Source organism: Podarcis filfolensis (assembly GCF_964270895.1).
Source record: "Podarcis filfolensis genome assembly, chromosome: 12".
In the NCBI taxonomy this organism is placed as follows: domain Eukaryota; kingdom Metazoa; phylum Chordata; class Lepidosauria; order Squamata; family Lacertidae; genus Podarcis; species Podarcis filfolensis.
This window is the reverse complement of record NC_139614.1, coordinates 25,377,403-25,449,491: the sequence shown is the minus strand read 5'-3', so window position 1 is coordinate 25,449,491 and position 72,089 is coordinate 25,377,403. Positions and strand designations below refer to the sequence as shown.

The window sequence follows — 72,089 nt, the reverse complement described above, 5'->3', positions numbered from 1 at the left end:
GGAACTAGATAACCATTGAGGGGGCCACAGCTATGCGCTTCTGGAGGCGAAGCTGAAGCCTGGCATTGCCTCAGGCAATCTTCTATCTGAAAGAAAGGCAGGCAAATACGGCAAGGTGCCCTAGGAGATTCAGAAGACAAAATACTACTCTGTGAGCTGAAATCTTTTCTATTTTCTTCAAAAAAGAAAAGAAAATGCTTGATACTCTTCAGAGCTGTAACTCGCCTCCTTCCTGGGGTTTGGTTTGATTTACTGAGAAAATAACAGAGCACAAACAAAAATGCTATCAGATCTTCTCCCAGGCTTGGCTCATTATAACTCAAGCAGAGCATACTCAGACCACACTATTTTTCTCAAAAGATCCAATATCACTTTCTCTGCGGCTGTATAAAGGAACTGTATAAGGGACAACTCTTATTATGTTCTGATCAGTGTTCTGGGGGCGATGCAGGGGTACACATATCCCTAAACATTTTGTGAATCTAAGCTTGGCTTCATTGAGGGGCAGTATTTCAAAATGAGTAGGAAAATGAGAGTACCCCTAAACATATTTTTTTAATAGAAAAAAAGCACTGGTTCTGATCCTTTACATTCTTTTCCTTTGCATGCCAGAGAACACTCTGCAAAATAGCCCCCCAACACCCCCATACTGCGGACCACATTGTTGTTGTTGTTTAGTCATTTAGTCGTGTCCGACTCTTTGTGACCCCATGGACCAGAGTACGCCAGGCACTCCTGTCTTCCACTGCCTCCCGCAGTTTGGTCAAACTCATGCTGGTAGCTTTAAGAACACTGTCCAACCATCTCGTCCTCTGTCGTCCCTTTCTCCTTGTGCCCTCCACCTTTCCCAACATCAGGGTCTTTTCCAGGGAGTCTTCTCTTCTCATGAGGTGGCCAGAGTATTGGAGTCTCAGCTTCAGGATCTGTCCTTCCAGTGAGCACTCAGGGCTGATTTCCTTAAAAATGGATATGTTTGATCTTCTTGCAGTCCATGGGACTCTCAAGAGTCTCCTCCAACACCATAATTCAAAAGCATCTATTCTCCAGCGATCAGCCTTCTTTATGGTCCAGCTCTCACTTCCATACATCACTACTGGGAAAACCATGGCTTTAACTATACGGACTTTTGTTGGCAAGGTGATGTCTCTGCTTTTTAAGATGCTGTCTAGGTTTGTCATTGCTTTTCTCCCAAGAAGCAGGCATCTTTTAATTTCGTGGCTGCTGTCACCATCTGCAGTGATCATGGAGGTCAAGAAATTAAAATCTCTTGCTGCCTCCATTTCTTCCCCTTCTATTTGCCAGGAGGTAAATATTTCAATATGAAATTAGGATGCATGTTTTGTTCCCCCCCCCCCCCAAGCCAGTTTAGTAGTAGATACTGGCTTCAGTTCCATAAAGCAATGAAATGAACAACCCTGCTTTTTGGATAAAGTTACTAGCCTGATAGATCAAAGGAATACTCTGGATGAAGTATAACTTCATTTCTCCAAGGCTAATATGATATTCTCATTGATAAAAATGTTAGAAAATGTTACTGTTATCAGACAATGCCACTGTTCGTAGATTTGTAGCTGATTGCAGAATTCAGAGAAGAGTGAATTTCGAAGAATGGTGGTGCTCCAGTTTCAGGAACTGTGAATGAACTAAGCTCTTCTTTACAGGTGAACTGAACCAGATTTCTCCCCCACCTCAAATTCCCTCTAGGGCTCTCAACCTCTTTCTTGCGGCTGAAGCTGTGACTTTAAATGCCTCGCATGCAGAAATTATGAAACAAATTAAACTCTTCCTGACCTGGCAGTGCAGTAGTGGGAAAGAAGCTTTAACCTATTCTGTTTCTGTGCATTGGGGCCTGCAAAACTGTCAGCGTCTAAAATTCCTCAGCAGAATGTTGCAGGGAGAAGGGAGTCTAAAGTCAATGTTGTTATCCTATAGGTGAATTGTGCTTGAAAATCTCGTCAACTGACTTAAACCAAAGTGAGAAATGATTACTTGAGCTGTCGCATTCCTCTGTTCTGTACCTGCAAAGATAAGCAATGTGGATAACAAAATAAAAAACTAATGGCAGGTGGGGGGGAGTTCAAACGTAAAGCTTTCTGCTGAGTCAGCTCGGATGGCCACAGCAAATTTTATATTTAGATATGTTCAGCACTTTTTCTGCAACTCATTCTATTTTCCTGGCTCATCTAAATCATTACTGGGTCAGTCTTGTTGCTGCCAACTGCCAGCTAGCGACGAATGTCCCTTGAAAATAATTTGGTAGGCTTGGCATAGAAGGCCTGATAGATGCTTAATTTCTCTGCGTGCATCAGGTTTGTGTTTGTGAACAAATAGATTTCTTTATTACAACAACACACGTTTATGTCTTTCAGAAGCCCTCCACCCTCAGTGGTGAACTGCATAGAGCTTTCTAAAATGAGAAAGATAATTGGAATCAGCAAATAAATAAAAATAAAAAATTGCCAGACTTAGCGGAACCTTAAATTGTGGTATAGTTTGCTGAGCCTTTCTGAATAAGGCATAATCTGTAATAAATGATGAGCAAGGATGTGTCTTGTTCTCTAGAAGGGGAGAACTGAGTAGCCAGGCTTTGTTACATTCATTAGATTAATGTAAATTGGGGCATAATGCTATTATTTCCAAAAGCACACTGGGCATGCAGTGTGGATGCAGTGGAAGTGCTACTCTGCTAGTGGAGAAGGAGACCTTCTAGCAAGTTGGCACATTCACCACTGGAGCCCCACACCTACCCCTTGCAACATCAGAGAGTAGCACAACTGTGGTAGAAATCTCCAGTGCTATTGCTGTCTGGCCAGTGGTGGACTGCCAGCAGGGTGGGCTGAAGTAGTCTGTTCCAGAGAAGTGTTGTGTGTGCGTATTGAGAAGGAGTTTTTTGGGGGAGGTGGGAATCCATGGGCTCCTAAGTCCCTTCCATTCCATGACATGTCCCCTAACAGGTCCCAAAATTATACCAATCTCGGCGCTGCAGTAAGCTATTCTCTCCGACTGTGGTCCACTGGAAGCAGAAGCAGGATGGGGGAGAGAAGGAAAAGGCTGGAGGAAAATTTTTCCATCTGGCTGACTAGATGCTGTACTTGTTCTGCCATGGAATGCCCCTCAACCCCACTTCCTACTGGATTGCTCTGCCCACTTTCATAGCACATATCTAGCTAGAGGTCATTAATATTTGTCAGTTTAATTTGGTACTTCTTCATTAGCATGTATAATCCTGTGATCAAATGAAGGAACGATCAACTCGATCGTCCCATTTGCTTAGTACAAAATGTACATGTAACCTTAAGTGCAATCAACAAGAAATTTGATGGCATGGAATTGTTGCTGCTACAGAAAATGCTGGTGGGGCACCTGGCTGTTGCATTTCTGATTCCTTTTTTGGATACCTCCTGGTGCCCCCCCCCCCCAATGCTCAGTGCCTATCAGGACAGTACTTCAGAGTAGATATTCAGGGCCTGTTGAGCAACCCTAGTGGTGGAGCTAGTTGCTTCGGCACCCGAACCGACGCCCATGCTGTGCATCCAGGGGCAGGGCGATCCGCCCATGGGAGCTTGTCCCCCACAGAGGCGGGGTGATCTACCCATGGAGGCAATCGACGTGGTGGCACAATCCACCTGGGGGGGCCGATCGCAGCACGGCAGCAATCTGCCCAGAGGGGATTTTGTCACACACACACACCCTGGGATGACACCTGGGGTGGGCTGCCCCCACCGCACCGGCTTCCTACGCCCCTGCCCCTTCCTTCAAAAGAAAAATCCAGCAGGGGTGGCTTACCACATTTCAAAGTAAGTGTGGTGATACACATTGCAATCTAAAAAGTCCACTGTATGACTGTTAAGGCAGGAGTCTAAAATTACCCAACTGCCCTGTTACAATTTATGCCTGTATATATTATTATTCGGGTATCTGTAAATTTTATTTAGTTTCCCTTCTGCTTGCATAACGTTACGGATAACATTTTTAAAGGAGAGCGCTATGTCTTGCCAGACTTTTGTTTATGTTTTTAATATAATTTTATTGGGATTTGTGGACCTTTTGTGGATTGCTTTTAACAACATAAGAAGAGCCCTGCTGGATCTGGCCAATGTGCCCATCTATCTGGTCCAGCCTCCTGTTCTTCCAGTGGACGCACGTGGCGCTGTGGTCTAAACCACTGAGCACCTTGGGCTTGCCGATCAGAAGATTGGCAGTTTGAATCCCCACAATGGGGTGAGCTCCCATTTCTCTGTCCCAGCTCCTACCAACCTAACAGTTCGAAAGCACGTCAGTGCAAGTAGATAAATAGGTACTGCTGCAGTGGGAAGGTAAATGGCGTTTCCATGCACACTAGTTTCTGTCACAGTGTCCCATTGCGCCAGAAGTGGTTTAGTCATGCTGGCCACATGACCCAGATAGCTGTCTATGGACAAACACCGGTTCCTCGGCCTGAAAGTGAGATGAGTGCCGCAACCCCATAATCACCTTTGACTGGACTTAACCGTCCAGGTGTCCTTTACCTTTTTTTAAAAAAAACAAAAACCTCTTGCCAGGTGGCTAGGGAAAGTTTTCAAGCAGGACCTGAAAGAACAAGCCTCCCCATTTGTGATTCCCATCCTGAAACATACTGCTTCTGACAATGGAGATAGTTTTATTCCCAGAAAGGGCACTTGTGCACTAACATAAAAATAACTTAAATAACTAACAAGTTGCTGCCCTTTCATGACTGCCAAAATCAGCTGCCGGGGTGGGTGGGAACCTCACTCTACCTAATGATAGGGCCGGCACTGTCCTTATCAGTCTCTGGTGCAGGCCAGCTCTCAAAACTGTGTGAAGGGTGTATGGAAATAAGTGCTGCATTCTTTGTTTATTCCACACACAAACACACACATAGTTTTCCTCGCACGTCTCCTCTGTGGGACAAAGCTGCTACTTTAATGACTTGGTACAAATACATATAAAACCAAAAGGGGGAAACTTAACAAAGACCGTAATGAGTACAATTTAACAGCTTCATAATAAAAGCAGAAAATGTTAGCTTCAACAAAGAACTGTAGGAGCAAATTAGTTCATTAGTTGGGAAATGCTTCCAAGTACTGTGTGACTCATCGTCTCAATCTGTTTCAGATACGTGAGCGTGTGTGTGTGGTCACATACAAGCAGCTAATTTATGCAGTGTGATTCGTGCTATCTGACTGTATCAAACTGATACCATGAGGAACATACAAGTGGCGGAGGATCTTTCTCGTTCCCTTGCTTCCAGAGAAAACACAGACTCTTTGAGCTGTGCATGACCTCGAAATTAGACTCTTGTAATAGGCACTACATGGAGCTGCTGTAGGTAGACAGTTTGGAAATGACAACAGACTCAGGACAGCACGTTAACATATTTTCAGGCCCATTTTTATAGTTCTCCGAAGTCCTAAGAAGTGTGGGGTTTGGCTATCTCAAGGGCAAGAGGAAGTTACCTTCCCTTCTTTCTTGCGCATTCACAAAGGTAGCTACTGAGTTGCCAGTGAACAAAGGGCATGTCAGGGCAAGATCTGACCAAACTGGTTCCTTTACCCTTAACAATCATGAAAGAGGTCCTATATGCTCCTTAATTGTGGATCTCTTTTAGACAGAAGCAGCATAGTGGGGGGATTCTTGAAAGATCATGGAGACTCATAACATTTCAGCTTGTTTATTTATTTCACCCCCTCCTTTCACTCACGGCTTAGCCTGAGAGATAATAACTGGCCGAGGATCACACAGTAAGCTTCCTAGTTGCAGGAGGATTTAAACACAGCTCTCCCCATGCTTAGTCCAAAACTCTAACCATCCTGCCATACTTACTTTCTACAGTCCATGGAGTCAAGGGAGGTTACATGGTCCAATTCCTTTGGGCTTACTAGAGTTGAATCTCATTTTCTGAATAATGTGGTGTAGTTGAGCAAGCAAAGCACACTTCCACTACCAGAGGAATCCTACCCATGCTTATTCAGAAATAAGGCCTACTGCAGCCTAAATTGCACAGGAACCTAGGAAGCTGCCTTAGATCAAGTCAGACCATTGCTCCATCTAGCTCACTGTTTTCTGTATTGACTGGAAGCAACTTCACAGGGTTTCTTGTCCTACCTGGAGATGTCAGGGATTGAACCTGAGACCCTCTGCATGCAAAGCAGACCCTCTACCACCGAGCTGCTGCTCTAGAGCCACTGGTCCTGAGCTCCGCCCAACACTGGGGGAGCTTGTCGTGTATGTGTGACATCACACATGCAGTGCACACATGTGTGATGTCACACGCATCGGGAGAAGGCTGTGTGGCCCAGTGAGGCCTGCCACCACTGCAGGGAGGCTTGACAAGGCCCAGTCTCTCAAGATTAGGGGGCTCAGCTCCATCCCCACATACTTTGGGGGGGAGGACTGAGGTGTCCTCAGCCCCATTGAGTTAGCCCCTATGCCTAGAGCAGTGTCTCCATACAGCACACAACAAAAATAGGCATATTTTATAATCGAATACATAGCACAAATAAAGAATACTGACCCAAGAGCCGAACGATGTAGCCTCAGTACTAAATAAGTGACTGTCTGCTCATAGTCTGTGCCAAGCAGCTTATAGGATGGTAGTAAACGTAATTATACACAATACGGTGATAAAAATTGACTCACACAGCCAACGTAAATATTCTAGTGAGTAAATATTTATCAGCCACGCTATATGTGCAACTGCTAAACCTATTAAAAAGTGCCATTTATTTTACAAACTAAACTGTTGGCGGCCCTAACTCCATCTGGTATCATTTTTTGAATATTATAAAGGAGGGGGATGTTTGGAGCCTATCTGCTTTCCCATTTGCCCATGTCCCTAGGTGCTTAATTCCAGGGGCAGAGGGCCACAGAGTTGGGGGGCAAGATCTGGAAGAGTACAAGCAGAGTACTGTTGTTCACACCGCAAAGCAGGGATGGGGAACCTCAAGTCCAGGGGCCAAATCTGGCCCTGCAAACCTCTCCATATAGCTTCCAGGACCTTCTCCATACCACGCCCCCTCACAGGGCCACACCCTCTCTCACAAGCTCTGCTTCACATGTTCCTTAAGTATTTGAGCCTGGCTGGAATGTGTTTCTCAATTCCGACAATGCCTTTTGCTTCCATGAATGGAGGATAGAGAAGGGTATGCAAGTGTGTGAAGAAACTAGTCCACTGCAGAAATGGAAACATAAAATTTGCATGTATTGTCCTACCCACCTTTGTCTCTGGGTCTGCCCATCACCGCCATGTGGCCCCCAGAAGGGAATGTGGCCTTTAGACTAAAAAATATATCAAAAAGTAGATACAGCTGCCACTTTTCTCTTACTCTTTCTTACACCCACTTAGTGGGCTGCTGGGAAAGAGACAGTTCTCTCTTCCCAAAGGTCTGCACTTATCATGTGTAGAAGGCTTTTGAAATGAGGCTAAGGGACATGTGAGAGTAGGCTAGGAACCTCAAGCTGACCACTCCTGGAAAAGATGGATATTGGGCTGGTCCTCAAACACTTCTTACACTCAGATACTGCAAAGGATAGGGAACAAATGAAAACTAATTAAATAGACTATGATACTTTGCAGTGTTGGATTACCAAATAGGCAGAGGAGGCACCAACCTATGGGCCCTGTGCCTTTTCTTCTTCTTCTTTGGTGATCACTCATAGCCGAGAAAGATTGTCTTCCATGAACATGGTCTTAACAGTGAGTCCATGACTGTGGAGGCCAATTCTGGATCCATACGTCCTTTCACAGTGGGGAAAGAGGTTTCTGGGTGGGAGTTGTTCACCATGAGGGTTTGCCAAATGTGCCTTCCTCTTAGCTCGTTTCTCCTTTTTGCCCTGGGTTCATTCTTCTTCAAAGTCCATTACACCTTTGGTAAAGGCTATTCTCCAATTGGAGCGCTCCCAGGCCAGTGTTTCCCAGTTACCAGTAGTTATGTTATGCCTTTTAGGGGGCCTGTGACAACAGATCAAAATAATGTTGATTTGGTCTTGAAAGAAAAGTACAATCAAGCTTTCTTAGTTCAATGTTATCCCATTCGAGCACACACACACAAGCCGCCGTCCCCCCCCCCGAGATTTCAACTGTCTACGAGCCTCCACAGGGTTTAATCTGGCCCAGATACTTGGTCAGGATGAGAAGGTGAGTAGTATATTCCGAAACCAGGGCTGGATTTAGGTTTGATGAGGCCCTAAGCTACTGAAGGTAATGGGGCCCTTTATATGTCCAGCTGTCCTTTGTCAACAACAAATTGCCGCTGTTTTTCATGCTGAATATATGCTATATGGTATTTTATGGACCTAATAGGTATCTAAAGCCATTTCTACATGTTGCCATGCAGCCAGTCCATGCAGAATGTAGGCACCCTATATATAGAAATGAGAAAACCAGTGATATTTTAGGGAGCAGGCTAGCGGGTGGGGCCCATTCCTTACATCATAGGAGCCCACACAACACAAAACACTGTTGCTGTATGTAGCTTTTATTTTATTTGCTTTTTATCTTATATTTTGGAAATGTACATGCAGGTTTTCTTTCCTTTAAATTTTTTGGGGGCCCCCAAGAGAGTGGGGCCCTAAGCTATAGCTTGATTAGCTTTTATCCTGCACTGTCTGAAACAGACACCTGTTGTGGGAAAAATCCTATTCCGTATAGTAAGCACTATGGATTTTGCACAGCTGTGCAACAAAGCCTTCAGTATACAACACTTTATTATCAGTTTGGATCCTGAATCTGCTCTAGGGTTTAGTATATTCATACACCCCTTATTGCTGGGATTTCATGGGAGTTTCACTATCAAATCGCTGCCTTTTCAGTTCCCCTGTTTGTTCATTTTATACTCGCTGCCATAACCTATGCTTTGATCTTCCAGTGAAATTATACTGCTGGGTATTATTAGATACCTTGATGAAGCTAAGCATTGCGCTGATGAGAAAGATGCTTACTCGCTATTCAGGAAAAGGAATCAAGCGGGAATCAGAAGGGGCCACCTGGGACTAGAGAATAATTAAATTGCTAATTGATGTGATGAGCAATAATAACGTTTGCTCAAACGGCACCCAGACACGTTTTTAAAAAAACAGTACAATGCATTACAAACCATGCCTCAGTTCTCTCTCTCCCAAACACAAAAGATTTTTTTTTTTAAGGAAGCAGACAAAATGAAATTAACATGCAGCGTATCAAGTATTTTTAAATTAGAAACTTCATTTGATGCAATATTTAATTCCTGTACAGCTCTACGTTCAGATTAATTTGTGTCTCATTCACATATCAGTGACAGGCTGAATGAAGAAGTTATTCTCCTTTAAAGATATCTGCTTCCACCGTACCTTTCAGAGTTAGCAGCGTCACCACAGGAACTGGGATGGCATTTCCCACAACTGCTTGTTCTACAGGTGTGAATCTGAGACAAGACAGGGAACTATCCAGCAACCATCTAGCAAGTCTATGGCTGAGGTGACATGATTTCAGCCATAACCTCTGAGTTCAAATCCAGAATACACCTACCTTTTGAGTGGGGAGAGGTTCCAAGTGTACAGGGTTTACATTGGTTTTGTTTCCTTTCAGGTGGGGGTGCACTGGAGGTTTCTTGAAGTTTCATAATATTTCTATTTAGCTTCAAATATACAGGTTCTTTTATTACTTTTATGGGCTTTTGCAATCAAAATTATTCAACCCCCATTGCAAATCGGGTTTACTATCAAAATTCACAGACTTTCAGCCATTTGCAATGAGCAAACCAAACAAAAGCAATTGAAATAGCTCAACACAACGGGATGCTTCAAGCGGTTTCCTCACATTCAGCTGAAATTGGTTCTGCATGTGCTCTCCAAATACTTGAAACAACCCACCAACTCTTACAGAACACTGCTGGTGACTTACCACTCTACCATTTTAGTTTATTCTCCTCTCCTTGCTGTCTTTTCCCTTTGGCATTTCTTCTTTCAGTCAATTTCAAAGTTGGCTTTGTGCCTTCTGTTCTCTCCTCAGGACTCACTCAACACCTCATAAAGTACATTTACAAAGTGATGGAGACACCATCTGGTGAGCTGCCAACTTAGCAGAGATGAGAAACAAAATGGATGAAGCATTGGAGTAGCACTTGGAGCAGTTTCCCACACGACTGTTTAAAACTAGTAGAAGAAGTGAAAGAAGTGTCCTCCTTAAATATTTTAAAAAATATGCTTGAGGGTTTTGTATCTGCAATATCTGTCAGTATTGCATTATGATGGGAGGTGTTGCGATAACCTGTGGAGGGAACCAGGTTGTGGAAGGCTGATCTATAGTATAGTTTTAATTGCATTTTGCTTTTAGATGTGATTGTATCTCTAACTTGAATAGTGAAATGTTTTAGGAATTTCATATCTAAGTTAAGCAGTCGCATGCAGGTCTCCTCAGAAGTAAATTCCATTAAGTTCAATGGGATTCACTCCCAAATAAGTGGACATAGGATTGTGGTAACAATTGTCACAAAAACAGAAAAACGGCAACAAGCCTGGGAAATGGCCTCGGGCAAAATTTGTTTCTGCCATTAGAGTTGTTTTTAGACTTCACCAACAGAGACTGCTTTGGCACTCTGAACCCTAATACTAGACCAAGAAAGGAAAAGAAATAAAAAATGAGCTTTTTTGGAAGAATGGGTCTCTGGCATCTCAACACGGCTTGGTCTGTTTCAGGGGAAAATGTCCCAGTCCCTCTCATTTACAAACCAGGTTTATGAGCATAACAGTCCCAGAAGACTGGGGAAGTTAGTATTTTTGTCAAGTTATAAAAAGTATCGCAGAAGGCTTCCCTTTTAAAGTTGCAGAAGATTTAGGCATTGCAGTCTAGATGCCAATTTCACAGGTGAAACAACCAGTTACAGCAGGAGTCACCAACCTTTTGGGGCCAGTGCACACTTAGCATGAACAAGAAAATGTTTGGTTTCCCAGAGTAAAGATTGCAGTCACTACACTCCAGTCCTGTTGCTACTGAGCTACCCAGGGCTAAGCCATGGTTTAGCTTAGAGCCATTTCAAAACCCAGTTTCATGGCTTGTCTCACTCTATACAAACCCTTAGCTGTAACCAAGGCATGCACTTGGTTTACCATTCATAGTTTGCCTGATGCAAGACAAACCACGATGCCAGGATTCGGGCATAATGCTAAGCCATACCACGGCCTAACGTCTGGTAGGGTAGTGACAGAAGAACCTGTGGAGGCATACAGCAGCCATAATCTTTTTTATGGGAACCCACCACATTTGCTCACCCATTTAAATTCACCCATAGCTTGGCTTAGCATTGCAAGCAAACTGGGCTACTATGAGATATACTGCTTGCTTCGTGCAAAGACTACATGCCATCATTCAACATGGCCAGCTGGGTTTCAACGTGCAGAAGCTTGCCACATGTCGCGAACCCGGTTATTTTCTCCATGCTGATGACACCAGTTTGCACACACACCATATCGCAAAGACAGGTGTCAGAAAAGATACAAGTAGCCAGTGTATCCTATATTTCTGGTAGCCAAGGCCTATTATTCAATTCCTCCTATATAAACCTGTCTCAAAACTTATTTCATGACGGAGATCTTCTTCCATGTCCCTTGCCATGTCTGGTGTGGTGGATGGGCCTTCTCAGTGATGCTCAGAGTATGAAACAGCTACATAGGGAGGTGCATCAGGCCCCTTCACTACCTCCTTTTATTCCAGCATGCTTTTATTCATCTAGCTGCATATATATATATATATATATATATATATATATATATATATATATACACACACACACATCCTCTCTGCTTGTTGTTGCATTTGCTTACAAAATAGTTGAAGATAGCTTCCAGTTGGTGGTTGTTTGTATGGGGCTCCTTCTGCATAGGGGAGTAAAGCCATAAATTTGCTGAAGAAGGTATGGAAGTGGACATCCCATAGTTAGACTGGAGTCAAATCATTAGTAGCCCCGAAGTTGAAATTCAGAAAATTTGTCGGTGAATCAGGTGGTCAAGATGTCAAAGTGCACCACATTCCTTTGGGCAAGGACAGCCTAGATTGATCAGACTACCCGGGCTACTCCAGAAAACATCACTCTGCTCCACAGATAGTATCCAGAATCATATAGCTCAAGATGTAACGGTGCATAGATACGTTTCAGGTCGAAGTGTGCGCTCACTGGAATTGGCCGCAACCCTGACATTGTATGCTGAGATCTTTCCACTGTGGTGTGGAACGGTTTGAAAGGACAAGGCTTTCCATTATTAACTTTGGCGCCTATTGGAAGCGACAGAAAAGGCATGTGCTTGCCCAAGGAACTGGCACAGATAACTCCCGTCCTACATGCTCATCACAAAACAGCAAGAGTTGAGATATATGATCTTTGCTGTGTCAGATGTGCCTGTTGAGCAGTCAATAACTTAACAGTAATTTCCACCACATGCCATCAATGAGTCAGTAAGACAGATGACAAATCAGGAAACGGGAGCATCCATGGAACAGAAATGCATATGCCAAGTGCCATCTTCATAGTCCTATGATTTATAATGTTCTCTGTGTCACCAAGTAACATAATACAAATAAAGGGAAAGCCGAAGAACCCTAGAAAAACCATCATGAGATAATCATGGCTTCAAGGTTGCTGTTATTATGTCATAACAACAATAGCAATGGGCAATATAATATCCACAGATTGCTTATCGTTAAAACTCCTTACTGATGTCACTGAATGTTCAGATATCTCCAGATCCATGAGCCAAATGTCTGGGAGCCACTGCGGAGCTAGAGCTCCCAACTGGGGGGAAATCAGCAAAGCCCCATCCATCAGCCAGAGAAGGAATAGCTATGGGGAACCTGCTTTACTGCTGCTCCTCCCTTCATCCCACACCAGAAGATTTTGTGGAAATCTGCCAGTTGTCCTAGAGCTATAGAACTGAAGGAAAGCACATTTGACATATCTGTCAGCAAGTGGCCTAAGGAACCCTGTGTTCTGTGTGTGTATGGTTGCGTTCAACTTAGGGGTAGGTGAATCTATCGTTTTTGGTTTCTCTCTGAATATAAGATTGGAAAAATGAGAAACAAACAATCAGGAGAAAAATCATGAACATAAAATTCCTTACTCTCCACAGATACAATTAAGTTCAGTGCCACCTAGTGACTAAACTATAAGATGACACTATCCACATAATGATGCCGCTACTGCCAACTTTACCTGGTTCCTTGTTTCAATGGTTAAGGTGGGCTTCTAACTGCTTCACATGTATTGAACAGTGTCTCAAAGTCTGAGCATATGATTTCGTTCACTAACACTGAGAAACAATTGAAAAACCTTCTCTCCCTCTCTCTCTCTCTCCAGATATGTCCATTGTTTTAACAGAAGATTGTTCAGGGAATATTCCTTAGGGTCCTTTATTCTGGCTGCCTGGTGCTATGAAGCACAACCTATTCTCAGTTTTACGATTGAGGCAAGTTTAGTGAGAAGCTTCTGGCACTTTGCGGAAAATGTCAGCAATCATTCTGAAAAGCTGCCATGTGCAGTAATCCGGACAGTATATTATTTACATAATGCTTCACTGTCATCAATATTAAATCAATTACTTGAAAGCTGAGAAACAACACTCTATCATACTGGTAATCTCACTTTGCTCCATTGTGTAGACATTAAGCACACTTGGATTCCAGAAGTACTGAACACTCAGGAAAGGTGGTAAATCAAAATACTCACAAATTTATATCCAGTCGCTGTGAAAAGTTCTTAATGCCATTAAAACATTGTTTTGAGAACTGTACTGACCTTCCCTCACACGTACTAGCTTTAATATCTGCAGGGAGGGGCGATTCAAGCCATCATTCACTTGCATTCTGAAATGGACTGTAACTTTCCCTCAAAATGTGTAGACTGAATATTAGCTGTGAATCAGAGGGATGGAAGGATCAGCCTTTTTCTCCTCTATGTCACGTTTTCAGTTGTAAGCTGCATTATCTGTGGATTTGGTCTGGGGGTTTTTACATGAAAAAAACCTTACCGCTATATTGTATGCATACTGTCCCTAATATATGTGTTTTGGGGAACTTTCTCCTAAAATATGCATTTTGCAATGCTTCCTCTCTAAATTATGCATGCCTGTGTGCCCTTCTAGACATTCCCTCCTAAATTATACATTTTTATGTGTGTTTTCCTTATAAAATATTGTTGTTTTTTAAACTGAAATAGCATCCCTAAATGTGGCAAAGGGAGCAATCAGATTGATAACTGCGTTCTTACACATGCATAAGTCTGGGAAGCACATATTAGGCCATCTCGCTAGAAAATGCAGTTAAACCGTCTCATTTTAGATCTGGCTTCTGAACCCTCCTGTATATTTTGGCAGCTGTATGTGTTGTTGCTTCTTATTAGCAAGAGCAGTTGGATGGAGCTCCAGCAATAGCCTCCTGGCTGTGGAGGTGCTGGTACTTACCAGATGGGACCACTGGATACTGATGCTCTCTCTGGACAATAGCGCTGTGTTGGCTCTGCCATTGTGTCAGCACAGCCCTATCTTTCTTACTACCTTGCCATGGCCACCTCCTGGCCAACAGCAATGACTCTGCCAGCAAGAGACTGTTCTTGCAATTCCATGCCACCAGGCACAGGCACCAAGTTGAGCCCAACATTGGGGGGGGGCATCGAGCATGTGTGATATCACACACATACAAACACACACACACATAGTACCCGTGCACTCGGCTCCTCAAAGGGTCGTGCAGGAGTGCTGGACCTTCGGCAATTCTGGCATGACCCTGCTGACAAGCCCAGCACACCTTCCTTAATTGTATCTGCAGGGAGCACTGAATCATGTGACACCCCCACATGAGTCAATTCCAGAAGTGCAGGGTCCTTTCATGATGGTCACAGCCACAGTCCCTCTAAGGTCATGCAACCTTCTAAGATTATTGAGCAATCTTATGATGCAATAATGATAAGATCAATGCAGATCTCGGCGTTGCCTTTCAGCTAGATCTCCTATTTTCCATGCATTTGGGGAAGTGATTTGGCATGCTCTAAAATATTTTTTGGCGGTGACTTAAGTTGTGTTTTCCGCAAAGTTCCATTGCACGTAAGAGAACTTGCTCACCGTTCTCATGAAACTGAAGCTCCTTATGTTCTCAGTGTTTCTAAATGCTTAGATTTGGAGTACACGTTGGCTAAAATGCTTCCCTTTCATGCCGATTTCCCTTTCATGGGCGACTCTAGGATGCTAGAGACAAGGACCCTCCTGCAGAAATAGTAATGGGTCTTTGACCCCACCACCACCTACAACTGTGGACCATTCTACCAAGGCACTCCCACTCCCCACATTCTGAATTAGCCTGCCACTGCTAACTAGACCTGGAAGAAAACCTGCAAATTACCACCATGAAGTCCCTTCCACTTCAGGATCTCTCATTTTCTCCTTAGTGTTAAAACTTACTCATCATCTTCCTTGAATATTAAATAACATCCAGGGAAGAGATATAGAGTGTAGCGATGGAAATTGGAGTGCTGAACGAGTCCCACTGTGAACACCACTCCCTCAGCAGTGAGTGAGACACTGCTTAATGGCTCTTCTCGTTATTGAAAACAGTCTTATAATAATAATGCTGGCACCTTGAGAGGAAGAGTGCCTGGCACAGAGAGAAATGGGGAATGATTTGCAAAGGCAAATCATCTTGGCGATGCATGAAAGCTGAACAGCAATGCCTCAGAGAATAGCATCTGAACACAAGGTTGGTGAAGTTTTTTCTGCTCTTCACGCCCACTGGTGTATTGTGCCAAATTGCAGAGTTGGCACTCGGCTGTTGACTTGAAACGATATATATTTTGCAGCCTAGCCTGTGTCAAAGCTGTCTGCATTCCAAAGCTGTCTAACCATGCAAAAATTAAGTTAGCAAAACCAACAAGCCATATATAATGGGGCAATGAATACCTGCTGGCTTCTGTAATCAAGTCCCCTGTCCCAGGCTGCAAGGCGTCAGATTGGGCTGATATTTATGAAAGACAGAATAATTATGCTTCTTTCAATGGAAGCATGAAAACAAAAAAGATGTGGCATTTTAAATCACATAGAAACATCTATCTGGTAAAGCATATGCCCTACCTCCTTTTTTAACTGTAACCCAGGCACTCTCATTTCCAGATGTTGAGACACTTAAGGCCATTAACAACTGCTCCAGATTTCACCTGATATAGCATAGTGATAAAAAATATTCCAGCTTAGTTCTGGCCTCTCACTTATTTGGCAAGTGCAGAGTTCTCACGGGCAAAATAGCTTCCTTGCATAGCAGTGAATGAGGAATTCCTGTACAAGTCACCATCAGGGAGTTATGGTTCTCCATTTCCGGAAATGTTGACACTGTGATGGTCCCACGTTTGTGATCTGTGCTCTCCTTATGGAAGAAACAGGCAGCGGTTTCACACAAAAAAACTGACATTGCAACATCATGCTCACTTTTCTCCCCCAACTCAATTCAGTCCACTCTTTATTACGGTCAAAGATCAGACAACAGGAATCATTTAAGTTGAGCAATCCAGTCTGGCTTGTCTAGATTGGATAGTTTCTGTAAATTTCCCTTTATTTCCCTCTTAAAAATAATAATAGCATGAAAGTCTTCTTTAAAAGTAATGGTAAAGTTTACTTACATTCAGTTCACAGTAGTATCCTAGAATCATAGAATCATAGAGTTGGAAGAGACCACAAGGGCCATCGAGTCCAACCCCCTGCCAAGCAGGAAACACCATCAGAGCACTCCTGACATATGGTTGTCAAGCCTCTGCTTAAAGACCTCCAAAGAAGGAGACTCCACCACACTCCTTGGCAGCAAATTCCACTGTCGAACAGCTCTTACTGTCAGGAAGTTCTTCCTAATGTTTAGGTGGAATCTTCTTTCTTGTAGTTTGGATCCATTGCTCCGTGTCCGCTTCTCTGGAGCAGCAGAAAACAACCTTTCTCCCTCCTCTATGTGACATCCTTTTATATATTTGAACATGGCTATCATATCACCCCTTAACCTCCTCTTCTCCAGGCTAAACATGCCCAGCTCCCTTAGCCGTTCCTCATAAGGCATCGTTTCCAAGCCTGATGGCAGGCTTTATCTTGTGGTTACAGTAACATTTGTAGAGAAAAGAAGTCTGAGCTAGGCGTCAGACTTTTTACCTTGTGGCCTCCATCCTCAGTAAGGATGAGCCATGGGCTGCTTGCTAAGAGCCAGAAGAGAGGGAAAGAGGCAAAGAGAAAGATGGCTGCATGGCTAGCCCTTCTATAGGGTCTGCTAGGGTCACGCCCATCTACCTGGTCACACACAGGGAGAGGATGCTCTAGAGCAGGTATGACAGGAAGTCCTCCCTGTCTGGAGCAACATTCCCTTGTCTATCTACTCTAGGAAACAGGAAATGTTGTATTTGACTGCTTCAGTGGTGATACATCCCAGACAAGTTGTATTGTCAATGATTTAAATAAGACAAAAACAACAGGGGTAGGAAGCCAATGTGGCCCTCCAAAGCTCTGTCTGGTCCTCATGACTCTCCCTAGGCTACACCCCAGTGCACTAAAGCTAACATTGTTATTCATTTCTCCACCCACGTTTGCCTCTGACCCCACCCATGACTAGCATGTAGCCCCTAGAGTGTCCGAAAGACAATGTGCCCTTCAGGTTGAATTTTGACCCCCGCTCCTGAGATACAAAGTGCCATTTCAGAGTCACAGGCCTTTTACATCTGCAATGTAAAGGCAAGTGGCAAGATCTAAGACTAAACCCATAGTAGAATGGCTTGGGTCAGTCTTGGTTGCAATTCTGTCGAAATCTAATTTTTTAGAAGACAACTAGCATTACTCTAACAAATGAAAATAAATATGGCAAACCCAGAAAGAAATCTCCTGTGCCTTTCGTAGATGGACTAAGGTTAGAACGGAAGAAATGCAGTGAACTCACTTTCCAACTGTTTCTTTTTTAAATTAGCAAAAGTAAATCAAGCCACGCTGATACTTAAAAATTGTGCTTTAGTCAGCCCACAGCATTTATATTGATTGCTTCATGCTGCCCCTACAGTCACATATTATTTGGAGGTTCACGTGGACTGGCAAAAATGTTTAAAATGAGGACCAAGGTTCTGTAGTGTGGCAAAGCATGAATTCTCCGTATATGGAGCTCTGAACAAACCTTCTCTCCTGTGTCAAGAAGAGATTAGCAAATTCAGGGGGAGATAATCCTTTGGTGGTGAGAGCAGCCTGGTTCTGTGACACTGGAGTTTTCCAGAGGGAGAGAAATTCACCAAACTGTCAGTCAACTGGAGCAGCACGGGGCTTTGTTCCAGAAACCACAATTCCACAGACTCGGGGATCAGGTAGCTGTTTCATGGTGCAGACGCCAACTGACAGGTCTCGTAGACATGACCAAATATTCGTGGGTTATTCTGAAGACAACGGCTGGCCTGCATTTCTTTTCTTCTTTTTGTATTCCACTGAAAAGTAAGCCCATGTTAGCCATGAAACAGTGTCTCAGTACAAAAAGTGTGAATTTCTCAACAAGGGAGGGAGGGGGAAACGTACCAAGAAGCCAGCTAAAGTGAGCCCCCATATTAGCTGGTCCAGTACAGAAATGCTGTCTATGTCATCACACACAAGATGCATATTTCTGCTTGGAGAGTTATTACAAGCTCGGGGAGGGGGGAGGCAGAGAAAGAACCTGTATGCCACTTATCTCAGCCCTTGTTCACATTAAAAATACATCCTTTTAAAGCAGAAGCTAAACTACAAGTTATTTCAAGAGTTATTTGCTTGTTACGCACCCAGGAGCTTCAAGGAAGCCTTAATTAGATCTTGAGACTAAACACATCGATTTCAGTGGTACTTGCTTCCATTTGATGTTCAGGATGAAAAATGGTGTATTTATAGCTTCGCTGCCTCATTTAGATTCACATAAGTGAGCCAAAGCACAGGCTGTCAGGGAACGCACACACTGAAAATTCTGAAATATCTAAAGCCTTGTTGCATATTTGTAGTCAGTGGTATTCAAAACCTCCCAATGCCATCAACCACAGCTATTTCTTAAAATGCCCTGACCTATATTCCTCACTTGCTAGCTTTAAGATCTTGCAGCGTTCTGATCCCCCACCTGCATTCTCAAATAGATAGCAGTTACCTCTAATTAGACCTAGAGGGAAATCTGATTTACCAGTCACAGGCACCTTTTCCCTTCATTTTTGGCACCATCCTAATTTAGGTTCTCACAAGACACTGGGAGGTTGAGAAGGAAACTCAACACAATTTCTAGATCCATGGGGAGCTCATTTCACTCTGCAGATACAAACCCTCTTCCCTTTCGCAAGGAAGCATGGAATTGGAAGGGACCGCAAAGACCCAACCCACTAGTATAGAATTGGTTAAGTGGCCAGCCAACCACTATTTAAAATACACATACACAACTTTGAAAATCTAAATCCTTTCTGCTTAGAATAATGCTATTTATCTAATACAGGTTGGATGTTTTCCCTCTTGCTATTGCATTTTCTTGCTATTGGTTTTTGTTTTGTTTTGTGTGTTGTATTCTCCTTTTGTATTTTTCTGTAGTGAACCACCCAGGTTCATCTTCGGATGAAGGGCGGTATACAAATTTAATAAATAAAAACAATAATACAATGGCAGTCCAGTGGTGGAGATTTTGCACTTGTGACAGATGTGGCATTAAAAGAGTCAGTCTAATCAAAATGCACAAAACTTATATTTTTTTTAATAAAGTATTAAACCAATATATCAGAAAATAACATTACAACATCAGTTCCAAAAACTGCACTTTGAAAATAAACACAATATGAGCTGCCTTCGTAGAGGATTGCTCAGCCCCTCGTTTCCTTGCTTAAGGTGCCCTTGTAGTCAAAAACCTGAAGCTATATCTGGAATCCCTTCCATAAAAGCAAAATGTTGGCAATTTTCCTCACCTGTTATACAAAGACTATTAGAATTCTTCACATCAGGCCTTTATATTTTTGGTCAAGCAAAATAAAATTTAGCAATGCTCATATAAAAAACCAGGAAGACCAAATGAAACACAGTCCCTTTAAGAATGATGGTTACTCCTCAACCCCTCTCCAAAGGAAGGCAACAGTCTTGTGCAGGAACTCACAGGACTCACTTCTGAGTACACATACATGGAAATGCATAGTAAATGCAGACAGGAGGTGAGAATACCCTTCATCCTATTTTGCTTCATTAGGTACCAAACTCCTCCTTCCGCTCCTCAACATGCTTGCTGAAATAGGTTCTGCAACAGTAGCCTCTGTTAAGATTTTGTCAAGACATAGTCTTTTCTTCGGGCATTGACAGGACCATTTCCAATATCATATAAGAAAGTATCACTTGCAGCCACTTCACAGAGTACCATGTTCCTATGTTGGCTGCTTATGCCTGCATCCTAAATGGAGGTGGAGCCCTCCACGAAGGAATCTGTTAATGTGTGAGGGAGTCCACACACAATGCCCCAATACAAAGCTACATCTGTTTTACTGTCAAGGAATCCAGCTCTCTAAATTCAGGGAACTTCATGAACACAAGACACTGGGCTTCAGTAACTGAGCATATAATCATATCCTATAACCTTACCCTAGAGTCTTAGTGGCTGAATTGTTCACTTCTATGGGCAAGCTTCAACTAGCAATCTTGGTCCCACAAACCATGGCTCACCAGTCTGAGAATGAGCCATTAACCTGTACACTCCCTCCCTATCCTTCCCTTCATGCTTGGCTGATTTAAACCATAGTTTCCAGATACATCTGCACCAGGAAACTGTGATTTGATAACCACGACAAGCAGAAATTAAATCAGCAATTCCGAGACCAGATGTAATAGGAAACTGTGGTTCAAAGAAGCTGTGATCTTAAGCTACAAAGCCAGGACCATGAGGGGAGCGGAGATTCAAAGAGCAACCACACAGGCACAGGCTTTTCATTGGCTGATAAACCACGGTGTAATGGTCTGAGATCGCTATGTCTGAACAGGGCCTATGCAGACAGCCCCCCACTAAATAAAATGAACTCTTAAATTTTCTCTCTTTGCAGTTTTGGGTGTGACATATTAGAATTATTAGGTGTGGTTAACTGCCACATTTCTTGCAACATTAATTCACACTACTAAGATTTTTGCTGAGATTGTGGTAAGATTGTCAAGGCACAAATGGCACTGAGGTTTAGAGCCTATTTATTTTTCTCAAGTCTCTTTTTATAGACATCCACAGGCAGTGAGAAACTAATGACTGCCTGTGGCCTTCTTACTCACACATGATCTCAATGCATATCCCCCCCCCCCCGCAAAAAAAACTCTTACTACAGTGAAACAAAAAGTGGAACAGGTTTTTTATCAAAGAACACACAAACCAAAAATAATGGCAAATACATTTGGTCCCTAATGCCCTGCTGTGTACCTCTTGAATTAAAAAAACAAAAAACAGAAGAGGTAGTGGCTAACAGGGCAGTCAGTGATTCAACAGCTGCCATTGACCCTTGTAAGCTAGGAATGCCCAACTTAAGAGCCCACACAAATAAAACACAGCAGGTAAAAAAAAATGTGAATAAATTGTATCTGTACATTAAACTTTTGAAACATGCAATGGTGAAAAAATAATATCTATCTCTGGACGTACCTGGGGGGATGCAGACAACTTTTTTTAAAACATTAAAAACAGTTTCATTTGTCATCATGATGTAAAGGGTATCAAGCAGAGCCTGATAGTCAGAAGTGGATGTTGGAACCACCATGTTATGGATACAAGTTCGGAAACTATGACAGCAGCAGAGCAGATTGCTTTGTGGTTCCTATGCCAGTGGGCAGTTTCCGTAACAATTATGTGCTGGCTGTACGTTTCATTTGCCCTGAGGAGTGGAGAACTGAGCAGAGAACTGACCCTAAGAATATGTCACCACTGTCACAGAATGTCAATTCTGGATCTGCTTTAGAGCAGAGTAAGAAGGCAAGGTCACAGCAAGATGGAGGTGGGGCTACCATTACCTGGGGATGAGAGATAAAGCTGGTGCGCTGGGGGAAATGAATAGCACAAGACATCCAGAAAGGGGACAGACCACTTTTTCATGAAGAAACATGGGTCAATAATACAGATACCTGGCAGAGAGACCTTCAGACAGTCCTTTTCCACTGGAATCCAAACACCCAATGAATACAGTAGTATCTCTGGTTGCGGACGGGGTCCGTTCCGGAGCTCTGGTTGGATCTCGAGGTTTCCATAACCAGAGGGGCTGCTTCTGCGCATGTGCGCGAGTAGCGGCAGACTGCTTCTGCGCATGCACACAGTGTGGTAGAGCGCTTCTGCACATGCACGTGTAGTGAAACACTTCCGGGTTTGCCACTTTCACAACCCAAAGTTTGCATTACTCAAGGTGTAGCCGAGGTGCTACTGTAGTAAAGTAATCGAGGATATATTTACCTTCTACATGTGAGGAAACAGCTTTCCCAATTACCTCAGAGCAACCATGTATTCACAGGAGTGCACAAAGTTTCCCTAACTGGTTCTCTCAGGAATGACAATAGCAGACATATGGAACAATTTCTAGGTAAAACACTTTGAATAAGTAATGTAACTGCTGCCCAGATCAAATTCCTCCCGTGCTAAGCTACCCCCCAAAATGTGCAGCCCACTGCAAGGCTGTTCAGATTCCGACTGCTGTACACGAACACCTTTCGAGACATGTTGTTGTAGGGACACGGGTATGAAGGAAAGCAAGGCAAAACTGGCCCTGCTTGAAAAATAAATGACTTGATCTTTTCATTTAAAAAAGCTTAAGCCCATAAAAGCCAGAAGCAATAGGCATAATTTTCACAGGCAGAGGAGCTAAACGGTTCTTGATGCAAATGCTCTCATTTAACTGCTTTGTGTTTCAGGAAGATAATTTCCACGGTGCCTTTCTAAATTAGATGACTTCTAGTCTTCATCCATCTTAGAGAAAGCACTTGCCTGGAGAACCTCCATGCAGTTGACTAGAATCAGAGCTCCAGTTAATTCTCGCCACTGTTTGGTCACAGGATTCTTCATTTTGTCCAGTGCAGACTGCAGGTCTTGCAACATATCTCTGTAACTGTCTCCATAGTGAGCTCCCCAGGTGTACAGGAAATCATACGCCGGTTTCCACATCATCTGAAGTTGAAAACATACCGGGGATCAATTATTATCATTTACATCTTTTTGCCTGGCACTTAAAAATATATCATGGAGGCGCCCAACAAACCTCCCTGGGGAGAACATTCCACAAAAAGCAAAGTGGCTTATTATATTTTTAAATACAGATTCATGGTAAAATACATAACCCTTTAAAATCCATAGGCAGGAACAATAACATTAAAGTCACAAGCTTAAAACAGTAACAACTTAGACATACCCCAGTTAACTATTCTCATTCGTACCCCATACTTATTATCATATTACTATAACTCTAAACATACAGTCAGCTCTAAACAAACATGTCCTCATATCATTAAGTAGGTAACTTTTTAAAAAAAAAAAGTATCTCCACCCCCCCCCCCAGCATGTTGAAAGGAATTAATGGATTCATTTTTACCAGTCATTAAATCCCTAGTGAAATCGTCAGCCCCAAGACAATTCTTTCCTCCTCTTTTTATAAGGACCGTTTGGGTCTGAGCGGCATTTGGAAAACAGCGGAATATCTGGAGATAACATTTATGGTTGGTTGGATTTTTGTTCTAAGTTGAGATCCCCTCCAAAAGATTCTGCTGATGAACCTAGTCCCCATTCTCCACTCTCTCGTTATCATTTTGCATTTACACATCACAAAATTAGTTTCTTCTTCTCTCTGGTAGCCTTTTGCCTCAGATTAGGAGCCTTATGGTTAGGAGGCCATTTTATCCTTGCTTCTGTCTTGAAAAACTTTTTGTGTGAACTTCATATATTATGAAGTTATTAAATTTGTGGTCTGTTTGTTTGTTTTTTAGGCTCCTCTTTTAAAATTTAGGCTGCTTGCCATTATATTTTAAGTCGATTAATGTAAAGGCAGTGTTATAAATTCAGATATATAAACTAGGCACCAAACGGCTCCTTAAACCAAGGTTACAATCACCAAAACAGAATTCCTAGTTGCCATTTGGAGGCTGGACAGCTCGCAAGCTGTATTTTGCAGTACAACCTTCTGGGTCCTGAAATTTGTTCAGATCATGCAGATGAAATATCATGGATGGAATTCTACAGGCTGTGCTGTTAGTGTGTGAAAACAGTCAAGATCCAAGGATCCCCAGGCATGCACCTCCAAGTGGTGGAGAAATCAGGCGCCTAGGCATCTTCACTTGGTCGCAAGTTGCTGATAGCCAGGTGCAGAATACGTCTGGCACCAGACAAATTTTGAATGCTGTGTAAAGCATTTACTGTATTTTTCGCTCTATAAGACACACCAGACCACAAGAGGCACCTAATTTTTGGAGGAGGAAAACAAGAAAAAAATATTCTGAATCTCAGAAGCCAGAACAGCAAGAGGGATCGCTGTGCAGTGAAAGCAGCAATCCCTCTTGCTGTTCTGGCTTCTGAGATAGCTGCGCAGCCTGCATTCGCTCCATAAGACACACACACATTTCCCCTTACTTTTTAGGAGGGGAAAAGTGAGTCTTATAGAGCAAAAAATACGGTATATTTGATCTGGTGTGGGTTTTTTGCGGGTCTCGTTAACTGTTCTGCTTTTTTTAAAAAAATTGTAAGCTGTCTTGAACATTTTAATGGAAAAGGAGGGATAAAAATGCTTTAAATTAAATTGTACTCAATAATGAAATTAATGAAATGGAATCGATCATGAAATCCCCCTGAGTTGGACCTGGATCGCTGAGCAGCTAATTTTCTAAACTCCAAATATGGTCATTGATCAATGAATGTTAACATTTTACTCGAGCAGCTCAAATTCTAGTGCAGTTTCCCAAAGTAGGTCATCACTCCTTGTGGAAAATTTAAAAGAAGCTGAACTGGAAAGGAGAGCGATAATAAGGCCCCAAGTTCAACCAGAAGTATCTCTAGATAAGATCTCATCAAGGAAGAACTTGGGAGGCAGAGTGACATTACTGGGCTAAAAAGATCAACATTCTGACTCATGCAAAGGAGTACTTTAAATTTCTCAACATGTATCTCACATAAAGTACAGGAACCAGCTGAGGGGGCCTGCAACTACTTTTTAGCAACACTAAAAACATATGGACATCACAAGCTCTGGCAACCCAGAAATTATCTTTGATAATAGGGAAGAACAATTTTAGGAATTAGCAGTTATTCATAATGAGCACTGGGTCACTGCAGCCTTGCATAGACAAAACTTTTAGGAATTCCTAGTGGAAATAAATGTTATTCCCATTTTGTAGATGTCTACTGGAAGGTGCAACAGCAAAGTTTAAAAAAAAACAGCACAGAAGATAACAAAAAGGCAAACAGAAAGCTGTATTATTCTTGGAGGGGGTCATTTATGTTTAAAAATTTCAAACATAAACACTGGCAAATCAGAACAGCAGAAAATAATGGATAATTATGGAAGTCATTTTTTAAAATTATGCTCCATCAAAAACTTCTGTTTTAAAAACATACTACCTTTAAAGTAAATCTGAAAACCACAGATGGAGAGCAAGTTTAGCACCAACAGTAAAGAAGCCAGAACGCCAGTCTCGCTGTCAAGCTCTCAAAATGCAGACAGATACTGTAAAAATAACCTTGAACCTGCAGCTTTGGGATCAAATGTTCTCAATTAAGCTTGATTTGCAAATTAAAGAGAGACAAAGGGGGCTTCCTAGATCTGCAAACTCAGCCTGGTCTGTGAAAGTCAAGAATTTGAGACAGGGTGGAGTGCAATTCATTCTTACCACTGTTTTACTTAACAGCAATTAGGAGATGCAGAATGGCAAGAAGTCGTGTAATAGGAGTGTCCGCTCATATAGATTGACTGAATAAGCAAGTGCTATTTTTAAAGTCTCAGAATGCTTGTGAGCTAGTGATCACAGCTAGTGGTGTTTGGAAAACCTGAATGAAGAACCTGAATTTGTATTTTCTGCTTACTACATGAATGATGCTCAAGACCTGATTTGCTTGCAGGAGAGACCTGTCCAAAAGAAACTCCTGCTGTCCCAGTGCTGTCTGCTAAGCTTATGGGGCTTACCAGGGCAAGGGGGCAATTTGCCTAGCTATGCCTCAAACCTGGCCAGTGTTATGTACTGCTATGCAGCACAGTAGTAGCCAGCACTGTGCCCTCAGGCGGACTACAGGTCCCATCAGCACTAACCATGATACCTGCTAGCTGGGGATGATGGGAGATGGAGTCCAACAGCAACAGGAGGGAACCAGGTTGGCTACTCCAGGTGTAACCGGCAAGCATGAACTGTAAATACATTGGGGTGTTGGAAGACATAGTTGTGGTAAACTCCCTCAGTAAAGATAGGGAACGTGACAGAGTTTGGGGTGCTTTAAAACAACCTGTTGAGGTCTGAGATTCTCTGTATGTGGTAGCAACTGCTAATATCCAGAAGCAAGGACTTTTAATAATATGAAAGGAAAACCTGTGACCACTTCTCCCTCACCCAGAGGATCAAAGGAAGGATGAGCCATGTTGGAAACAAAACTGGAATTTAATTTAAACACACATGATGAGGGTTTAAGCTTGATGGTTAAGCTGATAAGCCAAAAACCTTTTACAGAAGTAATTAAGAACTTTATTTAAAATTGGACTTTAAACCAGTTTCTAATTAAGCTGATTCCTCCCAGAATGGCTTTTTGTTCTCCTACCTAAACGAAGAAAACACTTTCAGGCCCATTTTAGAATTTTATCCTTCCCCTCGGGGAAATAATCGGCGCTGCCATGCCTAGCAAACCGCCCCAACGCCCAGCTAATCTCTAGCCATGACCAAGCCAAGCCCAAGTGGACCGTTTAACTGTGCACTCCCTCCTGATTGGTGGACACTCCACCCAGCCCTGATTGGCTGCAGAAGAAGCCCCAGCTGGGTGCAATCATCATCTGCTGTGAAGCAGATTTATGTTGTGAACTGCCCTGAGAGCTACAGATGAAGGGGGGTGAGTATACAAATTTAATTCATTCATTAATAGTAATATAAAAATGAATTATCTAGTAATATAAAACAGCACTCTGTTCACTTGTGAGTCCCTGAAACTGGTATTCAGGGCTATATGGCCTCCATCAGTGGAGCTAGAAGATAGTATTCATGGAGGATGAGACTCTTTTAAAGCACTGTGTGCTGGATTATCATACTATGTATGTTTTGAAATCAATGCACATCAAACTATTATTGTAATAATGTGCATTTTATTTAATTTTTTTGCAGCACTGCGAGTCGCTTTGGGTACATTTATGTGGGAAAGCAGCCTACAGGTGAAACTAATACAAAAATTAAAAAAACGTCAGAGTGAGTATCTCGTCTGCAAAGTGGGATCTGCCACACAAGGCTGCTGTAAGAACTGAGTAAGGAAAGAAGTGCTATTACAGAACCTGACCCTCCTTTGGGAAAGACCAAGCTATAAATAAACACAGGAAAAATGAAAACACTGTGCACAGAGTTATCAAATTCCTGCACGCTGCATGCTGACAGACAAAGAGGCAGCTATTTGGTTGTTGTGAATATTTCATTTAACTTCTAACCTGACAGCTTAATATCACTGTGGCAGCTGAGATGAGATTTCTAAGGCTGCTCGTGATGAATGATTCCAAATAAAAACATAACCATAAGAAAAAGAGAGAGGAGGATAGGACCACTGCAAAATCAAGTACCTTTCCCCCCCTTTTTGACAAACAGTACTTTATGCAAGATTTCACCAAGATTATCTTTGCCTATAGGATTTATTATTTTGTCTTATTTAAGTGCAAGTGCAAGTCACATATCAGAGAACTACATGAAAAATATGGTAACTCAAAGAATAAGCCAAGGTGGCTGACAATCAAAATTAAATACAAGCCAAAAGAAATAGATTCAAAAAACGAGGTGAATAATATTCTGACCTCTTCTCTATTATGGGAACTGGTGGGTTGTAGTGGGTATGCTGAGCAACATACAGACAAAAATTTGAAAGCCAAAGTATACTGAAATGCTCAAATTTTTGCATTGCTTCCTGTTCGGATTATTCACTGCATTATACAGTGGCGCCTCGGGTTAAGAACTTTATTCGTTCTGGAGGTTCATTCTTAACCTGAAACTGTTCTTAACCTGAGGTACCACTTTAGCTAATGGGGCCTCCTGCTGCTGCCGTGCCACCGCCACATGATTTCTGTTCTCCTCCTGAAGCAAAGTTCTTAACCTGAGGTACTATTTTTGGGTTAGCGGAGTCTGTAACCTGAAGCACCTGTAACCCGAAGTACCACTGTACGTTCATGTGACTTGCTAGTTTAGCTGTCATTGTCCTCCAACAATATCTACACATTTTCATCCCAACATTTGATTGGGATACCAAGCCAAAATCATCTGCTGATAAAGGCCAATGTTAATGGAAATTTTTATATAGCTTCATTGACAGATGTGGAACAATCCAAAACACGCTTACTCAGAACTCAGCAGAGCTCAGCGTACCTTATCCTAAATAAAATATGCACAGGACTGCAGGCTTAGGTACTTTGCATTGAAGAATGAATCTTTACACTTACACCCTCAGGATGTCTCCATTTAAATTCTCTAGAGAAGCCATTTAAATGTTTAATTCAATATTTGGTCTCCATCAACTTGATGAGCCTTGTCTCTTTGGGTGGGCTTTGAGAAATGACTTTGAGCAATTTTGTGTCATGCTATTATGACACAGACAAGAATTATTAGAGTTGAAAGTTTGGACACATAACAGTAAGACAGAGAGAGAGAGAGAGAGTGATGTTTAGGACTGAAGAGAGACAGTTTCAAGAGTGTATAGACCAATTCTGTTTTCACCATGTTTGACAAGTATTATATAATTTAAGAAATAATAATAGTAATAATAATTTATTATTTATACCCTGCTCATCCAGATGGATTTCCCCAACATAATATTATAATATTATAATATTATTATAAAGTATTATAATATTAATATTAAAACGCGATAAAACATCAAACATTAGAAACTTCCCTGAGAAGGGCTGCCTTTAGATGTCTTCTAAAGGTTGTATGGTTACTTATCTCCTTGATATCTGAAGGGAGGGCGTTCCACAGGGCAGGCGCCACTACTAAGAAGGCCTTCTGCCTGGTTCCCTGTAACTTCACTTCTTGCAGTGAGGGAACCACTAGAAGGCCCTCGGAGCTGGACCTCAGTATCCGAGCTGAATGATGGGGGTGGAGACGCTCCTTCAGGTATACAGGACCGAGGCCGTTTAGGGCTTTAAAGGTCAGCACCAACACTTTGAATTGTGCTCAGAAAACCTATGCAACCTGTTTGACTAGAAGCAATGGTGGGACAAAAGGAATGTGTACACATACATCCCATGGCAAGCAATGCCATTTTATTTCAGTTATAAAAACAATGGTCTATATTCAGCCTAAAAAGCTCTGGTGGCAAAAGAGCACAGTGAAAGAAAGTGAGAGAAGTTTCACCTCTGGAGGGACATCTCCATTTGTGCCCCGGTGGGGAGTTTCATAAGCTTCGATTTGTTGCTTTGTGAGTCGTGCTAATTTTTCTGCCAGCTCTCTCCAGCCTTTCCCAAGCTTCACAGCAGACGTAAAAATGACTGTGTCTTGCGTGATGCGTGCAAGTAATCCTTGGCAATCCAGCTTCAGGAGGGCCTGCAACCACAAGTTTGATGATTATGTTCTCAAGCAACCATGAATAACAATTAATTATAGCCAGCTTGTGCAACTATTTGAAGCAATACGGAAATGAGCACTTAAACTTATGCTAAGTATTCCACTAGTGTTCCAGAAGTGGCTTTTTTACATGTGGAGAAAGATCACATAAAATGTGGAAACGATTAGGTAAGGAATCATCATGAAAACTGAATGAAATGCTATTTGAATGCAGTCTTAAATCCATTGATTTCAACAGGTCCTCCTTTACAGTATGTTTTTACTTAGTCACATACATATATTTATTTAAATATTTATAAGTCACACTCCTGTAGAAATTATAAGAAGGCAAGGTGTAAGATTAAAAACACAATACGCCAAAATAGCCAAAGCAAAAAGAACATATCATTAAAAATTAGTTGGTTAAAAAAAAAAAGATTCTGAAGACCTGATTGAACAGTTTTTAAAAGACGTTTGAAAGAAAGCAGGGGTGACTCCTGTCAAACAAAGATCATGGGGCAAGGAGTTCCACAGAGCAGGGTCTGCAGAAGTCTTGGTCCCTGGTAAAGGCCTGTTAAATCTAAGGGGCGGGGGCACAAAATGTGCCTCATCTGAAGGCTTCAGTGATCAAAGCAGAGTATAAAAAATCTGGTGGTCTTCAAGGTACTTTTGGCTCCAAGTTGAGTAGGGCTTTATGAATCTTGCGTCTGGCAGCAAAACAATAGATACACTGGAATAATTGTTACCAATTTTACTAACCCCTGGTGAATCTGTATCAATTCTCTTTCCCTAGAACAATTAGCCTAGGAACCAGATTTAAAAGGAAATCTGAACTAATTACGGTAGTTTTTCCAGATTTATCCCTATACTGCCAAAAATGGCATACTGTTCCCAGAAAGAAGAGTATGGTTTTATATAAATGTCAGTCTTAGGACCACATAATCAATAATAGAGTTTACTCATTATTCCTAATTACAGATATTTAGGACAGTCCTGCCTATAGTCATTAGCCAGGGGAAAGAGCGGCTGAAATTACTGAAAGTTCTATCCTGAGCAATTACTTTAGAACTAGGCTGCAGCAGGATAAAATCTGCTTAGGAAAAGAAATGTATATGGGTATTGTGGCCCATTTGTTTAATCATTTTTTACAGAAGAAAAGCCAGGAACTGATGACTTCTTGCTCTCAGCTCTTTTTACTTGATCATCCTTTTAAAACGCTCAAGTTTATGTAAATGCAATTGCTTTGCTCTGCTGGCCCAAAACTGAACAAAACAAATGGCATTCCGTCTCAGACAAGAAAATATCTCTTCCGTTTTGCCCTTAAAATGTTGTTTTATTTACAATATTTATATAGAGTTTTACCTTGGAAGTCAAATGGAATCTGTTCCGGTAGTCTGTTTGACTTCCAAAATGTTTGAAAACCAAAGTGAGGCGTCTGATTGGTTGCAGGAAGCTCCTGCAGCCAATCGAAAGCCCCGTCGGATGTTTGGCTTCCAACAATAGTTCACAAACCGGAACACTCACTTCCAGGTTTGCAGCGTTTGGGAGCCAAAATATTCGAGAACTAAGTTGTTCGAAAACCAAGGTATGACTGTACTACCATTAAAAAGAAAATCACAGCAGCTTACAACTAACCAATTATGCAAGGTTTAAGTAGGAATCTCTGGCTCTCCAGAGGCTGTTGAAACTCCCATTTCCTCAGTTGGTTAGAGCGTTGTGCTGATAACGCCAAGGTTGACGGTTCGATCCCAGAATGGGACAGCTGCATATCCCACACCAAGATGGAAACTTGATCCTCTAATGTGGTTATTTCAGGAAGAAACACAGAAACACTGGATTCATAGAGGCTGCTCCATTTTAACATTGCTTTCCTCACAAGGAGGCCACCCAAAAAGTGTTTCTGCATAGGTTGAATGTGGACACTGCACATACCGACCATAACAGATCATATGCTGGCCTGATCCTACGCAGCATCTCCACACCATCTCCATCCTATGTACAGTGATACCTCGGGTTAAGTACTTAATTCGTTCCAGGGGTCCGTTCTTAACCTGAAACTGTTCTTAACCTGAAGCACCACTTTAGCTAATGGGGCCTCCTGCTGCCGCCGCGCCGCCAGAGCATGATTTCTGTTCTCATCCTGAAGCAAAGTTCTTAACCTGAGGTACTATTTCTGGGTTAGCGGAGTCTGTAACCTGAAGCGTCTGTAACCTGAAGTGTATGTAACCCGAGGTACCACTGTACAATCATATGCATCAATTATATTCTCAGGCCTTTAAGATGCTGCATCTCTTTGGCAGAAAGCTGCCATTGTAAAAAAGAAAACAAAAAGGTACTTAGGTTTTACCGAGAACTACACCTGTATAATGAGCCTGAAAATATAGCCTCGGGGAAGAAGCTGGAAGCAAGAGACATAACTTTTACCTGCAAGTCCATGTTTAAAATTGCAACTGCAGAGAACTACTGAGAAGTCCTTAAGCAGTAGTATATATATCTTGACAGTGACAAAACTCATGACTTCCAGTGCTTGCTATTTTTAAGCTAAAGGGCTTCTGTTATTTTGGGCAACTTGCTAATGAGCAACATGTCATCACAGAAATAGGACTAAGATTTGAAAGGCTTATGTCCAAAACCCGCATTTCCCAGCCTGGTGCCTTCTAGATGCTTTGGACCACAATGTCTATTATTATTATTATTATTATTATTATTATTATTATTATTATTATTACATCTCCTTTTTCCTTGACAGGGACTCTAGGTGGCTTACAGGTAAAATAAGAACAGCCAAAAACAAGGGGGTGGGACACACAATAATGAAATACTGTAATCACTGACTATGCTGGAGCTATGCTTCTTTTCTGAACCATGTAACAATGGTTCAGCATTGACTGACAGTACAGTACTGGGCCCCATTCAAGGTCATGTTGATAACTTACAGTGCTCTGAATGACTTGGGTCCCTGTAGGGGCACCTGTCCCATTATCCACCAGCATGTACTTTAAGATCTACCGGGAAGGCCCTCCTTGGGATCCCACCACAGGATATATTGCAGTGATCTAAGGAAAGGGCCTTCTCAGTTGTGGCACCTCATCTGTGGAACTCCCTCCTGCAAAAGTTAGGTTTGGATCCCTATTTGTTGAATTTTAGTCAGGTGTAAAGACTGCAGACCTATGTGTCAGAGTGTTTCTGTCTGACTTGCTGTGGTTTTTTTTGTTTTGTTTTCAAGCTTTTTTTCTAAGGGTGTGTGTTGACAGTGCTCTTGCGAAAATCTATCACTTGCCCGATAATAAATGTTGGAAATGTAAAGAGACTGAAGGTACATTCTTTCACCTTTGGTGGGCATGCCCAAGGATTAAGGCTTTCTGGGAGATGATCTATAACGAAATGAAAAAGGTATTTAAATATACATTTCTGAAGAAACCAGAGGCCTTTCTCCTGGGCATGGTCGGCCAATTGGTGCCAAAGAAGGACAGAACTTTCTTTATGTATGCTACAACAGCAGCAAGAATACTTATTGCAAAGCATTGGAAGACACAAGATCTACCCACCCTGGAAGAATGGCAGATGAAGGTGATAGACTACATGGAACTGGCGGAAATGACTGGCAGAATCCGAGACCAGGGAGAAGAGTCGGTGGAGGAAGATTGGAAGAAATTTAAAGACTATTTGCAGAAACATTGTAAAATTAATGAATGTTAGAATGGTGTTGGAATGAACTTATGTGATTCTAGCAAAAATGTAACAAAGATTTAAGAAAAATAGACTGTTAATTGGTGAAAGGAGGGAAAGTAAACTTATATTAATATTAAGATAAATTTTCAGGATAAAAATTTGAAGAGAGGGAAAGGATTTGCTGAAATGGATAATTGACTTAGAATACAAAAAAGGGAGGTGTGAGGAGGTCAGGGAAACAAGCAAATGAAAGACAAGTTATGGGAAGGTTTGATTTGTTTTTTGTAATTGTTTTCTATTTTTCTGTTTTTTAATTGTGATGTGTTGTTTTGCTTTTTTTAATTTGGTGTTTCTTCTTTTTTCTTTCTGTAACCTTAAAACTTCAATAAATACTATTTTTTTTTAAAAAAAAGACAGTGTTGTGTTTTGTTATGACTTCGATAGCGAGCCACCGTGAAAGGACCTTAGTGTGCGAAGCTCAAGCTGGGGAGAGCGTATATTTAAATGAGGGCATGTCTCACTCATCCTGTCTCTGCTGAGGCCCAGCCCAACACAGCCAGCCTAGGGCCTAAGGAAGGGGCATTCTGGGGGCGGGACCAGAGCTGGATCCTAAGCCTATTCGCTTGGTCACATGACATGGTAACCCAGTGTAGGTTGTGCTGTGGTCTAAACCACTGAGCTTCTTGAGCTTGCCGATCGGTTCGAATCCCTGCAACGGAATGAGCTCCCATTGCTCTATCCCAGCTCCTGCCAACATAGCAATTCGAAAGCACGCCAGTGCAAGTAGATAAATAGGTACCGCTGCAGCGGGAAGGTAAACAGTGTTTCCGTGTGCTCTGGTTTCTGTCACAATGTTCCGTTGCGCCAGAAGTGGTTTAGTCGTGCTGGCCACATGAACCAGAAAGCTGTCTGTGGACAATCACTGGCTCCCTCGGCCTGAAAGTGAGATGGGCGCCACAACCCCATAGTCGCCTTTGACTGGACTTAACCATCCAGGGGTCCTTTACCTTTACCCTTAAGCCAGCAAAAAGGATGGGATAACTCAAACACTTTTCTAAAGGCTTCCTTTCCCTCTGTCAGGCTCAGCCAGCAGTAGCCCTGCTACTGAACAGAACAGAGTTTTCGATCTGGCTTGCTTTATGCCAGCTTCTTGCATATTATGTATACAAATTTAATAAGCAAACAAATAAACAAAACAGAGAAAGAATAGTCCCTCTAGCTATTACACTTTTCAAGTACAAGAAAGTACCATAAAGCCATTGCAACGCTGCCAGGCAAACCTTTTAAGTACACTTCCTTGCAAACCAAAGTGCTACAGTAACGATTCTTGCTTCTCTACCAATAAATACATTAACTGAATGCAATTATCAGGCTGATACTGAAAATTTAAGGAGAAATCTTCATTATGGAGGAAGATTGCTTGCAGCTACAATTGCGCAATGAGGAAAGTCAGGGGAAACCCAGATACAGTGGTACCTCGGGTTAAGTACTTAATTTGTTCCGGAGGCCCGTTCTTAACCTGAAACTATTCTTAACCTGAGACACCACTTTAGCTAATGGGGCCTCCCGCAGACGCTGCACTGCCGGAGCACAATTTCTGTTCTCGTCCTGAAACAAAGTTCTTAACCCGAGGTACTATTTCTGGGTTAGCGGAGTCTGTAACCTAAAGCGTCTGTAACCTGAAGCGTCTGTAACCCGAGGTACCACTGTAAGGGGAGACACCCTCAAAACAACTTTCAGGGGGAACAGCACTCTGCATTCAGGCTTCCTGGTGCAGCTGGACTATCAGCTATGCTGGTTGGGGTGAAGAGGAGCTTGAGCCCAACAATGTCCAGGGAGCACCAGGTTGGGAAATGCTGCTCTACATTGAGCAAAGTGCTGAGATGCAGGAAGAACTTCAGTTCCAGCTAGAAAGCATTCGCAATGCCAGTGCTGCTGAGAGGTGAGATTGCAGGATGAAGGGCTCTGGCTCATTACAAAGGGGCAAGGTGTCTCACCCATCAGCTGATCATCAGGTCGCACAGCTATCTTTAAGGTCCCCCAAGTAATTCCACCTAGGATTCTGAAGGGTTATGGCAGGAATTCTACCATAGGGATAAAGGAAGAGTTGTCTGGCATTTATGTTTTCTAGAGATGGGTGGTGGACTGCACCAGAGGTAGCCAACATCATGTTTTCCATTATTGCATTTATATCAAGGAGTTCAATGCAGCATACATGGCTCCATGTTATTCTCACAACAACCCTGTGAGACAGGCTGAAAGTTGGTGATTGGCCCAAGGTCACCCAGTGAGCTTAATGGCTGAGTGGAGATTTGAACCCCTGTTTTCTAGATCCTATTCCAACACCCTAACTCAGGCATAGGCAAACTCGGCCCTCCAGTTGTTTTGGGACTACAACTCCCATCATCCCTAGCTAACAGGACCAGTGGTCAGGGATGATGGGAACTGTAGTCTCAAAACATCTGGAGGGCCGAGTTTGCCTATGCCTGCCCTAACTTCTACACCATGCTGGGTTCCCCAGTGTACTGGACTCAAACTCTCATCAGCCCCAGCCAGACAACATGGCCAATGGTCAGGGATGATGGGAGTTACAGTCTAACAACAACTGAAGTTGGCTCCCACACTTCCAGGCTTTCATAAGGAACTAGGCAGGCTCTTATAAGTTGATAAAAAACTAGAGAGCCCAGTGATCAACAGTGTGTTTTTGCCCCACAGGTTCTACATAATTTCAACATTAAGTGAACATTTTCACAACCAGCTTTTTTCAGACATCTTGGTCAGGATCCAACAAGCCTATAAAGGAGCATGTGAGAGAACTACGTACGGAGCCAAGAACTGCTTTAAACGTTTCCATTGCAGCTGCAGCTCGCATGGCTAACAAAGCCATTTTTCCTACTAAAATAGCTTTGCTGGATCACCGTCTTGTCACCTGCCTACAGGGCTTGAGGTGGAGAAGGATAACCATAATCCCAACAAATTAGCTACGCCAATTATTGCTCATTTGGGCCTCACATAAACAAAGGCCACATCCCCATCATGCATTTAAAGCACTTTAAAGAGTCATGGCTTCCCCCAAAGAATTATGGGAACTATCGTTTGTTAAGGGTGGTGAGAGTTGCTAGGAGACCCCCATTTTCCTCACAGAACTACAATTTCCAGAGTGATTTAACTGTCAATCTTCCCTCCTAGGGAACTCTGGGAAATGTACAGTAGCTCTGTGAGAATAGGGGTCAAATGTTTGGTGTGAATGTGGCCTAACAGGGCACATCCAAGCAGTACTTACAACAGACAGCTCGTACAGGAAACGCCTTGTATTTCTGCTATCGTGGCAGACTTCCTTGAGCTTCTTCACAACGTAGGCTACTTTTTCTGATTCTTTGTCAGCTTGTACATCACTGAAAGCATCCAAAGACATGTTCGAAAATCCAAGGGCATCAGCTAAAGCTTTCCAATCATTCATTTTCTCCGATACCGTGGATAAGATTGCTGCATAGATATAAGTCAGCTTTCTAAAAGGCAAAGCGATTTGCTCAAGAAGGCTTTTGGTTGTGATTGTGCTATCATCAATATCCATAACTTGGTCTTTGGCTATCACTTTGACATTTTTGCAGTGTATGAGGCCAACTTTTCTTCTAAGAACGCCCACGTACCATTCTTTTATTTTAGCCTGTCCGATGGCTTTCACCTTATCTTCACCAAGAAGTGCTATTGTGTCACCTTTAAAATATTCCAGCAAATAGTCAATTTTATTTTGACGCAACACTGTCTTCAAAGCTACACCATAGCTGGCAACATGTAAAGCTTTGTCCTGAAAAACTGGATATTTAATTGTTGGCGTCGACAGCAGTGGGGCAGAGTTGACCGCCTTGCGTCTTTCTAATCGGTTTGGCTTGCTGAACACCCCAGTTAATGGCTTTGGAGCTGGCTCAGGGGTTGTGATGTAAAACTGGCACACCACGTTGTTGCTTGGGACTTTCACCTGGACGCGGAAGACAAATAGATGTATTTTCCTTCTGTTGATTATAGAAAATGGGAAGTGTTGGTGAATCACTTCTCCGCCCCCTTTCAGTATCCCTTCTTTAATTTCTTTCCTCTGATCCTCTTCCTTCACTTCAAAATCAGGGTCACAAGAGGCCACAAAAACGTTGAGATCTTGTGGCTTCTCGAGGGCAAATGTATGCTTTCCCCAGAGCTGGAAAACCACCGGGGGCATGCTCTTTCCACCCTTTTTAATGTCACAGACTGTAAGCTTCTCTGGAACATAGTTGTGGCCAAACAGGGCAAATACAACTGTGAAAGAAGGGTGGATATGTTTGGGTCCATAAATCCCAACTGAGAGCTTTCTGTGTATATACTCCCAAGCGCTTGCAGGTGAATTAACTGTATTGGTTTGGGCTACAGCCACAATGTACATCAAGTGACTTAGGTCCGTCAGCTTGACTTGGATAGTATCTTTATAGATGTAACAGTTGTTTATTCTTTCAAACGGGCCCTCTTTGGTGAAACCACATAGACATACAATTTCAGTCATAACCTGACTGAAAGGGTCCTTCTTCACCTCAGCTGCAATTTTCATTTCGAGCAAAATGGCTTCTGTGGTATTGAGGTTACTTAATGTCAGTTCAATCAGTGGGCTCACAGTGGTCGAAAACTCATGGTTAAGCGATGGTGGGGAGTCAAGGATTGCCTGCAAGCCAACCTCTTGGAATTCTCCAAAGGCTACATGGCCTTCGGGGAAATGAACCGCAATCTCCGAGTCAGGAAGCTGCACTGAGCCGCCTTCATGACTCACTTTGCAAGCTATATGGGTTTCTACAGATTGGGTTTGGGCCCATCCTGGACTCTGGTTTATTGCATTCAAATCCAGGCAAGATCGGGCCAGCTGCCTCTGATTCAACCATGCTGTCTTATAGGCCTCACGATCATTCTGAAGAGGTTCACTGTTTGGAGGCAGGATATGGTTGGACGGTGCCGTGCTAGGGAGTTCAAATGTCTTAGTCCCTACAATATCCAAAAGATCTGAAACACTCCGAGATTTTGCCGATCTCCTGGAAGATTTGCGAAGAAAAAGATAATCAAGATTCAATTCGTCTCCAGATGAAGCAGTAGAGTCTCTGTTATTTAGATCTCTAAAAAATAAATAGGGGTCTTCTTTTAAGATAGATATGCGCTTGTCACTTTTTTCTCTGTTGTTTGACTGAGCTACATCATCTAAAAAAGGATTGGATGCAGACAGTACATTCCAAAAAGGATTGGTCTTAAATGCTCCAGGGACACGTTGCTTAAATTCTTCAGACCAATGGGACTTCAGCTCCAGTTCATTTTCTCTGTCATCTGTTAAAAAGAAGAAAATGAAGTTAAGTATGGCGACTTTATATTTATTGTCTTCTACCTAATATTCTGCATTTGTCAAGATACTTCAGTTTCCCTTACATTAACTAAAAATACCACGTGCAATATGTTGTTTTTATTTTGATTATATATTTTGTGGTTTTATATTTTGATTTTGTTCTCTGAACCACCCTAAGACCTCCAGGTATAGGACACTATATAACTTCAATAAATAAAATAAAATAAAATAAAATAAGCCAAGCATTTATCAAGCAAACGTAGATTCCGATCGGAACTCTGCTTAAGAAGGTAGGATGCTAGCAACATACCTGTCCAATCATTTCCTGCAGGGCGGCCGTCATCCAAGTCAACCAAACATCCCTCTGACTTACTCCATGAAATCTCCTTTATATGACAGGATGCAGACATCTTCCTTCCTAACAGATTTAAGACAAGTTGCTTTACTAACCAATAAATGTTTTAGAACCACAAGGCATAAATCGTAATCAAAGTCCAGAAAGAAATGGCTTAGGAATTCCTCACATTAACATCACAATGGGGAGGCATGGATAGTTGCCTATTTGAGTTTAGACTCACTTACCTGGGAGGAAGCCCCATTGAATTCTACAAGACTTACACCTGAGCAGACATTGGTTAAGACTGCAAGTCATGTTGTGTGGGCTGCTTATCCCTGCACAGTCTTTCAAAGCAATTTCTTCTCCATGCACAGAGGGAGGAATTACAATAACAGAATCAGATTTCGCTCCCCTTCCCTGTGCCAGATTTCTCACTTGCTGAATGTCTGCACAGGGTCTGTGCTTATAAAGTCCCATAGGTACGTGCAGGGCCGTCTTTAGCATATGCACCGCCAGGGTGCAAAGATCCTCCCAGCGCCCCCAAATATAGTTAATTTCATGTGCACGGCGCCGTTGAGAATGACAAGCGCCATTGCTGGTGCGGCACATCTTTGGTAAATGAGCGCACAAAGTCAAAAGTCCTTTAGTGAAACAGTAGGTATACATTTCGGTAATACCTAGGTATATATGTATTTTGTTTTTCTAGCTTGATCAAAATTGTTTATTATTTCATAACAGGTTGATAGTTAAGAGCTTAGGCAGCTTCAGCGGCAAGTGCCTTGTGCCCCCCCAAAAAAATTCGGCGCCTGGGTGCCCCACACCCCTTGCACCCCTGAGTAAAGACGACCCGGGGTACGTGTTCTTGTTGCCACATAGAAAGAAGAAGGGACCTGATTTGCCAATTCAGTTTTAGCATCCAAAGTAAATATTGCGTGTAGAGCATGGGTAGGCAAACTATAGCCCGGGGGCCGGATCTGGCCCAACTGCAGGCAGTCCAGGAATCAGTGTGTTTTTACATGAGTAGAATGTGTCCTTTTATTTAAAATGCATCTCTGGGTTATTTGTGGGGCATAGGAATTCGTTCATGTGTGGTTTTTCTTCAAAATATAGTCTGCCCCCCCCCAAGGTCTGAGGGACAGTGGACCGGCCCCCTGCTGAAAAAGTTTGCTGACCCCTGAGAGAGAGTATAATGGCAGCCCAGTTATAATGATTCTCTCGGATATTGCCTGCTTGCAAAATTTACGGAAACAAACACAGAATGCTATTCCCCCAAAAGAACTGATTTTTGATTTTTCAATACATCTTTGTCTGGAAATGTAAACACTAGACTAGGCAAATAATTCCAGCCTCTTAAGAGTGATAATCTTATAAAGGGGCACTCAAAGATTCCAAAACACTGAGACAGCCTTATCATTTAAGTTCTCCAGAACTTAACACAGAACTTCATATCCATGCCAGAAAAGGTGTGTATTTTATAACACAGCCAAGAAGGGTGGCACAATGGCGTTTTGTTTAATCCGAATGCAGGTCAGTAAGCAGGGGGAGAAATGCACTCTTTGTTTTATCTGACAAATTTTGCAACATACACTGTACAATGTGATCTTTCATAGGTTTGTGTTTAAAACATACAATCATAGATGAAACAGAAACTAGTTCCACATACCGGCGTTTCAGTATGTTGTTGTTTTTTATTTCAGGGATTTATATATACTAACTGCCCTGCATAATATGTATACCAGGATAGTTTACACTAAAACACAGCAAAACAATTAGAAATGCGCTGAAAGTGCCCAAAAAACACTACCAGTATTTTAGATATATGTAAAAAGTGGTTTAAAAGCCAGGGAGCGTTTTTAAAAAGGTATTACAGATTAAACAATATAGGCAACAGGAATATGCTTTTTGGGTTGCTACAGTTGAGAAGGGACTCTGCCTACCTGTATACGGTAACTGTGTTAGATACGTTGCCAACTACCGCATCCCAATATATTGAAACTTGTCTTACGACTTGGAAACACCAGCTTCCATTTGAACTGGGAGTATGCACCAACTACGCTATTTACCTCAGGATTTGATTAAGTGCTTTGGAAAACAGATCAATTCACCTCAGATCCATTTGAAGGTTGCCTGATTCAGCTCAGGTTCGAAATCCAGTTATGACCCCCCCCCCCCCAATTCCCCATTATGGAGAAATAAAAAATGGCTACATTTCCCCCCTTTTTGATAGAATTTGATGAAAATGGCTGAAATTGTTTGTTTGTTTGTTTGTTTGTTACATTGCATAACACCTAAGAAATTCCAGAAGAACAGTGCAATGGCTTGTTCCTGTTGTTGCTGGACCCCTTAAAAATGCAATTGTTGTCTTTTAGATAATACTGTAATCAATTACTCTCTTCTTTTTTGGCTGAATTGGACAAAACTTTCATAAACGGCAGCCCCCTCTGAGGGAAGGAACAAAGCCAAATTTCTGAAGGACACTAGCAGTAATTTCTTCTGCAAGAACAGCCTTTGCCAGTTTGGGATTTGTTTATTTATTTTAACCCCTCTATTATTTTGTGAAGCAATTTAGATGAAAATTGCATATATTAGAGAGACACACCACTAGGTATCATGTATTACAGGTAGATTACCCTCAGGGTCCCTTCCAACTCCACAATTCTATGATTCTATGTAAGAAACCTGCAAAATATCCGAAGTATATAGATGCAGGGATTTTTTTGTGCTAGACATTTTAAAAGTTGACTGGGGTTGAGAATTAAAAATGGATTGGCTTCCTTCCCTGTGGTTTTGTAGGTGATGGCTTTAGCATGAAAATGGCATACGTCATAGAAGTGCCTCTAAGAAAATAACCTGCATAATTTCCATAAAACAGAAAAAGAAGCAGGCAGTCATTGTGAATGTGGGAGGGGAGAAAAAGAGCTTCAGATCAGAGCTCTGCTCAATTAGCACCCCCAACTCACAGCAACTCCAGGCAGTGTACACATTACTGGCTTAAAACACAATCTGGCTTATAACACAATATGGTTTTTCCCAATTTTTTCTGGGCCTTCATTTTCCCTACTCAGCTGTTTACTTCTATAAAATGGCATTTGAAGGAGGTAATGTTGGGGGCAGGGGGAAAGAAAGTCAAGAGCTTGAAGGGGGGGTTGCCCCCATATTTCTCTGTGGCACAACTGTTTCCTCCTCGTTTCTTTTAGTGTGAGAAAGCAGCCAGTTATTAGCTAGTCTCTTTATAGGAGACTGAGCTACATGCTCTATAAAAGTAATAAATGCCAATTTAAATTGCTTGTGGCAGACCCAAAAAAGAGAGCTTTTTACACTATTTAAGCACTTGAGAGCATCCTTCGGGCATTTCTTGGGAGACTAGCTAGCATGACATTTAAAGAGTTTACCTCAGAAAGCTGGGCACACTGCTCAGCTTGTTTTCTGGCTCCTTGGTGAACTTTTAAAATACACAGCAATTTTAAATGCTCTATTTCAGTATCCTGGGTTTTTAATATATATATCTTCGAATCACCTTTATGTTTTACTCATGTGTTTCTAATATTATACTGCTTGACATTCAATAAATATATTGGCCTAATAAACAAAACTCCTGAAAGGATTGACAGGGGGGAATGGGCATCAATAGTTTCAGGGACGCATTACCCAAAGAGAGGATTTAAGCATTGAACTTTTCGGTTTGACGGGTACTACTGGGCTGACAAGCCTGCTAAAAAACACAAGGGAAAGAAAAACGTCTCTTAGTGAAATATATTTCAGCTCTAACGAGTGAAGCCAGACTTTGCCACCACAGCAGCAAAATCCTCCAGTGCGTTACAAAATAATCTTTGTTTTCCCCAGCAACAGAAGACAATGCAGCCTGAGGTATTGCTTCAGATTGTTCTGACTAAGGTGTCCAGATCATGGGAGGCAGATACATGTACCTGTTTTTCAACACTAAATTTATCTGGTGATTGACTTTTCCATTCTTAGCTCTTCTGCTTTAGGAGCCTAGATAGCCGTTAGGCTTGTTCTAATTTCTCCAGGTAGCAAATTCCCTTCGAGTTCCTGTATCAGGATTTCTGATTTTGCCCAAAGCAGAAATGGATGGATGTTGATTGGACAAGAGCAAGCAAGCAAGTATTGACCACAAAGTGCATAAAACTACAGGATACCAAGAAACAAAACTCAGTCCACCCCAATAATTCCTGATGACATGGCAAGAGAAGCCAACATCATTTCAAAAACCATCATAAGATCTACTAGTAATGCACAAGATTGAGTAGAACACTGCAAATGTTGCACTTGGTAGCTAATGATATTATTTTGCGTCTCTGCCAATATGTTCCTAATAAAGACATTGCTTAAGTAAGCATTTACAACTGACAAGCTAGCATTTACGCTGACGGATTCAAAGTTGGCACACTAAATGCAGCCTTAAAATATAGGAGCCTTGCAGCAAGGAGACAGCCCAGCCCTGACTTCCAGAGAGGCTCCTGGTCTAGACATATGGCCTGCTGAGGTGTCAAGTTGCATGCAGGTGGAGGTGTGCCATGTTAAAACTCTAAAATACTGCAAATAAAATAAAATGAAGAAAAGTTCTACTCCAATTGCACTCTCTACAATGCTAGCACTGGATTTGCATGAATTTCTTTTCCCATCCTTGGGTCCCCCATACGTTGTTGGACTACATCTGGGGACTGGAGGTTGGGAAAGCCTGATAATGCAATTCCACACCTCCAGTTCATCTAGTCTATCATCTCGGGATTTTTCTTCCTCATTCTGCTGCATGTGCTGAGGCCAGCTGACCTCCTCCCTCCTCTCAATTTATTAACAGTTTAGAATAGCTCAGATGAAGGGAGGCGTGTGGAAGTAAGAGCTAGAGAAGAAGAGGATTTGGCCCTTACTCCTCATCTTTGCCTCATCTTCCTTATTGTATCCCCAAGTCAGAGATGTGAACCATGGGCCCTTAGAGATGTTGCTAGGACTCATCATCCCTGACTGTTGACCATGCTTGCAAAGGCTAATCAGAGTTGAGAGTCCAGCAACACCTGGAGGGTCACAGGTTCCCCATCCCTGCCCTAAGCAGATCCATAAATGTAGGCCACTTTTTCCATTTGTGGATCTGGGGATGACTGGAGAGCGGGGGCATATGGCGAGTTCCTCCTCCACTATCTTCTAGGGATGTCAACTATATCAGCTGGCAGGACTCCTTTCAATAAAAAATACGAACATTATGGTCTTTCCTGGGATGGAGATACAATGAAAAGCTATACCTGTTTAAATTTCACCTGCCACAAACAAACATACCACAAAAAGATATATGGCAACCCCGCTTACTGAAGAGTCCCGCCTCACTCTCCACCCATCTTCTTGACTCTCTTCCTCCCCAGTGACATGGATCTTCTTGAAAATTTTCTGACCAGAAAATTTCCTAGGCCAAGTGAGCTAATTTGCATTGGAATTTTGTTTGATGCCACAGGGAGGGATATAACTCAGCTTGCTTATTTTACTTGCCTTTAACGAACAAAGCTAACAACTCTGAAACTGCCAAGCTTGCCTAATATTGTATTTGCAATCGGCACCCATTCGTTGTTAATGACGAACTTATGAAATCAAAAAGTACTCGTGGAAAAATACAGCACTGGCAAAATTTCCATGGAAAATTCTGCCCCATATCACTGTTATTCCCCCAGCCACTTCAGGAAGTTCAGGCAACACAACCCACCGGTTCTTTCATTGCTTTTAAACCTTTATTGCTTTTCATTAGAACTGAAAATCATTGCCTCTTAAATATAAATTGAACAGGAGTGCTACAGCTCAGTAGCTTTAAAGCCAGTCGCTGACAATCCCACAGCCGCCTGCACTCTATCAAGGCTTTTTGTAGAGTAAATTTATCTTCACACAAAAATGGACAGTTGAGCGTGATTTGGATCTGCTTTTACAGTCTATTTCCCGTTAATGCTTCATATTTCAGAAATATATAGAATCTTTTGAAAAAGTTTGAGGATGCTGGTTGGTCACCCTGGGTGTTCTGAACTCACAGGAACCTAACAAGCCTTCCACTTTGAGCAAAGGACACCAGCTCATATTTTGTCACAAAGGTGAAAACTAAGAGAAACATTCCCTGGCTGAGAACCAAGCTTCCTTGCCGATAGCAATGTATATCATAAGTGCAGGTTCAGTACATGCCTGCACAATCAGTCATACAGAAAGAGTAAAACACAGTCTGCCATTAAATACACTGTACCGTGCTGAAATTTGGAGGAATATGGTTGTGTAATGAAACTAAGACAGTGCCACTCAAGTCTGAGATGAGGAAAGACCTGACTGTACATATTAAACAATTCGAAATATGCATGCAGTGGGTGGGTTGCCTTAAGGCAGCGATGGGGACCTTGTGGCAGTGGCGTAGCGTGGGTTGTCGGCACCCGGGGCAAGGCAAGTAATTTGCGCCCCCTAACCCGTGGATTTGAGCCCCCTAACCCTAACCCCCAGATGTTGCGCCCGGTGCGGCCGGCCCCCCCTGCACCTCCCACGCTACGCCACTGCCTTGTGGCTCTCCAAATGTTGAACTCCAGCTCCCATCAGCCCTGATGATTGACCATGATGGCAGGGGCTGATGGGAGTTGGAGTCTAGCATCTGAGGGGATGAGGCACAGGACCCCCATCTCTGTCTCAATCTCTTAATGAAAGATAATATACGCTCTTATTTTGAAAGGCCACTCAGTTACCTAGTCCAGGTTCCTTTCAGTAGGCAATATTTTTCTTAAGAAATCTCACGTTGCCACACAGGGTACGTTCATGACAAACATTCACAATTTCATCACATGCATTAATTTTATCAAATGAAAATCAAGGTATGAATTGGCAATTACTTTCTTAGGGGTAAGGTCATGCATGATATGACCTTGGAACTGAAGAGAAACTATCAACAAGTTTCTCAGTAGTGAAGAATAACTTCATTAGGTAATTAGAATATCAAGAGGCTTCCCACTAACCCCCAAAACTATGAAGAACTGCCACAGAGATTCAAATAACCCACCCCAGGGTTGTATTATTATTATTATTATTATTATTATTATTATTATTATTATTATTATTATTACGGTACTTTTTACCCTGCCTTTTTCCTGACAGGAGCACAAGGCAGCTTACAGATAAAAATAAGAACAGCTAGAAAAATAGGGGGAAACAATAATTTAAAAACAATCAAGCATTGGTAGAATTAAGACACACACACTACACACACACACAAAATAATATCTGTTAAAACCATACAAATACCTATGTGAAAGAAATGAATCACACATCTACTTAACCAAACAGATATCCTTTTTTTAACATAACACCAAGACTAGAAATTATAATCAGTCCATCCATGCAGAGCTCCACACACACACGCACACACACATGCTGATCAAGTTTTCTCTGGAGCAAGCACTGTGCCAAGAGGGTTGTGTGACTTAACCCAAAGAAGGTATGTGTCAAAGCCAAGCCTGAAAAAACACCATTAATAAATCTAAGTTTGATAGGATTATGAAAAAAGTCTAAAAAGCCTGAAATGTAACACAGAAGCCAATTAAAATTGCTATAACTAAAATGCAGAATAAAGCACTTAGGGAAGAAATAACTCAAATGCAAGGCAGACACTGAACAGCTGGGAATTAACCAAAGCCTCTCTGAAAACTCAAGCACCGTAATGGGCAATTTAATGAGGGTGTCTATTGAGTGCAAAGCTCAGGCAGAGAAGCGATTAAAGGAGGGGGTGGCTTTTAAATATGAAAGTTTTGCGTCTATTACGGTTTATAAATTGATAATATAATCCCATTTTGACCGGTTAATGTATTTATTACAAGATAATATTTTACAAGTAACTGGCAGAAGGAAAGAGATTACAGGAAGCGTAGAAAGCGGTAAGGTTTCTAAATTGCTAAGCAGAAAAACCTGCAACTATGAGTGAGGATAGCGCCAGTTATTTTGGAAGACAAAAACCTGTCAGTAAAGAACTATGCTAGCTTAACTGTATTTTCCCCCTCATCTCTTCCCTCACCAACTTTTCTTACAGTGAATTAATAGCCTCTCCATCATTATAAAGAAGAGAAAGCTATGTTCAATACGACGACTAACACAGCATCTAATTAGTATTTTGAGCAAACTGCTACAGGATACTGTCGAGTTAGCTTAGCAAATGCAGCGGTGTCCATCCAATTTTAAATAGCTATGAGGTAAACTTCAAGGCCAGTCATCATTTAGCCTCAGGGTAAACTGTGGTTCGACATAATTTTGTGCACAAGCTCTAATGCAGTTTGTATATCACAGTGAGAAAGGCTGTGTACAGTTATCGTAACCAACTTGCTGCATCTGGTCCAGAGGCTTCCAAATTTAGCTAGATAATCCCAATTTGGTGCATCTGACAGCTGCTGAAGAAAATTGGCAGCCCAGACCCACCAGCAGTTCAAGCCACCAACATTTTGGTGACTGAAACAGTTGCAGTGATGGATAACACATAAGACCATATGTATCCTACCACTGGCAGGATCTCAGCCAGTGGTTAACCCAAAGAAAGCTGCCAAAGGCAGTTTGCAGGACTGAGCCAGCCCAGAATTCTCTGAATGTACTGCCCTCCACCCCAGGCAGTGTGAACAGTAAAACAGCATAAGCAATGTTGAATTCCATTATATTCCAGTGGGTTGGTTCCAAAGTGGCCCAATCACAAATGGAAGGCACTTCAGCTTGGGCAGGGAACAGAAGAGGCTGCCTTATGCCAACTGGTTCATCCAGCTCAGACTATGCTAGCTGGCAGCAGCTCTCTGGGGTTTTAAACAAGGGACGTTCCCAGCCCTACCAGATGCCATGAATGTTCTGCATGCAAAGCAGATAGTCTACCATTGATCTATGGCCATCACCAAGGGGAAGCTCTCAGTGTCTGCTACCTCCTCCAGTGACATCCTTCTATACCCCACACTGATCTCATAGGTTTCCCAACACATAAATGTGGTTTTTCACAGGACACAAGCGGTGGTTCAAAAAAAAAAAAAACACAAAAAAACCATCCCACAAATGGAACTCAACTCACATTGAATTGGATGTAAATAATTGTATCTCCACTTTCAAGTGATTCATCATTTTAAAGCTTTGGGCCAAAAAGTACAACTGCTACAAACACCTACTGTATCCTCATATTCAGATTCTGGCCCATCAATCAACCAGTTCAAATTCTCTCATCAGTCAAAAGTCTTACATTACATCAGTAAAACCTTTTAGCAACACACACTTTCTGTTCTTTATGCTATAATAGGTCATATATAATGCACTACCATGCCATTTGGATTGAGTCACATCCTGTAAAAGATATCGCTAGGATTAGGAATAAGATGTATAATTGAATGTTTCCTTCTTTTGTGATGTGAGGCAAAGAATAGCAGACCTCAGAACTGTCATTTTACCCAGGACTGAGTAGTGTTGACTCCTCATAAAAGGAGTTATCGGGGCATTGTTTTGATCAGCTTTTAAGCTAACCCTTCCACAGAATCGATGTTTAACATGCCAGGGGGCTCTTAACCACATTCGTAGGTTATCACCCAATGTCTTATGCTGGAAGCCAGCAGGGACTACTTTATCTCTGAAACGACTCCACAGCTTACATGGGCCAAGAGCCCTGTAACAAGAAAAGATTCAAGCCAAGAAGCTAATGGACTAAAAAGCAAAAGTGCCCTGGGAGTGTATGAAACCTTGTAAATTGCTCTGGGTTTTAAAATTAGTTCTCCTATTGATACAAACATCAGAAATGATTTTATAAAATGGGGAGTGATGCCCACAGGCCGGGAGCCAACTTGAATAAAATATTGGGGTATTCCCCACCCCGCATTATTGATCACATGATCGATCACAGCATTGGGTAATCGATCACATGCTGTAGTGCATGCACACTATTTGAATGGCAGCGCCCATTAGCTTTGGGGAGAGCGGTCCCCTCATATATTTTATGAGTGGGTGGGTGGGACGAAGGGACCTCGGCACCTAGGAGTCGGCTGCAATGCCCACAGGTGCTTTCTACGTGGAAACAGCAGGATAAACTTGCCCCAAACTTAGGGGCGCGATGGCAGCGAAAGCTCCTTCTTAGTTGAAGGTAAAATGCGGCTCGGATGCTGAGGCTATACATGCGTTGTGCCGATTTGTAAAAGAAAGGAAAAGAGATGGTCGCAGAGCGCGATCAGGAAGCGGATCCACCCCACATGCAAATCTGTCCATATCCATGTTGTCTCCCCAACCCCATTCCGCCCATCTCCCCCTCACCTGAACTTTGAAACTTTAAGGTGAAACAAAACCCACGTACCTTTGGTCCTTTCTCCCTTCAAATCCGCAGCAGCTGCTTATCCTAAGGGCATTGCTTTGGAGACAAGCGTGTTCTAAAGCGCTCTTGGGGATCCCATGCTGGCTTGAAATTTAAAAAAAAAGAAAAAGTGAACAGGTTAGGAATTCTAATTAGAAGACACACCTTCTGTTTGTGGGTTGGAGGCCGCAAGGCTTTCTGGGACTCTGAGTTCCGATGCCGCCTCGTAACTCCTACTGAAAGAAAAAATGAACTACATTACCCATAAGTCCATTCGACTCACCTGGGCCTCCACCTGAAACTGGGAAAGCTAGTCCGGCCACTGAAGTTTCACCTGAGGGCGGGAGAGAGAGTAAGAAAGAGGGGGAGTGCAGTCGGGCTCTGGATTTTGTTTTCTTCGGAGTTTGCTCGGCTTGGCCCTGCTGTGGTCGAATGGGAATTAAAGAGTAGAGAGGAAATAACAGAGCTGAGGAATGCTGGGGCGAATTCTTTGCTTTTTAGATTTCAAAGCTGTGAGAGCTTTAAAAATAGCCTCGAAACCTGAAAGACCGGATTATGGATAGGAGAAACTCTGAGCTGTCGCCAGGCAGATAAGCTGGGGTGGCACGAATGTTTTAGTTGTTGGGTATAGAAGAAATAGGGAAATGCCACTAAGGGAAAACAAAAGAACAGGTGACGTCTTAAGAGGTGGTGCAGGAAAGGTTGGAGACATGACTGGTGCTGGTGGCTGCAAAATCAATCAATCAATCAATCAATCAATCATTATTTCATTCATTCATTCTAATATTTATATCCCTCTTTTCCCCCAAGGTGCTCAACATAGTGCTCATGCTTTTCCACCTATTTTATCTGCACAATAACCCTGTGAGATAGCTTCAGGCTGAAAGACTGTGACCAGCCCAAGGTCACACAGTATGGCTGAGTTGAGGATTTGAACTCTGAACTCCCAGGTCCTAGTCTGACCCCCTTAGCCACAACTTTGCACTACTCCATACTATCCCAGCTTTTGGAGAGGCCTGCTCTTCTGAGGCCTGCTCCTGGGTAATTCACGTGACTCACGCCTTGCTGTTGCTCCGAAAAGGGCCTTTTTCCTGGGCAAGAGTGCAGCATGAGAGTGTGGCATCCAAAATGGCAGGTATGCTACCCGCACAATGCACTTTTCATTAAGGTGTGAGTGCTATGTGTCTCCCATTCAGTTTTTATCCTGGCTGGGTTCTCAAAAGAAGATAAAAATCCTAATCTTGATTGAAGTAGCCTATCCTGATTTTAGACCTTTGTTTTTATTTGCACTGTGCCTTCTGTGATTACTTGACTTCTGCCCTAGTGGCAAAGTTTATTCTGTGTAGTAGATGCCCCCCCCCAAAAAAAATTTCCTGCTATCCAATTCACTCCCCCAGCTGCTATATATTAATATTTTTAATAGGCTGCATCAGCAGAAATATAGTGTTCTGATCAAGGGAAGTACAGTGGTACCTTGGTTTATGAACTTAATCCGTTCCAGAAGTCTGTTCTTAAACCAAAGTGTTCTTAAACCAAGGTGTGCTTTCCCATAACAGCGGGGGACTCAATTTACAAATGGAACACACTCTACAGGAAGCGAAACATGTTCTGCTTCCAAGGCAAAGTTCACAAACCAAAACACCTACCTCCGGGTTTGCAGTGTTCTTAATCCAAGTTGTTCATAAACTAAGCTGTTCTTAAACCAGGATACCACTGTAATAGTCCCGCTCCATTCTGCCTTGGTCAGACCACACCTGGAGTACTGGGTCCAGTTCTGGGCACCATAGTTTAAGAAGGTTATGGACATGTGCAGAGTAGAGTGACCAAGTTGATCAAGGGTCTGGAAACCAAGCTTTATGAGGAATGGTTGAAGGAGCTGGGTATGTTTGGCCAGGTAAAACAGAAACTGAGAGGAGATATGATAGCCATCTTCAAATATCTGAAAGGCTGTCACATGGAGCTTGTTTCTCCTGCTCCAAAGTCTAGGACCCAAACCAATGAATTCAAGTTACAAGAAAGGAGATTCTGACTAAACATCGGGAAGTACTTTATAACAGTAAGAGCTTTCTGGCAGTGGAACAGACTCCCACAAGAGGTGGTAGACTCTCCTTCCTTGGAGGTTTTTAAGCAGAGGTTGGGTGGCCATCTGTCATGGATGCTTTAGTCGAGATTCCTGCATTGCAGGGGGTTGGACTAGATGACCCTTGGTATCCCTCCCAACTCTAAAATTATATGATTCTATAGAATCCTTGGGCCCATAATAACGTAACCAGTTTTTCTGGAGCTGTCCCTGCCTGGTTCTCTCTAGAGTCCAGGAGTGGACTTCAGCCTACCCAGTTGTTTCTATCTTGGGGTCTTGTCATTTGATAGTTCAATTGTATTTAGTTAACAGAAAACAAATGTATAGAACTCTTACCTTCAATTCCCCACCCGCACCCCTTTATTTTAATCAATGTATATATATAGAATAGCAGCCCTCAGAAGACCTCCGTTTGCATTAGCTCTTGGCCTGTGTGCTTAATACTGTACTAAATCATCAGGCGATCAGCCACAATTTGACACAGGGACTCTCTTGGAACTGTAGCACTTTATGTTGATGAAACTGTAGCACTTCCCCAAAAGATCAAATTTTAAAAGTGACAGAGAAATACATTGGAAAGTGTGGGATATCAGCTGCTTTCACACAATGTCATCTATCTAACCTCCCCATAAATAAATCGGAATGAATGGCAACATCCTCTAATCTCCCTGCAAACAAACCAGGATGAATGCTCAATATAAAGGTTGTCCGGAAGTGCCCTTTATTGTCACTGCAAAATGTGTTGGATGCCCCATGCCTTCTGAAGTTAGAATTCCTGCCCTGTGTTATCTGTACCTTTTATTATGGATTGTCATGTACTACTGTGCTTAAACTTTTGTTTTTTTTTAAAAATGAGCACAGGTGTACTTGTGGAAAATGTGGCATTTAAATAAACTAACAGTGACTATTTCACCTTAGACAATGCAGCAAGGACTGGCTTTCCAAATGCTGCTCATAAATGTGCTGGCAGTCTAAAGAGATGACAGCTAAAATGGTTTTTCCTAAAGTGCCAAGCTGACTACTGGCAGCTCCAGGTGTTGTATATGGACCAACGTATTGTATTACCTTTTAATTAATCTCTGGCATTAATTCATTGTGCTAGGGCTTTTGTATAATGGAAGCTTAAATTAGGATTCACATTTCAATAATTTCAGGCCTCTGATATTTCTGAAAGGAGAGCTATTGCATATACAAAATGTTGGGAGATGGTTTTCCAAATCACCTTTTAAAAAAAATTCTACTTGATGAGATGTTTCCACAATGACCAAAAGCCTTGTCCCTAAGCGTGAGGCATTCACATTTAGATGAGTCCATCATTAGCTGCTTTGAATGTTCAACGTAGTGGTGTTACTAAGAACTAATTTTGCCTCCAGACAACCAGTTTATTGAGTGTTCATCCTGATTTTTTTGCAAAAAGCTTGCACAGAGGTTATATGCACAGAGGCACTGTTTGTTTAGCAATCATGATTTGTTTGTGTGGAGGTTTTATGACACCTGTGTGTTTTTGAGAATTCATTGTGCAGAATTTGTGGAATTTGTATTTTTCTTCTTCTTCTGGTGCTGCTGCTGCTGCTGCTTCCGCTTCCTCTTTGTTAGGATATGTAAACCACTTAGAGATTTCTGCTGAAATATGAAGTGGTATACAAATGAACTAAACAGACGTTATGCAACTTCCCATCAATCAGTTGTTATCCTGCCCTTTCTAGTGCATTTTCCGGTCACTTTCCTTACCGTACAAAGTTCTTTTTTTTCCTTCTTTTTTTTTTGCTTCAAGTGGGTTTTGTTGTGCAAGAGCTCTTTAATTGTGCACATCTGAATTTCCTGGTGTGCAGTTGAATCCCTCCTGCAAAACAGTGAGAGTCTTGAGGGGACCTTTTAATCAGAGTATCTGTGGACAGAGGAACCCACGTGCCATACAGGGAAAGGAAAACAAGCTGCCTTCTGATTCACGTGGCAAGAATCATTCCACAGTTTCATTGGTTGGACAATCAGGCGAGTTTTGGCTACTGTGTCACTGTTATTGCACAGCTTGTGGTTAGGACTTAATAATTAGAAAGGAGCAGTCACCTTGACTAACAAGGTGAGGCCTGAACTGCAAACAAAACATAGCAGGGGTTTGCCCAGCACCTGAGAAACACAGCCGCGATACACAGTACATATCTGAACATATGACGCTGTCAAATGCTGACTTGTGCTATCGGTCTGGCCCTGACTGGCAGCAACTAATCAAGGAAACAAGTGGAGCTCTTTCCCAGCCTTGCCACTGGAGAACTTTGAAAGTGCCAGGAACTGAACCTGGCAAGTTATATGGATCCACAGTCACTTTGATGACATAGAGTGGTATGCAGACCAACTACATAGTGTTGTTTTAACTTTTAAGGGCTTAATTGGCTTGGGGCTGAGTTACCCAAAGGACTAGGTAAAGGTAAAGGGACCCCTGACCGTTAGGTCCAGTCATGACCGACTCTGGGGTTGCGGTGCTCATCTTGCTTTATTGGCCGAGGGAGCAGGTGTACAGCTTCTGCGTCATGTGGCCAGCATGACTAAGCCGCTTCTGGCAAACCAGAGCAGCGCATGGAAACGCCGTTTACCTTCCCACCAGAGTGGTACCTATTTATCTACTTGCACTTTGACGTGCTTTCAAACTGCTAGGTTGGCAGGATACCCAAATATTCACTCATATTTAATATTAATATTGTCATCATCGTCATTTATTTATTTATTGCCTCCTAAACCACCATCTCAGGGAGATTTACCCATAAGATAATTAAAAACAAAAAGCACTTTTTTCTTTAGGTCAAAATTAATGTGTTGGCATTCAGCAACCAGTGTGGGGTCTTCTATGCCTATTTACAGAAGATACTCCCTGGAGAAGATCACCTGGTGCCTACATTATGGAACTTTAGGCACAAACAGAAGACTTTTTTTATTCTCCCCAAACTGTTAACCTTTAATTTGCAGCAGGTATATAGAATTGTAGGAAAGGACCACAGGGGGCATCTACTCCAACCCCCTACAATGCAGGAATCTTTTGCCCAATTTGCCTCAAACCCACGACTTCGAGATTAAGAGTCTCATGCTGTACTGACTGAGCTATCCCAGCTCCTCAATAATACAGCTTGGATGCTTCTTAAATTCTTGAACCAATTTCTTTCCCCTTTGCATTGTTGTTGTTGATTTTATGCTACCTGGGTTTATGTGTTCAGGTGGTGGTAGTCGAGTTTTTGCACTGATTTGTATTGCACATAAGCGCTTTGTGCTGTTTTTAAATGTTCGGCTTGTATATACTATTCAGGTTCAAAGACTCCATGCCTCTGAATAGCAGTCCCTGGGGAACAGCAGTAGGAGAGTGTTTTGGGGCTCATGTCCTTCTTGTGGCCTTCCTATTGGCTGGCCACTGTGTGCAAAAGGATGCTGAACTAGATAGTTGTTTGTTCCGATCCAGCCACTCTCGTCTTATGCACTAAATGGCATTCATAAATGCTAACTTGATCAAACCTAATAAATTCTGTAGTTTCAAGGCAAGTCCACAAGTTGGAGCTGTTGTAGTGAGGAAGCTCTTCTTTGACAATCATTTATGTCTGACTGTGTACACATTGCCATTTTAAAGTTCTTTTTCTCCATTCAGATTGAGGATGGTTTTGGGGAGAGCTCATCAAAACGCAGTATTTCCTAAGAAACGACATGATAGATCCCTGTTAGATATGGATTGTGACTCACGTGTGTTCCAGTCCAGTGGTGGAAGTAGACTGGATGCAGAGTGAACAGGAGTATGCGCACAGCCTGAGAATCTGATCTTAGAGTCCTTTAGTTGGGGTAATTCTTACTGATTTCAATGTGACATACTTCGAAAAGTGTGGATTGGCAGCCTTTCTTCCCTATTAAATAAGGAGCGGTGACTTTGTAATGTAACGTGATTCTCTTGCAAAGGCTCCTGTGAGTGACAGTGAAAAGAATTTAGCTTACAAGGCTGTCATGTAAAATGATTCTTTATATAGTACTCCATTGTGCATTTGGAATCTAATCAAAGTGAAGTGGCACCAGAATTAGTCCAGTGTGAAAAGTTTAAAGTATCTGATCTACATTCTTTGAAAGCAGCTATCATATTATATATGTGAAACAGTTGTCTATTCATAGCCTAACTATGCCACAGACGTGTATATGCGAGCATGCAAACTCAGAGCACCCATGCCAACAAGACTAGAAACAAAACGAGGCTATGGAGAAACAGAAGTCTCAGCATCCTCGGGGAGCTCTGCAGTTTGCAGAAGTACCAAGGGGGGGGGACTAAAAACAAAGGAGATAAGCGCCTCAAGCAGTCCGTTTAAGATGGAGAGTGCTTCTGGATTATCTGTTTATTGAGCATCCATGCCAATTTCTTTGCAGGGAGATTGGACAACATTGCTGTTTAATAAGCATCCACTCTGGTTTGTTGGAGGAGGGGGATAGACGACGTAGCATCAAATCAAGCATTATCCCACACTTTCCACAGCATCTTCCCGTCACTCACAAAAAGTCACGTCTTTGGAGGAAGCAGGCCCATTGTGCAAGAGCCCCAAATTGGTTTTCGGCACATGACATCAATTTGCCAATGTGTCATTGAATCCCACCTGAAAATAGTGATGGTCTGAAAGTGCCCCTGAATATGGTCAGTGGTCATTGGGAGAGTGGGGTGTTGCTTATCCACTGGATCAGAAAACCTGTGAGATGTGGGGTGAACTGTCCTGCTTGAACCTCTCTGCACAGGGGGAAAGGGGAACAAATGGACAAAGGAGAACAGGCTCCAGTGCTCGGTAATGCAGAACTCTTCATTGTAGCACAACACATTTCCAAATAAAAAAGACCCAACTTCAGGCGTTCTAAACAACAGACAACATTAATACAGTGGCTCTTAAAAACATAACTTACAAAAATGAAATTGGAACGTACTGTAAAGGGTTAACATAAAGAAGTCCAAAGATTCTTTAAAACACATATCCCAAAGTTATCATAGACACTTTTTACCTAACTATGGCAAACTAAAAAAATCTTGGAGTATTAAAAGAGAGAGAGAGAGATAATAAGAGAGAGAGAGAGAGAGAGAGAGAATGAGAGAGAGAGCGCTTACTAAGGATTCCTACCTTAGCCATAAAATCTCTGAAGCCTCAATTGTTCTAAATAATATACCACTATTGATCCTAAATGTGAATGATTGAGCTTCTGACGGCTTATACTATACTATCATATCAAGGAGAAAGCCATGGCTGTATGTCTGATATCCTGAAGAGCAGTGCACCTGTTAGGAGGGGAAGATATACTGCAACATTTTGTTGGAGGTCCCACTTGTTGTAGCCTCATTACCAACCTCTCTGTAGTTCCCTAACTTGACACACCTTTTTTTAAAGCTAAACTAAATGTACAGAGCTGCTTGATATTAAGATGATGTGATTCAAGAACTGAAGTAACTGCACATCTGTATGTAGGTCATGAAGTTAGTGGAGCAGCACTGATTTATATTAGGCAGTGGGCTGGCAACAAGCCCAGAGTGCATATTCAAAACTGTTACAAAATAATTGCTTTATCTGTGTGAAACAGGGTCTTATTAACGATGAAGAGAGATTATCACTCCCCTCCCCACACTCCTCCCACCAAGGCTCGGACTCTGTACATATTACCATGTACTCTGGCTCCAGTGTACTGGCCACAATCCGTATCTATCCCGTAGTTCAGGGGTCAGCAAACTTTTTCAGCAGGGGGCCGGTCCACTGTCCCTCAGACCTAGTGGGGGGCAGGACTATATTTTTTTGGGGGGGGGGTTAATGAACAAATTCCTATGTCCCACAAATAACCCAGAGATGCATTTTAAATAAAAGCACACATTCTACTCATGTAAAAACACCAGGCAGGCCCCACAAATAACCCACAGATGCATTTTAAATAAAAGGACACATTCTACTCATGTAAAAACACGCTGATTGCCGGATTGTCCGTGGGCCGGATTTAGAAGCCGATTGGGCCAGATCCGGCCCCCAGGCCTTAGTTTGTCTACCCATGCTGTAGTTTCTTGAGAAATGCTACTGTTTGATGTTTTCCCCTCAAACCAGCTTCCACCTGATTGGAAAACATAAGCTGCATTCAACTTCATAGTTCAGCTGAGGTGTGTACATTTGAGGTAGCTGTTGCACATGTGCAGGTGGTAGCTTTGTGAAGAGGGGTTGGAGGGGACAGTTGCAGGTGCAGGGAAACCAAACAGCTAATCCACATCACATGCATCCCCCCTGGTGTGTACAGCAACATGCAAATGAAACTGGAATTCAGCAGGAAGAATTGATATCTGCGTTTTAAGCTGCTTACCCCTAGCCTCAGTCAAGAAGCTCAGGTCCAGATCCGCTGAATGCTATTGACTTTGGAAATGTTGCTAAGAGAGAAGGCACCTCTTAAAATTTTCTCCGTGAATTAAAACTAGTTGCTGTGCACGTGTTTATTTTTCAGTGACATTAATCACATCTTCGAAACAAAGGTTGAGAAATAACTAATTGGATCCACTGAATTTTCTGTAAAAGGCATGAATAGTTTTAGGGAATCGTTTCAGGGAATTTAATACCAGACAGAGAAAAATTATCACTGGCATTTTAAAAAATGATTGTTGAAGAAGGAAGTGTAAACCCTGCAGAGGGTGGGGGGAAGAAGTATGGGAGAAGAAGATGTATTTGTTTTGACAGAAATCCTAGAGGCTAAGTGGAGCTGTGACGTCACTGAGTAGAAATCCATTTTTACACCAGGCTTGGTAGCGTTACTTAAGATCCTTCAGGGTCTGACGGAAAATATAATTGTTGGATGTTTGAAATGAAATAAATCAGCCGTTCAATAAAGCAAAATTTAAAAAAAAATCAGTCACAGTTCCAAAAAAAGAGAGAGAGATTATGTTACTAAAATGCTTGTGTTAACTAGTTCCCTCCCCCATACAAAACTCATGTATTTTGTTGTGAGAAAGTAAAAAAAAAGAATATTGGCCCCATTGTGCCTCCTAAAAGATTTCTGAATGAGATCCTTTTCTGGAAAGCTGTTCGCAGTTCAGAGACAGAAAGCTCCCTTGATGATGCCCATCTGTCCTTAGTGTTCTGGGGGTGGTGAGGTCAAAAACATGGCAGGAGCAGAACGTGGGAGGCTGGGTCCACCAAATCCACGGAAAGTGAACCCTAGGTAAGTGCAGGGATCCCTGGTCAGAGATTGTGGGTGTGCACAACAGTTGCACGACATGACAGAGCCCTTTAATCCACTTTTTACGTGCAAAGCTCAAGTTTTGTTGTGTGGTTGAATCTGTCCTGCAAAATACTGACAGTCTGGAGACAGTGCCTGTAGGTAAAGATAGGGTGACCATTTAACAGTATCAACAGGGGGAAAAAGTTAGTCAAAACACAGATAAACGAAAGATGGCATTGACTTACTGGTTCAGACTTCCAGGGGCTTCTGTTTGGGCAGAACATGGCAGTACAGACTTCCCTCCACTCACATTTAATACTGGATGGTGGGATCCAGTAACCACATTGAAAGTCTTTGCTCTGACAGAAGCCAAGAAGAGTTGTTCCGCATAGGTACTGCTAGTTAGATATGTCAGAACTTTCGCAGGACTAGCCTGCCAAAATCCAGGAAAAGTCTGCTCTTCCCAACTTTCCAGCTCACACACACACACACACACACCCTTCATTAGATGCATGGAAGGTGATTTACATTGTACCAAGGGAGCCTGCAACTGTTCACTTCAACTCTCCCTGGAACATAATTGTGCCAGAATTATTTGTACCTTGAGCAATACACCTGCTTCATCTGCCTCAGTTGCACGGGCCTTATGATAGATGTTTAACAGATGGTCAAAGCTGCAATTTAGAGGGAAATCAGTACCTAGCTTTGTGGAATGCACACACACACACACACAAACACACACAAACACACACATTCTGGCATGGTTAATGCAAGGAGTAACTTCAGAAGACAGTCTGGGTCCAAACATTAAGGCAATGGTCCTCTGGGGACTGCTGACTACGAATACCACTGAGGTTGGATCTATCATCACAGTCATAATAAATGCATTCTTCACATGTGGAATGGGTTGTCGTATAGTATAGTTAGGGATCAACCTGGGCTAATCCTTTTCAAAGTACAGCAGAGAGACTGAAGCTGATTTTTCAATTTGTGGGTGCCACTGGGAATATTAAAATGCTTGATTTAGGAAGGCAGTTTAGGAACGCTTGAGTCACCTGATCTCCTCTGTCACTGCGTTTCTACAACCAGATTCTCTTGGAACACTTTGCTTTTTATATTCTTGCATGGTTCATTTTTCCTCACACGTTATCAGTCCATGTTTTGTGGTTTTCACAATCTTGGAGCAGCATGATATTCTTGATCTCTGTTACTGGCCTAAATCCCACCACACACACACACACACACACACACACACAGAAATGCCTTCTCTGTTGCTGGCAAACTGTGGCTTCAATACAGTAATGACTTACCTGGGAGTAATCCTCATTGAAATCAGCAGGATTTACTTCTGAGTAGACATGTATATGGAACAACTGGATATGGAACAACTGATTGGTTCAAAATTGGGAAAGGAGTACGACAAGGCTTTATATTGTCTCCTTGCCTATTTAACTTATATGCAGAATTCATCATGCGAATGGCTGGACTGGATGAATCCCAAACCAGAATTAAGATTGCCGGAAGAAATATCAACAACCTCAGATATGCAGATGATACAACCTTGATGGCAGAAAGTGAGGAGGAATTAAAGAACCTTTTAATGAAGGTGAAAGAGGAGAGCGCAAAATAAGGTCTAAAGCTCAACATCAAAAAAACTAAGATCATGGCCACTGGTCCCATTACCTTCTGGCAAATAGAAGGGGAAGCAATGACAAACCTAAACAGCATCTTAAAAAGCAGAGACTTCACCTTGCCGACAAAGGTCGGTATTGTTCAAGCTATGGTTTTCCCAGTAGTGATGTATGGAAGTGAGAGGTGGACCATAAAGAAGGCTGAGGGCCGAAGAATTGATGCTTTTGAATTATGGTGCTGGAGGAGACTCTTGAGAGTCCCATGGACTGCAAGAAGATCAAACCTCTCCATTCTTAAGGAAATCAGCCCTGAGTGCTCACTGGAAGGACAGATCCTGAAGCTGAGACTCCAATACTCTGGCCACCTCATGAGAAGACTCCCTGGAAAAGACCCTGATGTTGGGAAAGATTGAGGGCACAAGGAGAAGGGGACAACAGAGGACGAGATGGTTGGACAGTGTTCTCAAAGCTACCAGCATGAGTTTGACCAAACTGCGGGAGGCAGTGGAAGACAGGAGTGCCTGGTGTGCTCTGGTCCATCGGGTCACGAAGAGTCGGACACGACTAAACAACTAAACAACAACAGACATGTATAGGATTTCAGGGATCAGTCAGCTCAATCTGCACTAGCTGCCTTTTATACCTAGATAATTTTTTATTTACGTGGTTCAAACCACATAAAAATAAAGCTCAATAAGATTATATCTGAAATAATGGGAGAGTCAGGAATAAAACATATGCATACAGAGTAAAAGGGAACATAATTATGTTATATTCAACAGCCTGGATAGCTCGATTGGTTAGATTGCAGCACTAACAATGGCAAGGTTACAGGTTTGATCCCTGCGTTGGGACCCTCCATTGCTGGGGGCTGAACTAGATGACCCTCAGGATCCCTTCCAACTCTACAATTCTATGATTCTATGATTAATGATCAAGGCTGGCTCCAGAGAGTGGCAAGGCAGAGCATTTGCTAGTGCCCCCAGAGTAGCAGAAGACCCATTGTCTTAACAGGGCTTCCCCTCCCACTTTCCAGAAGGTGTTCAAGGTGGTCAGATGGGAAATGGATAGTTTGTATATCTCCCCTCTTTCAGATTTGTTGAGGGTGTCATGCCTGTGGTCCCTAAACACTGATCAGCACTTGATATGAAATGCTCAAATCAGTGCATCGTCTCAGTAATCCAGGGATGGGGAGCCCGTGGCTATGCAGATTTTCTTGCACTACAACTTCCATAATCTTTGGCCATTAACCATGCTGGTTGAGGGCTTATGATAGCTGGAATCCAGCAACCTGTAGAGGGCCATAAATTCCCATTCCCTGCAGTGATCCTTTCAACAATCCTGCAATTAATTTAAATAACAGTAATATACAGTGGTACCTCGGGTTAAGAACTTAATTCGTTCTGGAGGTCCGTACTTAACCTGAAACTGTTCTTAAACTGAAGCACCACTTTAGCTAATGGGGCCTCCTGCTGCCGCCACGCCGCCGGAGCACGATTTCTGTTCTCATCCTGAAGCAAAGTTCTTAACCCGAGGTACTATTTCTGGGTTAGCAGAGTCTTTAACCTGAAGCGTTTGTAACCTGAAGCGTATGTAACCCAAGGTACCACTGTATATATTATTAAGGCCAGTGCTTTTTTTCTTTATATATATATATATATATATATATATATATATATATATATGCTTAGGGGGTACTCTCATTTTCCTACTCATATTGAAATACTGCCCCTCAATCAGGCCAAACTTAGATTCACAAAATGTTTAGGGGTATGCGTACCCCTGCGTCCCCTCAGAAGAAAAGCACCGATTAAGGCAGACCAGCATGAGTATCCCCATTTTATAGATGGGAGTTCAGCCTCAAAGTTTGTGATTTCCTAAGGACTTCTAGTCAGATCATGGCTGAAGTGACATTTGAATCAGGGAATAGTTTCACAGTTCTTTTTTCTTTTTTTGAACCATTGCTCTATGCTAGATATTTTTTGAAAACTCAGATATGGTGCAATTATATAGAACCATCAAGAGCTGCTGCGTATCCACAAGGCTCTATTTCTGGAACCACTGGGTTTACTGAGTGCAGAACATGAAATCTAGAATGGAAATGTCTGGGTTCAGCACTTTTGTTTTGAAGCACTGCCTGACTGCGCTTAGAAACAAAAGTGCTGAACCCATACTTGACCTTCATTTTTAGTTGTTGGCTTACAACTTTGTGAAGGGAATTTCCACGTGCAAAACGTAGAGCACCCTGAGAACTCTTTATCGCCATCTAAAATAGACTGAAAAGTGAGCTTTTGTTGTTTTTATAAGCTGATGATAAAACCATACGTCATCCTTTCCATTTGGCAGGTTAACAAGCACAGACATATTCCCCAGTTATATTTCAAGCTGACTAGTAAAAAAATAAAATCACATCAAAATTAATAGATGGAAGATCTTATCCTCAGGGCTGAAGACGATGTAGAATTCATGCTCAGCATCACTTGCGAATGATTTGCACAAGTTATACACACAGTGTCCCAAATATGCATTTGAATGCCAGTTGCTGGGTAACACAAGAGGGAGAAGCCAATTTCCCTCAGGTTCTGCTTCTGGGCTTCCAAAGACATCTCTTGGTCACTGTGTGCAATGGGATGCCAGACTAGATAGGCATTTGATATGAGCCAGTGGGCTTAATTATGTTGACATGTTCACAACCATTTTCTTAAACCAGCACCTCCTCCTAATCTCTCTCTCTGTGTGTGTGTAAAGGTAAAAGGTAAAGGACCCCTGAACAGTTAAGTCCAGTAAAAGGCGACTATGGGGTTGCGGCGATCATCTCTTTCAGGCCAAGGGAGCTGGCGTTTGTCCGCAGACGGCTTTCCAGGTCCTGTGGGCAGCATGACTGAACCACTTCTGGCACAACGGAACACCATGACGGAAACCAGAGCGCATAGAAACACCATTTACCTTCCCGCTGCAGCGGTACCTATTTATCTACTTGCACTGGCTTGCTTTCAAACTGCTAGGTTGGCAGGAGCTGGAACAGAGCAATGGGAGCTCACCCTGTCATATGGATTTGTGTGTGTGTATGTGTGTTTGTAGACAGATAGATGATAGATGATAGATGATAGAGATAGATAGATAGATAGATAGATAGATAGATAGATATAATAGTTAAGGACAATGGCAGAAGTGTGAAATAGCAAATAAGGAGTTGATGATTCCCAAAAAACAACCATGCATTCTTTACTTGAAAAATCATTTCTGACATCTTAAAATTTATCTCTTTTTTAAAAAAAAGAAATGCCAAAGATACCCACTTAATAACGGATATAATTAGTTTCCATATTCCCTAACTCAGAAAATAAACCCCGGAACAATAAAACTAATTCAGGAGGCTTTAAAATGTAACAAGATTCTCTTCATTTCTAGGGCAAGGTCTATTTATATACATATAAAGCAGCCCACTAATTTATTGTGATGAAATACTGCTATCTGAAAGAAGCCATAAATGGACAATATAGGTGTTGCACAGATAGTTTATGTGTACTTTTTTGATGTACATTTCTTGATGTGTTTAGGCATGTTTTGATGAGGTCCAGATGAGGACTGCCCAGTTGTTCAAGCTTTAAAGGTATATTTGATCTCCATTTCCCTTACTTTCCACCTCAAATTAAAGTCAAATGCCTTGATTTAGAAATGGAGTTCAATGCACACAGCTAATCCAGATGAACATTGAAATCCCCAGTAAATGTGGTTGCTGTGTCTGATGCCAAGAGGGATCCATATCTAGGGCCACTATCAACACACAGGCAAAGCAGGTGTATCCTCTGCCATTAAGAATGAGAAAGGATTGCATGGGTCATGTAGGCCAATCTCTTCTCTTGAGGAAGCAAGCTCTGCATTGAAATCATCCTTGCTTCTGCTTAGGTAATCTCTTTTCTCTAATTAAATTTGCAGCAGTATAAATTCCACAACTTCCCTAGACAACTTGTTCCATTGCCAGACTTTTATTACAATTAACAAGCTTGCGTCCAACCTGATGTGCATCCTCAATTTTGGCTATCACAAACTAAACTCGTGTGCCACAGCTGAGTGAGTTCTTCTTTGAATAGTAACTTTGGCACACACCTTTCTGTCAATAGAAGGAGCAGATGAGTACATGGATTTCTCTCTCTCTCTCTCTCTCTCTCTCTCTGTGTGTGTGTGTGTGTGTGATGGATGTTATCTCCATTGAGATGAATGGGCAGTCACTCTCTGTGTACATCACAGTGCCCAGACGCTCTGGATCGTGGCTACAAATTCTGGTCAGCATTTCAAATGCTTGAAGTTTGGAAATAAATAAAATAAGTAAGTAAGTAAGTGCTTCATCTTATTTTCTCCAGACTGGACACATCCAGGCCAGGCTCTTTATGGCTTTTGTTCTAAGCACATTATTGTGGCTTTCTCGTCTCCAAATAATATCTGCTTTGTAAAAAGGAAGGAAGGAAGGAAGGAAGGAAGGAAGGAAGGAGGGAAAGGGGGGAACCTTTTTGTGATGTGGTACCCAAAATTGGACACATTGTCCAGATGAATTATCACCACTGATTATTATAACTTCCACAACTTTAGAAAAGATATCCTGGTGGCTCATTAGAAACCTTTTAGAGTTTAATTACTATACTAGAACCCTTCTATCGGAGTACCTTGCACAGGACTCTGGGTTGCAGCCAACTATGTTCTACTTACAGTGGACCCATTGAAATGAGTGAACCTAAGTTATCTGTGCCCCTTCATGGATCACTGCCTTGCCGTGGCGAAGGGGCTTGAAGAACTCAGAGAAGCTATGAACTATGCCAAGCAGGGCACCCAAGATGAACAGGTCATAGTGGAGAGTTTTGACCAAACGTGATCCACCTGGAGGAGGAACCGGCAAGCCACTCCAGTATCCCTGCCAAGAAAACTCCATGGACAAAGACAACAGGCATATAAAAGTTATGACGCTGGAAGATGAGCCCCTCCAGTCGGAAGGCGTCCAACATGCTACTGGGGAAGAGCGGAGGACAAATACAAGTAGATCCAGAGCTGATGAAGCGGCTGGGCTAAAGCCGAAAGGACGTTCAGTTGCGGATATGCCTGGAAGCGAAAGGAAAGTCCAATGCTGTAAAGAAAAATATTGCATAGGAACCTGGAATGTAAGAACCATGAACCTGGGTAAGTTGGATGTGGTCAAAAATGAGATGGCAAGAATAAATATTGACATCCTGGGCATCAGTGAACTAAAATGGATGGGAATGGGCGAATTCAGTTCGGATGACCATCATATCAACTACTGTGGGCAAGAAACCCGCAAAAGAAATGGAGTGGCCCTCATAGTCAACAAAAGAGTGGCAAAAGCAGTACTGGGATGCAATCTCAAAAATGATAGAATGATCTCGATACGAATCCAAGGCAGACCTTTTAACATAACAGTAATCCAAGTTTATGCACCAACTACTGGTGCTGAAGAAACTGAAATTGACCAATTCTATGAAGACTTACAACACCTTATAGAAGTGACACCAAAGAAGGATGTTCTTCTCATTATAGGGGATTGGAATGTTAAAGTAGGGAATCAAGAGATAAAAGGAACAACTGGCAAGTTTGGCCTTGGAGAGCAAAATGAAGCAGGGCAAAGGCTAATAGAGTTCTGTCAAGAGAACAAGCTGGTCATCACAAACACGCTTTTCTAACAACACAAGAGACGACTCTACACGTGGACATCACCAGATGGGCAGCATCGAAATCAGATTGATTATATTCTCTGCAGCCAAAGATGGAGAAGCTCAATACAGTCAGCAAAAACAAGACCTGGAGCTGACTGTGGCTCAGATCATCAGCTTCTTATAGCAAAATTCAAGCTTAAACTGAAGAAAGTAGGAAAAACCACTGGGCCGGTAAGATACAATCTAAATCAAATCCCTTATGAATACACAGTGGAAGTGAGGAACAGGTTTAAGGATTTAGATTTGCTAGACAGAGTGCCTGAAGAACTATGGATGGAGGCTCGCAACATTATACAGGAGGCAGCAACAAAAAGCATCCCAATGAAAAGGAAATGCAAGAAAGCAAAGTGGCTGTCCAATGAGGCCTTACAAATAGCGGGGGAGAGAAGGCAAGCAAAATGCGAGGGAGATAGAGAAAGATACAGGAAATTGAATGCAGATTTCCAAAAAATAGCAAGGAGAGATAAGAAGGCCTTCTTAAACGAGCAATGCAAAGAAATAGAGGAAAACAACAGAATGGGAAGAACCAGAGATCTGTTCAAGAAAACTGGAGATATGAAAGGAACATTTCGTTCAAAGAGTGCCATAATAAAGGACAAAAGTGGTAAGGACCTAACAGAAGCAGAAGACATCAAGAAGAGGTGGCAAGAATACACAGAGGAATTATACCAGAAAGATATGGATGTCTCGTACACCCCAGGTAGTGGGGTTGCTGACCTTGAGCCAGACATCCTGGAGAGTGAAGTCAAATGGGCCTTAGAAAGCACTGCAAATAACAAGGCCAGTGGAAGTGATGGTATTCCAGCTGAACTATTTAAAATTTTAAAAGATGATGCTGTCAAGGTGCTACACTCAATATGCCAGCAAGTTTGGAAAACTCAGCAGTGGCCAGAGGATTGGAGAAGATCAGTCTACATCCCAATCCCAAAGAAGGGCAGTGCTAAAGAATGCTCCAACTACCGCACAATTGCACTCATTTCACACGCTAGCAAGGTTATGCTTAAAATTCTACAAGGAAGGCTCAAGCAGTATGTGGACCGAGAACTCCCAGAAGTGCAAGCTGGATTTAGAAGAGGCAGAGGAACCAGAGACCAAATTGCAAACATGCGCTGGATTATGGAGAAAGCTAGAGAGTTCCAGAAAGACATCTACTTCTGCTTCATTGACTATGCAAAAGCCTTTGACTGTGTCAACCACAGCAAACTATGGCAAGTTCTTAAAGAAATGGGAGTGCCTGATCACCTCATCTGTCTCCTGAGAAATCTCTATGTGGGACAAGAAGCTACAGTTAGAACTGGACATGGAACAACTGATTGGTTCAAAATTGGGAAAGGCGTACGACAAGGCTGTATATTGTCTCCCTGGTTATTTAACTTATATGCAGAATTCATCATGTGAAAGGCTGGGCTGGATGAATCCCAAGCTGGAATTAAGATTGTTGGAAGAAATATCAACAACCTCAGATATGCAGATGACACAACCTTGATGACAGAAAGTGAGGAGGAATTAAAGAACCTTTTATTGAGGGTGAAAGAGGAGAGCGCAAAATATGGTCTGAAGCTCAGCATCAAAAAAACGAAGATCATGGCCACTGGTCCCATCACCTCCTGGCAAATAGAAGGAGAAGAAATGGAGGCAGTGAGAGATTTTACTTTCTTGGGCTCCATGATCACTGCAGATGGTGACAGCAGCCACAAAATTAAGAGACGCCTGCTTCTTGGGAGGAAAGCAATGACCAACCTAGACAGCATCTTAAAAAGTAGAGACATCACCTTGCCAACAAAGGTCCGTATAGTAAAAGCTATGGTTTTCCCAGTAGTAATGTATGGAAGTGAGAGGTGGACCATAAAGAAGGCTGATTGCCGAATAATTGATGCTTTTGAATTATGGTGCTGGAGGAGACTCTTGAGAGTCCCATGGACTGCAAGAAGATCAAACCTATCCATTCTGAAGGAAATCAGCCCTGAGTGCTCACTGGAAGGACAGATCATGAAGCTGAGGCTCCAATACTTTGGCCACCTCATGAGAAGAGAAGACTCCCTGGAAAAGACCCTGATGTTGGGAAAGATGGAGGGCACAAGGAGAAGGGGACGACAGAGGACGAGATGGTTGGACAGTGTCTATGAAGCTACAAACATGAGTCTGACCAAACTGCGGGAGGCAGTGGAAGACAGAAGTGCCTGGTGTGCTTTGGTCCATGGGGTCACGAAGAGTCGGATACGACTAAACGACTAACAACAACAACAACAAAGTTATCTGTGTGTCCATTAATTTCAATGGGTATAACTAGCATTGGATACAAGCCATTAGCTCTCTGTCCTTATCATGTTCCCACTGTTCTCAGTCCCCAAAGACCATCTCCTTCCTTCTTTCCCATGACTGAGATTCTCCCTCCTTCTTCTCTGCCTATTCAATAGCCTTTCTACTTCCCACCATCATAACCAAAGGCCTAGCTGAAAAGAAGCTATGTATACCTGACAACCTGCCCCCTCAGATCTGGAGTTGCCCTAAGCCCTCTGGGCCAGCTAGCTTGGAGCCACCATTTTAACCTCCTGCAATGCCACCAAGTTAGCATTGCTCCAGGGCATTGTGGGAATTGCAATGGTGGCTTCATGCCTTCTAGGCTGATTGCCTCGCTGCAGCTGAGGCAAAGTCAGCTTGCCAGGGCCTACCAATGTGAAGAATAGCCACAAGATGACACTCAAGGTTCCCCTCAAATCTGGAACCAGCCTTGAAGTAAACTCCTCACCATTTTGGCACCACTAGCTCCTTAAGCTGGATCTGACCAGTAGGCTGGATCCTGATCCCCGCCAACCCGAGTGCACCATTTTGACATGTGAAAGAGTCTATGATGTCAGGTGAAGCATTTTTCACTGCTCATGCATTTTGAAAGTAAACCACACAGGCCAAGGAACTGGGCTTTGCAAGCACCAAATATCAACTGACTGCTTGAAGGCCCAGGGCTTTGCAAATTCAGAAGATTGGTGATGCCTGCAAATCAAATTAGAATACTGTCCAGGCCCAATTAAGTTGTGGGCTAGAGAGACCCCACTGCTACCTTACCCAATAATCCCACTTGTTCAATGGTTTGGCCAGCTGTCCCCTAATCTGGGAATGGAAAATATGTGTCCCTCTAGATGTTGTTGGACTCAAACTCCCATCAGTCACAGTCAGCGTGGCTAATGGTCAGAGATGATGGGATTTGTAGTCCAACAAAATCTGGAGGGCCACAGGTTCTCCATCCAAACTGGTACGATTTAAGAACTATCAGATGCCATTATTATGGCAGTCATTAGTCATTCTGATAGTCTTTAGTAGGCATCAATATAACCTTTAAAAATTACTGGCTTCACATCACCTCCTGCTGCCTTTATATGTTAATATATTACTGTAATGTTTCTCGAAATGATTCAGTATCATCGGCTGTAATTTTTCATGTCAGAAAAGTTCAAAGTATGCTAAATTGTGGTTATACCTTTTGTGGTTTTATATTTCTAGGGGGCATCACTGGAATAGTAGTCCAGGAAGTGCATTTATCTTTACTATTTACAGTGCTTTCCCATTCCTTACTGGTCCTCACATCTCATACTATCACTGCAGTATTCTTACTCATTCACATGCCAAGCTAGTTTTTATGAACCGCTTGAAAAAAGTTCAGTAGAAAAATGCATCACCCAAGAAGGACTTTAGAGAGGTAAATTATTCAGGCCATCTTTGAATCTCATAGCAATCAGTAACAAACTCTCCCAAGATTACTTCATTCCATGGATTACAGAAAACTCTTTATTTTTATGATTTTATGGATCTTTCAACAGGAATGGAAGACTAAATCAGTTCAGTTCACATTTTAAAGCAAACCTTCCTAACTCACTCTTTCCGAAACTATATGTGCAGTAGAAGCACAGCCATCCTTTGAAAGTCTCATACTTTTACACTGCAGTGCTCCAAGGAAGTAATGGGTAGAAAAATGTGTATATACTGGAATAATGTGTGCCAAAATGCATTATATTTGGGGGAATTGCTCTGCAAAAATGAGTATACACAGCAAAATTGCATACAGATGTGTACGTTAAAAGAAACTCATCCTAAAATGCTGATGAATTTTCATGAAGATTAAAAAAAAATAACAAACAGATGTGAGAATATGGAACACTGAATTTAAGTTTGGGGGAAAAAATAGAAATTTGGAGAACCTATAATTGACAGATTCACCCATCCCTACCTTTTAACTACCACTTCCAAATGGTGAATTAAAAACAAACAGGCTTGATAGTTGTGACCAAAAGGTGATCAAGCACCACCCTTGGAAATCCTGGTGGGGAGCAAAGAGACAGCCCACCCCAATGAACCATAACCCCTAAATTCCCAGCTTTCATTTTTAAGAAAGTTTCTAAGATTTGTGGAACCTGAGTGTTTGTGAGTAGGTGTGTGTGTGTGTGTGTGTGTGTGAGAGAGAGAGAGAGAGAGAGAGAGAGAGAGAGAGAGAGAGAGAGAGGCTCACTTGCTCTCCCCTTTCTGCATTTTACTCCCCCCCCCCCCAGTGCCCTTCTGCCCTGGAAAAATTCCTGTGGATTCCCACCATACCACTCATGAGAAGGAATCGCTGCTGCATTATCATTGCTGCATCAACTCCTGTTGAATACAGAAGGATTACTACCTGTTGTGTAATAATAAATAACTTTTCTTCCAATGTGGACAAAGCCATCAGCAAAAAATATAAAACTTGGGTTCTTAGCATGCCACCAATGGGACTTAAAAGATACCAGGCCTTATTCTTATAATAGATGTCCATAAACTATACTCTTTTATATCTTGGAGACAAGAATGATCTAAAAGGAGGCATTTATGGTTAGTTCCTCTTCAGTGTGAATAGTTGACGTATGCCATGTGCTCAAGTCATTGCTCTGGGGAGATTCTATCTGTCTATATTTTGCCTCTGCACCAGTCAGTCTCCATAGCAACCTGTTTGCTCCCATGGAGAAAGAAGATGGGGTTTTTTCCCACACACGAAAAACCCTTATATTTTGAAAACATAGCTCCTTCTGGATTTTTGTTTTTGTTTTTTTGAAGGGGGTGACCAATCTTTGACTTTTCTTCTCCTTGACATTCATATATGGGGCTTCCATTTGTTTGCCTAGATCACTGTAGCAGCAGGGATAAAATCTGACATTATTTCATCCTCTGAATGAAAGGTTCATTTATTTACATCAGCCTTTCTCAACCTGTGGGTCCCCAGATGTTGTTGAGCTACAACTCCCATCACGCCTAGCTAGCAAAGCCAGAGCTGAGGGATGATGGGAGTTGTAGTCCAACAACATCTGGAGACCCACAGGTTGAGAACCACTGATTTACATGTTTACATGTTAAGTGTGGAAGCAGAACCAGTGTGGTGAGGTGGTTAGAGTGACCTGGGAGACCTGGGTTCAAATTCCCACTTGGCAATGAAACTCACTGCTTCTCAGCCTAACCTTCTCATAGGGTTGTTGTGGGAAATTAAATGAGGAGGAGGGGCCATGTACACCATCCTCGGAGGAAAGGGTGGGATATAAATGGAATAAATTAATACAGTGGCCTGTTGCAAGCAGACTGATGTATCATGCATTCAGAGATGCCATTCTGAGGGCAGACAATGGATAGGGGTTTTTCCCTTCCTAATGCTACTTTTCATGAGGTTGAACCAGCCCATGCACTGTGGTCCCACTGAAAATTTTCCCCACCCACCCACTATGCATTTATAAGCAATGCCATTTCAATGTTTCAGTATCATGTTACATGAGGGTTAGTGATAGTCCCTGGTGATGTAATGCAACCTAGGAACAGGGCAGAAATTTGTTTTGTTTCCTATACTAAGGCAAACTTGCCTGGTTTGAATTTTCCAAAATGGACCGAAACACAGCCATTCTTCAAAATTCGCACTTCTTTGAATTTTGCAATGTACTTCTCCAGCCAAGTAATGTGCACAAAAATGCATATACTAAGGTAAAATGTGCCTATAAAGGTAGATATTAGTGAAATTGATGTATGACTATGCAATATATATGGGGAAATTATTTTGCAAAAATGTGTATATTAGGCAGACTTGTG

At 42.3% G+C, this 72,089-nt stretch overlaps 1 protein-coding gene across 1 annotated transcript; it reads right to left on the bottom strand.

Annotated features, from left to right (window-relative positions):
- Positions 1-19,663: 19,663 nt before the first annotated feature.
- Positions 19,664-49,560, bottom strand: MACC1 (MET transcriptional regulator MACC1). Its single transcript, XM_083578597.1, has 5 exons — positions 49,393-49,560; positions 39,045-39,152; positions 36,668-38,718; positions 29,524-29,712; positions 19,664-23,125 (listed from the first exon to the last, which is right to left on the bottom strand). Exons 2-5 carry the CDS (start codon positions 39,142-39,144, stop codon positions 22,913-22,915), a joined length of 2,553 nt encoding a protein of 850 aa, XP_083434723.1. The 5' UTR covers positions 39,145-39,152; positions 49,393-49,560; the 3' UTR covers positions 19,664-22,912.
- Between the last annotated feature and the right edge of the window lie 22,529 nt (positions 49,561-72,089).

What these genes read in the sequence shown, in the direction of transcription:
- MACC1 (XM_083578597.1), bottom strand. Translation starts at nt 39,144, where the DNA reads ATGTCTGCATCCTGTCATATAAAGGAGATTTCATGGAGTAAGTCAGAG. An exon ending in TCCTGTACGAGCTGTCTGTT is followed by an intron (nt 29,713 to 36,667) that starts GTAAGTACTGCT and finishes TTGTGGTTGCAG; the next exon opens with GCCCTCCTGAAGCTGGATTG. An exon ending in ATGGAGATGTCCCTCCAGAG is followed by an intron (nt 23,126 to 29,523) that starts GTGAAACTTCTC and finishes TTTCAACTTCAG; the next exon opens with ATGATGTGGAAACCGGCGTA.